At 38.1% G+C, this 56,440-nt stretch overlaps 2 protein-coding genes across 2 annotated transcripts; both read left to right on the forward strand.

Annotated features, from left to right (window-relative positions):
* The first annotated feature begins 20,595 nt into the window (after positions 1-20,595).
* LOC101551139 (amine sulfotransferase-like) lies at positions 20,596-34,785 on the forward strand. The gene is made up of 6 exons (XM_004614006.2): positions 20,596-20,734; positions 21,486-21,694; positions 25,837-25,963; positions 27,157-27,251; positions 33,290-33,473; positions 34,667-34,785. Exons 1-6 carry the CDS (start codon positions 20,596-20,598, stop codon positions 34,783-34,785), a joined length of 873 nt encoding a protein of 290 aa, XP_004614063.2.
* An 809-nt stretch (positions 34,786-35,594) lies between these two features.
* On the forward strand, positions 35,595-47,334 carry LOC101537310 (amine sulfotransferase-like). The gene is made up of 6 exons (XM_055137260.1): positions 35,595-35,613; positions 35,679-35,839; positions 39,925-40,051; positions 40,852-40,946; positions 46,178-46,361; positions 47,213-47,334. The coding sequence occupies exons 1-6, from the start codon at positions 35,595-35,597 to the stop codon at positions 47,332-47,334; spliced, it is 708 nt and encodes a 235-aa protein (XP_054993235.1).
* Positions 47,335-56,440: the final 9,106 nt, after the last annotated feature.

The following is a 56,440-nucleotide window of genomic DNA, read 5'->3' on the forward strand; positions in this document are numbered from 1 at the left end:
CCCCCGTGCGGAAATCTCTCTCTCTCTCCTTCAACTTTTTCCCTGGACTTTAGACAGAAACCCAGAACCGCGCGGCCGCTACCGCGGCTGCACGACCTAATGTCATCTTAGTATCAGCAGTATGTAATGGTTCCTTCTTAATGGGTCGGACTTTTGTGGGTGATCCTAGCAAGAATAGTAAGTATTTTGTTGAAATATTGAAGGCAATCAAAATGGTAGCCATCTCTCTAGACTGAACTAAGCTATATCCCCACGCCGGCTGAGAAGAAATATCCTTCTTTCTCGGGAAGAAACGTGGCGTGGTGTCAAACATAGTGTGATGTCCATTAAGCAAACAGACCTGGTGGCGTGGGAATGGGAAATAAGGGGAAAAATTAGGTACATGGACCAGCGGGACGCTGGGGGTATCTCGAGCCGGAGCCGATATCAGCGCAAGAGCTTTGGTTCCAGAAACTGCTTCCAGACACTCTACTAGACTATCAACTAAGCCAGAGCCCCACGCCGGCTGATGACGGGAAATAACCATCCTCTTCGGTTTTTTTCCCTTTGTCAGGCAGCGTGGCGATTACTAAACAGGCGTGAACTCGGTGGCGCGGGGCAAGGGGGAAAAAGAAAAGTTATGTAACAAACAGCAGGACTTAATATCTCTATATGCTTAGTAATGGAGAATTATCAAATGCCTCATTGGCAATGGGACTGTCTTTTTCTTTTTGGGGGGAAACCCCAGCAACGGTAGTGAGTTGTGTGTTGAAACATGGAATGTAATCGAGATAAGCGCAAATGAAGTGAAACTTATCACGTACAAGGGTGGGGACTAGGGAGGTGGGAGGGGGCGGCAGATATACTGGGGGGGTTGGGGATGGAAGATGGGCACTGGTGAAGGGAGGGGTGTTTGAATATTGTATAACTGACATAATCCTGAGAACTTTGTAACCCTCCACTTGTTGATTCAATAAAAAAAAAAGAAAAAAAATAAGTTGTGATATATATACATGATAGAATATTGTGCAACAACAAAAAAAGTTATACGGTTCATGGTAAGGACCAAACAGAATTGAAGTCAAACCAAATTGAATTGAATTGAAGGATATCAATCTTAATGAAACAATCAAAAAAAGCAGAACTACAAGATGATCTCACTAATGAGTGGTATAGAGATATTAATCAAGAATATGGATAATATCAATAGAAAATAAACTTTGGACACTGGATTTCAGAACAGAGAGTGTCATGTTGGAGGGGAGAGGATAATGGAACACTGTTAGGTTGATTGAAGTTACAAGAGAACATATGTTGAAGGTCTGGAACATGGGTAGTGGCCAAGGCATTTAAAAGGATACAACAGGATATATTCCCGAAAGTGATATTGCTGAGTCCAATGGAGCTCAATTTAACTCCATGTTAGAAGGGTATTGGCGAATGACCTTTCCTATTCAGTATCTTGTTCACTGTTTCTTTTGAGGTGCAGAGGCTTCTTAGCTTAAAGTCGTCCCATTTGTTGATCATTGTTTCCATTGTTTGGTCTGTGGCGATTCATCTCTGAAGATATGTTTAGCTTCAATATTACTGGGAATTTGTCTACTTTCTTTCCATGTATCTTGTATATCTGATGTTGAGATGTTTAATCCATTTTGATCTAACTTTTGTGCATGGCAGTAGATTCTGGTCGCAGCCCTTTTTTTTTTTTTTTTTTTTTTTGCATGTAGCTGTCCAGTTTTGCCAGCACCTCTTGATAAAGAGAATTTCCTTGCTCCACTTTATGTTTCTTGCTCCATTATCAAAGATTAAATGATCACCTATTTGAGGGTGTGTGTAAAGATATTCAACCCTATTCTATTGGTCTGTGGATCTGTAATTATTTCAATACCATGCTGTTTTACTTACTACCACGTTGTAATAGAGTTTGGAGTTGGTAAAGGTGATGCCCCCCATCACTATCTGCACTCCTATATTCATTGCAGTACCATTCACCATAGCCAGAATCTGGAAGCAAACAGAGTGCCCAAGAACAGACGAATAGATAAAGAAACTATGGCACATCTATACAATGGAACACAATGAAGCTGTTAGGAAAAATAAATTTAGAAAGAAACATAACAAGAAAACTTTATAAACTTGGCTAACAAGTATTTTAAAGCACCTTCTTAAAAATATAAATATAAAAACTGGCAATGTTCAAGTGACTCAGCACATGCTTTGCGTGTGCAAGGTATTACACAGGGCTGTATGGCCCCTTGAGCACTAACTTCTGTTAACTTCACTTAGCATGAATTATCATCTGGTTCCATCAATGTAACAGAAAGTTGTATGATTTCATCTTTTCTTCTAGCCAAATAGTATTCTAATGTGTGTATATATACCAGTTTCTTTACCTAGTCATCTGTTCTTAGACACTTGGGTGTTTTCCAGATTAAAGCTATTGTCAATAGTGCTGCCATGAATATAGGAGCACAAATGTCTTTTTAAGAGAGTGTTTTGGGGCCCTTACAATATATGCTTAGAAGTGGAATTGCTGGGTCATATAAAATTTTAATTTTTACTTTTTTTATCAGTTCTCAGTGTTTTCCAAAAGGTTGGACAAGTCAACAGTCCCATCATCAGTGGATGAGGGTTCCTATTTTCCCTGACATCCAGCAAGCTCTGATTACTTTGTGTTTTGATATGTCCTGACCTCACTGGTGTGAGATACTATTTTATTGTTTTATTAGCATCTTCTTGATCATAAATGGAGGAATTTTTTTCATATACCTACTGCCCATTTGTATGTCTTTTTTTGAAATTTATCTATTCATCTCTCCTTTTCCCCATATTTTCATCTAACTGCTTATGTGTGTGTGTGTTTTGCTAAGTTGTACATGTGCTTTATTATATATTGGATATTAACTCTTTGTCATATGAGTGCTAGGCATAAACATTTCTCCCATTCTCTCGGCTTGTTTTATTCTATTCATCAATATTTTGATTTGTCTGTTGTGGAGCAGAAGCTTAAATTGATGGAATCTTTTTAAAAAATATTTGCTTCTATTTTATTGGTCAATGGTATTGAATTATGAAGAAGTTAGATTTGTTTCAATTTCCACCTATGTTTGTTTCCCTGAATATAATTTATGGGTTGGTATCTGATATTACAGTCATTCTTACATTTTGAAATGACATTTGTGTAAATGTAAAATAGTCATTTTCTTATAAGCAGTTTTCAAATACCATTTGCTGAAGAGACAGACATTCCTCCATTTCACATTCTAGCTCCTTTCTTGAAGATTTAACTGACCATATTAATGAGAGTCTGTTTCTGTGCTCTCAGTCCTAGTTTGTTGAGCAGAAATTCCTTTTATATTCAATTTCTATATTTTATTTATTATTTATTTATTTTTTTGTCACACCTGGGGATACACAGGGGTCACTCCTTGCTCTACACTCAGGAATTACCCCTGGCAGTGCTCAGGGGACCATATGGGATGCTGGGAAACAAACGCGAGTCAACCACGTGCAAGGCAAAGGCCCTACCCGCTATGCTATCACTCCAGCCCCTCAATTTCTTTATTTCTCTGTTACTACCCTGTATTAAAGTCATCAAATGACTTGTCTTTTTACCTATTTATGATACTCGGCCCTCCAAATGACTAGTCTGATCTAAAATCTAAGACTAATATCAATTGCTTATATAATAAACCATGCACAAAACCTGCCCTTACATTTTATATATATATGTGTGTGTGTGTATATATACATACATATGTATATATATAATCAGAACCAGTAATTCATTTATCATTATTGATATTTTCTTCCATTTACTTATTTCACTGTGGAAGTATATTGTGCCATTCCCATTTGATGTTTTTTGTTTGTTTGTTATTTAAATTATTGTGAGAGCTGCTTCCTTAGTATTTGGAAGGAAACAACTCCCAAATACTAAGTTGGAAGCATCTGATCCTCAAGGTCCCATGAACAGTATTTCAAATCCAGATGCCTCAGATAAAAACAAGATAATTGTTCAGTTGGCCTCCGGGATCATGCTCGTGCAGCAGCGGAAAGGCCACACACATGTGGCCTCTGTGCTTAAATCTCGGCGAAAGGTGGTGCCGGTACCCCCTGCCCCTGGGATCTCCCGCGAGTCCCGCAGCCGCCAACTGGTACCTCCGTTTTGTGCCCAAAAGCAGTGATTGCTGCTACTCGAGCATGATTCCGGAAGCCAACTGAACTACTTTGGACACCAGCGGCTCACAGAAATGCCTCTAAACTGTGAACTGAGCCACTGCCCCATGCGGCACCAGACGGGTAGGGTTTCTCTCTCCAGGCTTTTCCATCTTATGAGCACCACAAAAGGGAAGTAATACCTTGCAGTGACGCAATTTCTTGCAGAATTCTCTCTGGACTTTATACAGAAATCCAAAATAGCGTGGCTACTGTTGCGGCCTAATATCTCTTAATTGTCAGCAATGTGAAACGGTTCCTTTTTAGCAGGTCTGACTTTGCAGGGAAACTCCAAACAATAATAGTGAGTTTTTTTGTTGAAATATTGAAGGTAATCAAAGTAGAAGCCATGTCTCAAGACTGTGAACTAAGCCATAGCCCCATGCTGGCCGAGGAGAGGAAATATCCTTCATTCTCGTTTTTTTTCCCTTCTTGGGGAGAAGCGGCACGGCGTCCTCCATATTATTAAGCAGGTATGAACTTGGTGGTGCAGGAAGGGAAAAAAAAAGAATAGAAAATTTATGTACTTGGAACAGCGGGACGCGTGGGCAGCCTCGGGCTTGGGCCATTACCGGCGCGTGCTCCACCGAGATTCAACCCAGGTGACCACACTTTTGTGCAGCCACTTTGCTCCTGATCGACCAGGATCCAGAGGCCAACTAGACTACTTTTGGTCCTAGAAACTGTTTGCAGCCATGTCTCTAGACTGTGAACTAAACCATAGCCCCACGCCGGCCAAGGAGGGGAAATATCCTTTCTCAGTATTTTTTCCTTTTCCGGGGAGAAGTGGTGTGGCGTCCGCCATATTAGGAGGACTATTAAGTAGGCACAAACTTGGGGGCGTGGGAAGGAGAGAGAAAAAAAGACTTCATATCTCTTCATTCTCAGCAATGGAAAACTAATTATCAAATGCTTCCTTGGCAGTAGGGCTGTCTTTTTTGGGGGGGAAACTCCAACAACAATAGTGAGTTTTGTGTTGAAATATGGAATATAATCAAGGTAAAGAGAAAATGAAGTGAAATTTATCAGTTATGCATGAGGGGTGGGGGGCAGGGGGCAGGAGGTATATTGGGGGTTTTTGTGGTGGAATATGGGCACTGGTAATAGTATGGGTGTTTGTGTATTGTATAACTGAGACATAAGCCTGAGAACTTTGTAACTTTCCACCTAGTGATTCAATAAAATAAATAACTTAAAATAAATAAATAAATAAATAAACAAGATAATAACACAAGTCAATTATTAGAGTTGCCATTTTCAACTAATATGAATGAATAGATCCAGTAAGCAGAGCATTGATATGAGGAAAGGTGACTCAAACCACCATGAATCAATTGACTTAAATTTCAAGAATAAACAATATTTTAAAATAATAGTTAGATATACTTTTCATAAAAGTTCCTATGGAACATACACCAAGATCAAACACATTTTGGACTATTAAACACACCTTGTTAAAGTTAAGTAACTAGAAATCATGCAACACTTGCAAATCACAATGAAAATTCAATTAGAAATCAATACAGAAACAAGATGAAAAATCTCAAAATACTTTGAACAAAACTAAAATCAAAATAAAAGCCTCATTTTTTTGTAATATAACTAATTGTAGGAAATTCGTAGTACTAAGCAAATTAGAAGAGAAGCAATTCTAATAGCTTTCTTCCAAAATTATGACTTAGAAAACTAGAAAAAGAACAGAATAAATTAAACACAAAGCAAGAGAATGTGAATACTGATACCTTAAGCATGAATCAGTAAAATTCAAGAGAACCAAACCAACAGAGAAATTCGTAATAGAAAAAGCTGTTTATAATTTGGGGAGCCATAGCTAGTTATACTCATTTACTAGTTTGGCACTGTGCTCATGGCTCACTCCCACAGTGCTTCGGGTGCAAGTGGTGTTGAGTATCCAAACCTGAACCTCTGATACAGAACATCGATTTGCTTGTGCGGGCACCAGTAACATCTCCATTTTGAGACTTGTTGTTACTGTTTTTGGCATATTGTATATGCCATGGGTAGCTTGCCAGGCTCTGCCGTGTGGGCGAGATACTCTCGGAAGTTTGCCAGGCTCTCCGATTGGGGCGGACAAATCAAACCCAGGTTTGCCCTTCCTCCCTGGCCTCAAGGAGCTTGAGTTTGTTGATTGTTCCCCCATCCCGTCAATTACCTTGTCTCCTGATCAGACTCTGTTAACTTGTAAATACTTTTTTTCTCTTCTCCTTAAGGTCCTTTTCAGGGCTGGAGCTATAGCAGAGCAGGTAGAGCATTTGCCTTGCATGCAGCTGACCAGGTTTGATTCCCAGCATCCCTATGACTATCCTGGCGATACTCCCTGAGCATCGCCAGGAGTGATTTCTGAGTGCAAAGCCAGGAGTAACCCCTGAGCATCGCTGGATGTGACCCAAAAAGTAAGAAAAGGTCCTGCATAGATAGTTACTTCAGAGCAATTACTTTTTGTGTGGACATAGGAAGACAGTTGAAAAGACATGCTTTGTAACTTGGGAGATAATTGACTCCAAATAATATTACCTCCTAGACATCTGTTCTCTCGACTTAAGCATCTGTTGCCCTTACTTCCTAGATCCCCAGAAGCAGGGTCACGACCAGAGACTGGAAAGACCCAGGGCAAACTACGAGCTACCCTGGCATCGAATGGGCTAGGCCAATGTGCCATAATGCATAATGCTTAACTATAAGTTAAGAGCATGGTCATCGACAAATTCTGTCATGATCGAGTGCAATAACTAAATTCGGACCCTGTTAGGATTAGGAATCATTAATCCGGCCTGAGGTCTATAGTCTGAGTCTATTCAGAGATTTTCCCAGGAGAGTTGCCCTACAAGCCTATATGTGTCTTATATATTCTGTGTCCATACAGAATGGCAAATATTAGGAAATAGAATTAAGATGTTAATTAAGTTATTGGTCTAAGGAGAGGAGAAACACCCCCTAAGTCCTGTTTGAACTCCTGCGCTACAGATGGTCAGAAATTATTGATAAACATGTTGATTGCGCTTCCTGGGGAGAGTTCTGGTTTGGGAGGCGTGGTTAGAGAAGAGTTGGTGAAAGAATGAGAGTTGTGCAGAGTTGTAGAGAGGTGGTTGCTGTGGGCTGAGGGGGGAGAGAGAGAGTTGAGAGAGAGAGAGTTGTGGAGCGAGTTGGGGAGAGAGTTGTGACCAGAGGGGGAGAGAGTTGTGGAGAAAGTTTGGGAGAGATGAGAGATGAAATAAGTGGCAACTGATTAACAACCAGCTTGGCCCTTGTTCCTCCTTCATCCGACCAAATCAACAGCCATCCGGGCTGGGCAAGCATTGCGAAAGCCCCAAACGCAGGTGGCGAGAAAGATCTGCCTGGAAAGCTCGCGAACATGGGTTAATGTGTGATCATTCCTAGAGCCACCCAAGTAAAAGTTTACACAGTCCCGCATTAAGGAGGTTACACACTCAGCATCTAGTCTTCAGCATCTAGTCCTGACTTTCTTGGCCCCAACATCTAGTTTTCAACTTCTTCATCACCTCCTTCCCAGACTCTAGTCCCCACTTTCTCCTTCTCAGTATCTCCCTCCCAGATTCTAGTCCCCTCCTACCCCTTACAGCATAGTTATATAGAAATCAAGAAGTGTGGGGATACAATGGTGTGGTTGAATATTATCATAACAACAGAGAGGTAGCGCCTCTCTTTCAGGAGATTAACTTAAGAAAAACATCTTTCTGAGGATTCAGCACTCAAGATTACTAGGAGATCCGCTCAAGAACAAGATTCCATTCAGCGTATATTGCTTTCTTCTTTCCTCAGCTAGTAATCCATTTAAACAGTCATAGTCAATTTCTTTCTTTTTTTTTTAATTGTTTGTGGTGGTATGAAAGAGGGCCCTTGAAGATGAGTATCCCTGTCTCCTTTTGTTGTGAAAAAGGATTGTGGATAGGCTCAGTTAATAGTGGTTACCTTTTAACTTGCCGTTTGTAGAACCTGATCTACTGAGATGTTTCCTTCAATTCTTATGTGAAGTCTTGTGCATTATTGTCCTACTGCTTGCAAATAGCTAGGATGTTAGTCTTGGATAGGATGTTGAGGAAACTACCTGCCGCTGCGTGAGCTTTGGCCGGGCGGCAATGAGGCCACGCCCACTTTTCTTAGGCCATGCCTCCTGGCAGTTAGGCCATGCCCCTTTCCCACAACCCGACAGAGGTCAACGGGATGGGGGTGGCGTGCCGGCCACTTGGCCGGCAGTCCGGAGGGGAGGGAAGCCCGGGGTGCTCAGGGCCGAGTAGCAGGCTGGGTCCGGAAGGGCAGGTCGAGGGAGCGTCACAGACCTTTGCAGAAAGACAGGACGGCGGCAGCGCTTGGGGTCGGCGTGCCGGCCACTGGGCCGGCAGTCCGGAGGGGAGGGAAAGTCAATTTATTTCTTATAATATTTTTTAGCACGTTATTTTGTGTGAACACAGTAAGAGATATACTAAGTTTAAAAGTTGGTTCTTCCTGGGGATGTCTAGCTGTATATTCCAGAACACAGTCCTCAGGCCTGGTTAGTCTTTCCTCACCCTAGCAGGAACCCTTATTCAGTATTTCTTTTGGAGTCATGACAGAGTTTTTTCATGACCATGCTCTTAACTTATAGTTAAGTATTATGGCAACTGGTCTGGCCCATTTCGATGCCAGGGTAGCTCACAGCTTGCCCTGGTTCATCCAGTCCCTCTTCAGGATCCTGCTCTTTGAATGCTAGGAACTAAGGAAACTGAGGCTTAGGTCAAGTAAACATGGATGCCCAGGAGTAAATATTTTGGAATCAATTAACTCCCATGTAACATAGCATCAATATAGCATCCTTCTGTGTCTATACAAAAAAGCACATGGCTAAATAAACCATGCAAATGACACAAAGGAAAGAGAAAAGCAATATGGGAATATTAGTGCCTGATGGAATTGGGTGTGCCTCAGTAGTATTGTTTTGTATTCAATAAACTTTAAACTCCCTGTGGGAGAAGCAAGGACAATCCAATGTTATCCAAAACCACTTTATTGATTCACTAAACATTTGTAACTATTGTAAACAAGCAGTGTGACACTTGAATAAAGACATACTATCAGACCAAGAGAACAGAGAGTACAGAGATAAACATTCATATTTATAGATGGCTAATCTATGGCAAAGGAGTTGTGTGCACAAATTGGAATGAGAAAAAGCCTCAATGGAAAGAAATGGTGTTGGGAAAACTATAGTTACACAGGGCAATGAAAAGAAAAAGGAAAACTGGATCTATATCTCACACCATACACAAAAGTGAATAGAAAGTGAATTAAAGACCTGGAGATTAGACTAGAATAAAAAAAAAGTACATCAAGGAAAACAGATCTCTCCGGGACATGTATCTCAGTAGGTGTTTTCAGTGATTTGACTCTATAATCATCATCATCATCGTCATCATCATCCTGTTGATTGTTGAATTTCTCAAGCGGTCTTAGCAACCTCTCCATTTGTCCTATCCCTGAGATTTAGAAGCCTCTCTCTACTCAGAATTCCCAATGATGCCACATTGGAGGCTCTTTCAGGGTCAGGGGAATGAGACCCAGCTTGTTACTGGCTTTCGCATATGAATACACCATGGGAAGCTTGCAAGGCTCTCCCATGTGGGTAGGCAACTCTCAGCTTGCTAGTTTCTCCCAGAGAGAGAAGTAGGTTATAAGATATCGCTTCTGGGAACTTGCTTTTAAGTCTCTGGACTTTTAAGTCTCTGGTCGTTGATGAGATTACACACACCTGGGTTCCTCTGCCGGTACCTTCATGCATGAGGCTTGTCCGAACATGTGGAGAGGGGCCTTGTGTATGGCTGTGGCTAGGTTCCAGAGGTCTTCAGCTGCCAGAAGCTCTGCTCAGGGTGGGAAGGGAAGCTGGAGCCCATCCACTCCGAGGGGCCCCAGGGAAGACAGCCAGGTGCACGGGTAAGAGACTCTCTGCGTCACTCTCTTCCAGGATCTTGACTCCATAGGCAAAGAAAAGAACAAGTTCAAAAATACATACTGCATCAAATTAAAATTTTTCCCATAGTAAAAGAAGTTTGGGCTAAAATTAAAAGATCTGCCTGTACCTTCTGGCTCCACGACCCCCACCCCCCAAGTCTCCAGCTGACTCAGCAGTCATGCCCATAAGCCACTTCTGGCTAGTGCCAGATAATCTTGTCATCAGCCACCACCCAGATCACATGTCCTTCTCACGAGAAAGGGAGCATAATACAACACATGTCATAAAACTATGCTGCTGGGCCCTGCACTAAGCTGTTCCACTTGGGGGATCCCCAGATGGTGTGTATGAGACACCTCCTGTCCCAAAAGACCCAGACCCAGCAGCCAAAAACCTAAACAATTCAACAGCTTCCCTCCTCGTGGCCACTCTCCACATGCTCGGGCCGATCCTCACCCACAAGTGAACCTTTTCCTGGATCGAACAGACGCAAATGCAACCCTTCATAGGACACACCCTACCCTTACTCCAAGAGTACTGGACCACTTTTTATGAGATTCAAAGTAGCAGGCAACCAGCCTTAGAAAAAAAATATTATTTTGGTACTGCTTTGGGTCAGGGATTAGGGTATGGATGGAAACACCCAAAAATTTAAAATAAATAAATCAAATTAAGTTAAAACACCTTCTTCTCAATGGGAGAAAATATTTGTGCACAATACATCAGCTAAGCGGTTAATATTAATATTAATTTTATAGAAAGTTCCCATAAAGTATAGTGAAAAAACTGAAACACCCCATAAAAATGGAGAGAGAGATGAACAGATGATTACTCAAGGAGAAGAAACAAGTGGCCAGCATGTTGTGAAAAAGTGCTCATAGTCACTATCGCAGGTAATTATGAATCAACATGAGAAATCTTCTCACACCAGTGAGATGACATGTTCCAAAAAGGGCTAAAAGGGATGTGGAGATTTTGGCAGAATGTTTCCTGGTTCAGCCTTTATAAAAAACTGTATCAATTTCTCAAAAAAATGGAAGAAATAGGTTTTCCATATGACCCAGACACTCCATTTCTTGGCAACCAACTCCTCAAACACTAAAACATAAGTTTAAAAAGATAGATGCAGACTGTGTTCATTGCAGTCCTTAGTAACATAGCCATTATATGAAAGAAACCCAAATATTCAATGACAGGTGACTGCATAATGAAGTTGTGGTATATATTCACAATAGAATATGATACAACCTTAAGAAAAGAAGAATTCATGCAGTTTACTGCAACTGGAGTATCATATTAAGAAAATAAGTTAAAGGACAAATACTAGATGATCTTACCCACCTGCAATAAACAAAGAAATAGAGAGAGAAATAGCATCAAATGATAACAAATCATGATAGAAAAATGTTAAAGAGTGAAAATGAGTCATTAAGTTACCACAAAAAAAGTGACTTAAAGTCATTCAAAAACTGAATGTAAGACATCAAGCTGTGAAACTCCTTGGAGAAAGTACAGGCATCGTGCTCCTTGATATAGATGATTTTTTTTTTATCAGCAACACATGCCAAACAAACTGACAGGGTAACATTGACATCAAATGAAAAAAAAAACTTTGCATAGCAAAGAAAGTTATGATTATTTGTCAATATTCAAGTTCTTCCAGACTTGTCTAGATATGGCAAACTCAAGCTGTCACTGATAGCATCTTGACAAATCTCCAGTGTACTTTGAGTATTTTTTCACTTTAGAATATAATAAGACTTTATAAAATCAGTTTTTCTTTTCTCTCTCTTTCCCTACTCTCTAGTCAGCAATTTATCCTGACTCCACTTCTTCAAGAATGATGTTTAGACAACAAGCTCTTGACTTTACTTATGCTCCTTTCTCTGACTTACTCCTACTAGGTTTTTCCAGCAGAAGGAAAGGGGAGAAAATATAATATGGCATGATTTTATGTGGTAAGTGTTCTCAACTACCTTATGTCTTGAGGCTCTTAAGAAAAATAAAAATATATAGTGAATTGATACGAAGTGAGAGGAACAGGTAGCTGTTGTAGCATAATTACTAAGGGCTTTCCAAATTCTTTTTTCAATCTCATCTTTAGATATTTTAAACAGATCAGTACAGAGCTGGAGACAGGTCAGGGATTAAGGTGCTTATCTTCCTCATGGCTGACATTGGGTTGATCCTAGGTACTTTATATGGTCCCCAGAGCACTGCTTGTTGTGGCTCCAACTCTGATTGGTTGTGGCTCCCAGTAGACAAGCAAACTACTACATAAACACAGGGCAGCATTTCAAAATTTTTAAAACTGAAATTTTCTAAGCATTGGAAAATTACATGGAAAAAAAAAGTTAGTAACATCCACAATAACTAAATGAACTTACCTTTGTTTGCTATAGAAATGAGGAAAGTAATCTACTGTAGAAAACAGATGTATACTGTCTTTTTCACTCTAGTGTTATTACAGAGCTGTCTCATCAGAGAGAATGAGGAAATTGTCTGATATGCAAATGGTTTTCTTAAGTATTCATTTCCATGAAGATGTATATTAAGATCAGAAAGTATGAACTTAACTATTTATTTTAATAATCTAGTCTTATGGATTTATTCATTTCAGGGTATGTCACTTATCCCCAAAAAAGATTTATAATCTTAATATATATATATACTCTCTGAAATAACATATGGATTGAAAATTTATAAGATTTAAATAACCATATGACTAATTCCTCTTAATACTATTGAAGAACTGTGAATTGAGAGGATTAAATATATACTCTGGATAAAATTATGTGCTAAGGAGAAACCTGAGAACTATTATCAAAGAGCAGACCATGAGGGCAGCAGATGACGAAAAATGAATGTAAAGTCCAATAGGCATTTTAGTATAGGTCTGATAAAAATGCCAATTATGCAGAACTCTTTCAATTGGTTGAAGACCAGAGAGATAGTAAAGTGGGAAAGGAGCTTGCCTTTTATGCTCTTAGCATAGTACAATCCCTGTTATCAGATATGGTATTCTGAGTGACCCATGAATATAGAAACAACCAGCAATCTGAGAAAATTGTAAAATATTTTAGTAACCATTATGCCCAAGGAAATTATTGTTTTATTTTTTGCCCTTTTTTGGGGTGAGGGGAGTCATACCTGGTGATTCACAGGAGGTACTCCTGGCGCTGGTCTCAGGAATTACTCATAGCAGGACTCAGGGGACCATATGGGAGGCTGGGATTCAAACCCTGTCAGCCTCGAGGATGGCAAATGCCCCACCCACTGTGCTGACTCCAAACACTTAAGCTGTTGTTTTAATTTTCAAGTGCATTTGTTATTTATTTAGAGTGGTCAAAGATAATATATATGACTACTATTGACCCACAGTTTTTTTTCATTATAACCTTTGATTTTATTTTTGTTCTGAAATGCCGGAGGCCTGCTCCGGCATGGCTGCCGGAGGCCAGCTCCGGCATGAAGACCACCGACTCAGAGATGATGTGTTGACCAGCAGCCATCGAGGCTGAAGGCCCCGTTTATTCTCAAGCAAGCAGTTTTATATTATTTGCATACCTTGGCCCAGGCACGTAGCCAAGTCCAAAGATGTTCTCATGGGTTAGACATATTTTGTGTTTGTCTCAAGATGTTCTCATTAAAAATACCAAGTCAGATTATTCCCAAGGTTACTTAGAGCACGAGAAGTATGTACGTGCAGGATGTGTCCTGCTTATCTTGCTGGTAGGTTTTACCTTCAAGGCCCCTCTTTCAAGAGGCCCTCTGCACAGGACTCTCCCAAGCCCCCAGTGCAGGTCATACAAAGTTCATTGTCCCACGCTGGTCTCTAGTCTCTAGTCTATGTGCTCCAAGCAATCCCACTACACTGAAATAGTAAATCAGTAACCTTTATGAGTTTGATAAAGTATTACTCAATATATTAATCCAAACTGAGCTACCTGTTGACTACCTCAAACACTTCTTATTGGTTAAAAAAGTTCTGCATTGAGTATTTATATCTCTGCAATAGTCAATTCCAAATATACTGAAAATTGTAACAGAAGTGGATTTTGCTACAACAGATCTGCAAACAGTGAGTAATAAAAGGGTAGACTTACATACTGCCATTAATGTCTTTCTCATCAGAATACAATAAAATGTGTTTTCTTTCAGCTCAATATTCTGTTTTCTGCTCACCTTTGAATTTCAGCATAAGAATAAGAAGAGGGCTGGCAGGTAGTAGTGCGGTTTAGGGCAGATGTCTTAGCATGTCATTGACCTAGTTTGGTTCCTGCACCACATGGTCCCCCTTGCATCATATGGTGCAGCCCTGAGTTCTGGTTGGCTGAGAATCACCAGCGGTAACCTCAGGCTTCCTGAGCATCACTTGGAGCTTGCTTCTCCCACCTCCCCACCCCACCCCCCACCTGTCCAACTAACAGGGATAAGGAGACACATGATATTCATTCTCTCTGTACAACTCTTTCTCCTATGGTCATGAGAAATGCATGAATATGTGACATATCACTACCAAGAACAACATGGATCTACTTGGATCCATGGATCCACATGAATCTACCCTATCTTTTTTTGGACTTGATTTAAAACCACTACATCTTTCTCTTGTGAGACAAAATACGACAGAGAAAACATAGTATTAAAAGACTCTCTTCAGTGATGTTCAGAATGTGTGGTCTGCCTGGACCACTTTACTCTTTGCTTCCAGTATCTAGAACTGATGACTTGGGGGAGTATGTCTAGCACTGTGGAGTATGAGGTGACTGGCGATTATGACTGACTTAATTCTAAACAGTTACTTAGACTTCAAATGTTAGTGATACAATGTTTTATAGTGAGGTGGCTCTTAAATAGATCTTTCACTAGAAGTAAAATAAAATATTAAATGTTATATCTAAATAAAATATCTATTTAAATCAATTTAACCCACTATAACCAACAGATATTGTTTTGTGTGAGTAGTAGAATTATTAAATGGTGTCACTAGGTCATTTTACTCAGCACTTTCATAGTGTTCTTCCGTTTATAATTTAGAAAAATAGATGTTTACTTAAAATACATGTCATTTCAACACAAGTGATTACTTATGCTGGTATTGGCAAAACTCCAAACTGATTTTACTCTTTCATCAAGTGAGTTATGATTTTTAAAGGTATTTGGATTTTAAATTTTTTTTAATTCTTTTATTGATTCACCATGTGGAAAGTTACAAAGCTTTCAGGTTAAAGTCTCAGTTATACAATGCTCAAACACCCATCCCTTCACCAGTGCACATATTCCACCACCAAGAATCACGATATACCTCCCCCCTTCCCCCCACCTTCCCAGCCCCCCACCCCGCATGTGTAACTGGTAAATTTCACTTTACTTTCACTTTACTTTGATTACATTCAATATTTAAACAAAAAATTCACTATTATTGATTTGGAGTTTCTCCCCCCTAAAGTCGATCTGCTGAAAATAAAGCATTTGGTAATTTGTTTTCCATTGCTGAGAATGAAGAGATATGAGGTCAGGAGGCCGCACTAGCAGCAGCATAGTTTTGGATTTCTGTATTTTAGTGTTTTAGTAACTAAGTCCAGAGAAATGTCTGCCAGGAATCGCAACATTGTAAGCTTGTACCTCTCAGATACTTTATATTCCACATATGAGTGCGATCTTTCTGTATCTGTCTCTTTCTTTCTGACTCATTTCACTCAGCATGATACTTTCCATGTTGATCCACTTATATGCAAATTTCATGACTTCATGTTTTCTGACAGCTATGCAGTATTCCATTGTGTAAATATACCAGAGTTTCTTTAGCCAATCATCTGTTTTTGGGCACTCTGGTTTTTTCCATATTGTGGCTATAGTAAACAGAGCGGCAATGAACATGGAAATGCAGATGTCATCTCTACTATACCTTTTTGCCTCTCTGGGATATATTCCCAGGAGTGGTATTGCTGGGCTTCTTTTAGGTTTGGTTTTGAGTCTATGAAGTTCCTGAGCTGTTGTTTATCCCCAAATTAGTGTATGATTCCTTCTAGTTTGAATGACAGTTTAGCCGGATAAAGTATTCTTGGTGAAGCATTGATTTCATTGAGTTTTTTCACTATATCACACCATTGCCCTCGAGCTTGGAGGGTTTCCTCTGATAGGTCTGCTGTGAGTCTAAGGGGTGCTCCTTTGTATGCAATTTCCTTCTTGGAACTTGCTGCTTGCAGTATTGTGTCTCTCTGAACGATGTCCATCATTGTAACTATGATATGTCTTGGGGGTTTTCTGTTAGGATCTCTTTTAGCTGGCACTCTTCGGGCGCCTTGAATCTGGATGCCCGCATTGTCCAGCTGTGGGAAGTTTTCCGCAATGATTTGTTTGACTCTGTCTTTTTCGTTGGGGTTGGTTCCCTGTGGTTCTGGTAGTCCAATGATTCTAATGTTGTTCCTCTTGAAATCATCCCCTAGGACTCTGATTCTGGCTAGAGCTATTTTCAGGTCTCTTGCCATGGTTTGTTGTTGCCTGTAGGCCTCTTGCAGCTCATCTTCAAGCATACTGATTGTGTCTTCGGCTGCAGTCATCCTATTGTTGAGGGAAGCCAGAGAGTTTTTGATTTCATGTATGGAATCCTTCATTTCTTTTTGAAGGTTTTTTATTTCTGCTCTCATTTCTTCCCGTATTTTGTTGGCTGTCTGTTGTATTGTTTCTGTCAGGTCTTCCTTGAAGTTGTCCGTCTTTGCATTGAGTTCATTGAACATGCTGAGGATTTCAACTCTGAATTCTTTCTCAGAGAGGTCAAGTTTGTAGGAAGTTCCCATTGAGGTTTCCGGACTCCTTTGATCGTCCTCTGCTTGCACTGGGGATTTTCGCTGTTTCTTCATGTTGTTGTTGTGGTATGAAAGAGGGCCCCTGGAGATGAGTATCCCTGTTTCCTTTTGTTGCGAAAAAGGATTGTGCAAGGCTCAGTTAATAGTGGTTACCTTTTTACTTGCCGGTTGTAGAACCTGGTCTCCTACTGAGATGCTTCCTTCAATTCTTATGTGAAGTCTTGTGTTTTATTGTCCTACTGCTTGCGAATAGCTAGGATGTTAGTCTTGGATAGGACGTCCAGGGAACTATCTGCTGCTGGTGATGAGGCCACGCCCACTTTTCTTAGGCCACGCCCCTGACATTAGGCCACGCCCCTTTCCCACAACCCGGCGGTCAACTCGGCCGGCAGTATGGAGGGGAGGGAAGCGCAGGGTGCTCAGGGCCGCGGAGCAGGCTGGGTCTGGAAGGGCGGGTCGAGGGAGCGTCACAGACCTTTGCCGGAAGACAGAATGGTGGCAGTGCTTGGGGTCGGCGTGCCCGCCACTCGCCGGCAGTCCGCAGGGGAGGGAAGCGCCTGGATGTTTAAATTTTTAAGGACTTAACTGAAATATCTAATGTCCTAACATAACATTATTCAAATTTCTGAGATTCTCTTACCTATTTAACATTAAAAAGCAGATTTTTCAGGCATAGTTAATGATTTTCTTTGGTTAAAATAAGGTACCCTTCAAATCAATGTGTCATATTTACAGAGGAATTATAACAACCTCAGTGGCATTCCAATTTGAGTATCTGTGCTACAGAAGCAAACCTTTATGCTAATTTGTACAGATTTATTTTGTTTTCTTTGCTTCCAGTTTTTATTTGATTTTCTCCTTAAACGTAACTACAGGTATGACCAAATAAAGTGTCAATAAAAATATAATAGTTACCATACAATTCCATGGAACCATATGAAGATAACATTTCCAAGGTAAAACAATTTTGCTTCTGAAGACTTTTCCCCATAATTCATTTGGAACAGTGAATCAGATCCCAAAGCCAAAGATGTGTCTTCCAGAGAAAGATTATTTATGAAGTAAAGAGGAATGAAGGAAGGAAGGAAGGAAGGAAGGAAGGAAGGAAGGAAGGAAGGAAGGAAGGAAGGAAGGAAGGAAGGAAGGAAGGAAGGGAGGGAGGGAGGGAGGGAGGAAGGGAGAAAGGGAGGGAGGAAAGAAGGAAGGGAGAGAGGGATGGAGGAAGGAAGGAAGGGAGGGAGGGAGGGATGAAAGGAGAAAGGGAGGAAGGGAAGAAGGAATGAAAGAAGGAAGGGAGGGAGGAAGGAAGGAAGGAAGGAAGGAAGGAAGGAAGGAAGGAAGGAAGGAAGGAAGGAAGGAAGGAAGGGAGGGAGGGAGGGAGGGAGGGAGGAAGGAAGGAAGGAAGGAAGGAAGGAAGGAAGGAAGGAAGGAAGGAAGGAAGGAAGGAAGGAAGGAAGGAAGGAAGGGAGTGAGGGAGGAAGGAAGGAAGTGAGGGAGGAGAGGAGGGAGGAAGGAAGGAAGGAAGGAAGGAAGGAAGGAAGGAAGGAAGGAAGGAAGGAAGGAAGGAAGGAAGGAAGGAATGGGGGAAGAAAGGAAGGATGGAAGGAAGGAAGGAAGGAAGGAAGGAAGGAAGGAAGGAAGGAAGGAAGGAAGGAAGGAAGGAAGGAAGGAAGGGAGGAAAGAGAAAGGAAGGAAGGGAGGGAGGTAGGAAGGAAGGAAGTGAGGGAGGAGGGGAGGGAGGGAGGAAGGAAGGAAGGAAGGAAGGAAGGAAGGAAGGAAGGAAGGAAGGAAGGAAGGAAGGAAGGAAGGAAGGATGGAAGGGAGGGAGGAAGGAAGGAAGGAAGGAAGGAAGGAAGGAAGGAAGGAAGGAAGGAAGGAAGGAAGGAAGGAAGGAAGGAAGGAAAGAAGGAAGGGAGGGAGGGAGGAAGGAGAAAGGAAGGAAGGGAGGGAGGTAGGAAGGAAGGAAGGAAGTGAGGGAGGAAGGAAGGAAGTGAGGGAGGAGGGGAGGGAGGGAGGAAAGAAGGAAGGAAGGAAGGAAGGAAGGAAGGAAGGAAGGAAGGAAGGAAGGAAGGAAGGAAGGAAGGAAGGAAGGAAGGAAGGAAGGAAGGAAGGAAGGAAGGAAGGAAGGAAGGAAGGAAGGAAGGAAGGAAGGGAATTGGAGTGGCAGTACAGCATCTAGGGCACTTGCCTTATACATGGCCAACCCAGGTTCTAACCCAGAATCCCATATGACAACCCTCACCCCATTATCACCGACCGTGCACCAACCAGGATAGAATAATTTCTCAGGGCAAATCCAGGAGAAACTCCTGAGCATTGCCATTGTGACCCCAAACAAAACAAAAAGACAAAGTAGGAATGAAGGAATGAAAGAAAGAATGGAAGAAGAAAGAAAGGTGAGGAAAAGAAAGAAAAGAAAGGAAGAAAACCCAGTTAACAATTTCCTATATTTTATCAGTAAGTGGCAAAAAAGTAAAGTAGTAAGAAAGGATATGGTCAAGTTATTATAATCGGGGACACTGACCAAATTGTAAGCAAAATTTGCCATCTATTACCAAGACTACTGGGATCAATTTTCTGAGACTCTCTCACCTTCATTTCCTCATCAGACTGACAGAAACTAAAACCCCTCCTGTGAAGTTTCAAAAAAAACTCTCTTAGTTTTCCATTAGTTTCCTTCTCTTTAACATACTAATGATAGTAATACGTTATCAAACAGAGTTTCTTTGTATATTAAATGACAATGTATGGCAGCCTTTTATTTTTTGTTAATTTATTCACTGTATGATACACAGTTACAAAGCTGTTCCTGGTCTGGTTTCACGCATACCAGCTCCCATCCCTCCACCAGTGTATATTTTCTACCACCAAGGTCCCCAGAATCCCTCACACCATGCCCCATGCCCCCAGCCTGCCTCTAGGGCAGTTTTTTTTTTTTCGTTCTCTCTCTCCCTCCTTTTTCCTATTTTAGTTCGCTATACAGGTACTGAGAGGTTATCACACCTCCTCCTTTACCAACTTTAAGCATGCAGGCTTATCCAGCGTGATCATTTCAACTATCATTGTCATAGTGGTCCCTTTCTGTCCCAATTGCCTTCTCCAGCAGCATTTGATGCAGGCTTCTACTCTTGGACCACTCCTCCTGGCCCTTGTTTCTACTGTCCTTGGGTAATAGTTTCATACTGAGTTTAGGTATTAGTCTCATACTATATTGTTTTTATACATATACATAAGTATATATATACATATGTACCCCACAAATGAGTGCAATCATTCTATGTCTGACTCTTCTTTTGATTCATTTCATTCAGTATGATATTCTCCACCTCCATCGATTTATAAGCCAATATCAGGACTTATTTTTCCTAACAACTGCATAGTATTCCACTGTGTAGATGTACCATAGTTTTTTCAACTGTCGTCTGTTGTTGGGATCTCGTGTTGCTTTCAGATTCTGGCTATTGCGAATAATGGATGCATTTTAGAGTGAACAAGTTAAAACATCTGGCATTTAAATGGAGATTGCCACCATTTTAGCACTCAGTAAGTGCTAATAGATTATTATACAATTCTAAGAACATGAAATAATTTTCTCTCTTTTTTACTTGTAGGTGAATAATTATGGACAGCGATGAACATTTACTGCACTTTAAAGGCTTTAATTTTGTACGATCCATGGTTGATACAGACTTCCTAGAGAATCTAGAGGATTTTGAAATTAGAGATGATGATGTCTTCATAGTCACATACCCCAAATCTGGTAAGTTTGAAGTATGGGGCCACATATTATCAGTCTTACTTCTGATTTGGAAATAAATATGAACAAATGTGCCTTTTCCAGGATATTTTATGTATGTGTTCATGTTTTAAGTTTGTAGGGAGACAGTATGCTATGGAAACAGAAAAATTAATTTATGAAAGGGCTTGAGCTCTCAATTTGCCTATACACTCGAAAGATTAAACTTTAATAAAGGGAAATAAGAAAAAGAAACAGAAACAGGAAGCCTCATTTAAGTATAATAGGAAGTGTGCAAGAAGACAGGAAATTGAAATGTTTTACTATGAATCACTGCAATGGAAATATTACAAAGATGATTCTCCAGGGGGAAAGAGGAACTAACAACTCTTGATTTATACTTTTCAAATTCAATGTAAGATAGTAAGAAACGGGGAAATTCACAAGGCTACAAAGAGCATAAAAGAAATTAAAAGCTCCAAATAGTATAGAGATATATGGCCTTAAAAATGACATTTGTTATTAAAAATTGACTTCAAAGCTTTTTCTTCAAGCTCGTATCTTCTCTCAAACACATATTTCATTTGCCTGTTTCTGTTTTCTTGCTTGCTTATTTCCATTCTGGAGATGCCTGTGTTCTCAAACTTCTCCTTCTTTCTCACCTCACATTGTTCTTAATAAGTTTCAGTAAAACTTCCTTGCTACACCAAAAAGTAATTAAACAAGCAAAAATGAAAATGAACCCAGAGCTGAAAATGATTCCTTGTTTTTATAGGTACCATCTGGACTCAGCAGATACTATGTTTGATTTATTTTGAGAAACATCGCAAACAAATTGAAAATGTGGAAACAGCTGACTTAGCTCCCTTCCTGGAATACAACATACGCAAGGTGGACTTCACCAAGAGACCCTCCCCTCGCATTTTCGGTTCTCATCTGCCGTATTATTTAGTACCAAATGGTCTCAAGAACAAAAGAGCTAAAGTATGTCATAGAAATAGCTTTTAGCACAAACAAAAATACCTGCAAGTCTCTTTCTCCGTCTCCACTCATCCAAATCCTTTAAAAATTCTTAATACATGTTGATATTATTGTTTTTTACAGTAGGGGCTAGCAAATGGTACAGGGGTTAGGTGCTTGCCTTAATCCCAGTGCCACGTGATTCCCCAAGGAACACTGTGCAGTGATCACTCCAGGACCCCGATTCTGGAGTAATGCTGTATGCTCAGGCCCATACATTAAACTGGTGGTGGCCTGGTGGACTAATAATCTCTGGAATGGACACTCTGGCCTCTGTAGACTCACATGGGAGACCCCAAATATAAATAAAAGAGATGTGAAATTTTAAGCAATTAAATTATGTCACCACACAGATATTTTTGCTTTGTAATCATAAAACACATAGCAAGTTTTCTTTTATGTAAGCCCATAAAATCGTATTTTACATGTTTATTACTATTTTTATGGTGATAAAATATTTAAGGAATATTGTTGGACAACAATTGTGCAAAAGTAGTAACAGCAATATTTCCACATTTGTTTCCAATGAAATATTTTGCTAAAAGAGGACTTTTCAGTTTAAAGTTTCCAAAGATTTTTAATATGATCTTAGGTATTGTCTACTGTTTGAGTAATCTAATAATTTATGTTTATCAAACAACATTTAAGAATATTTGTTTCTTCACATGTTCTCCAATGATTGGCATTAGCAATAATTTGTGTATCTTCAAGTTTTAATAAATTACAATGCAATTTTTATATATTTCTAAACTTTTAAGTATTGTTTCTGCTTTTGTACCATTTTTCTTCAGTTTTTCTTTCACTTTATGGTTCTCAGAAACATTTTAGTGATGCATATATTTTGCCAATATGTCTTTTGGCAAAATATATGCATCACTTTATAGAGATTTTGTAGACTTCTTGTTTGTAAACTGTCTTTACTGTATTGTTTGGAAGCACAGTCTATTAATCTTATTTTCATATCTTTTATATTTTATGTCTTGCTGGAAAATACTTCCCCCACTACTATAGTTACACAATTTCTCCATATCTCTCTATACATGCTCATTATATACCGTTTTTTTAAAATAACATTATTATTTGTATAATTCTGCATTTTGTCTAAAATATGATTGTTGCCTTCTATTTTGCAAGAGCATCAGCATATAATTTAGGTAATTTTTGCCAATGTTTTTGAAATCTACCTTATTACATAATAAGTTTCCATAGTCTCTCCCTTTGACTTTCCAATATTTAAACAATGTTTTTTACTTCTGAAGTTGAAATCTATAGAAAAATATAATATCAGTGATAAAAAAACCTTCTCCATTTAGCCTTTACTCTAGCATTTAGACCATTTTTTCTTAATTTTTCTTTGTTTGCAATTGACTTTAGGAACAAATATGCTGATAATTTCTCTACTCTTCTTTTATATGAATTTTACTTTTGTTTTTGATTTTGTTGTTTCCAGAAAAACACTAATGTAAAATGACTTTTTTTTTGCAACTATGATAAAAACCAACATTTCACCCACAATAATCTTGAATGCAATAAGACTTACTAATAATTTAATTACTTTCTACTTATGGATTAACTCCTAACTGCATGTAATACTTATTTTAACACATTTCTAAAAAATTTTGTAATTTTGATCATTAATTTTTATAACAATAATTAAACTTTTAATTGGGTAAATATATTATAAGACAATATTTTAGAATTATAATTTGCTACCAATTTAATGATAGGCACTGGTATGCAATTATAATTTTAAACATTGTCTTATAAATAAATGTACCCAATTAAAATTGTAACATATATATAATGGGCTGGGCGATAGCCCAGTGGGTAAGGCATTTGCATTGCACCCTGGTTCAATTCCTGCGTCCCTCTCGTAGATCCCTGAAAGCTACCAAGAATATCCCACCCACACGGCAGAGCTTGGCAAGATACCCGTGGCGTATTCTATATGCCAAAAACAGTAACAAGTGTCACAACAGAGACATTACTGTACTGGTGTCCGCTTGAGCAAATTGATAAATAATGGGACAACAGTACTACAGTGCTACCAAATAAATATATGATCCAAGAATAAAATTGCAAAGCCACAAAGTATTCATATTTTTAAAACAAAGAATTTGTACCAGTTTTTCATGAAACAAGGGTTGTAGAAATTTTTTCCTAGTTATTTTTCCTAGGACATTTAAATTTTTCCTTCTTATATTTTAATTTTCAACTAACTATAATTATATGATTGAATTTGTATTTCCCTAATGATTAATGATATTAAGAGTATTTTTGTATGTTTGTTGAACATAATTCTTTTTTTTAGATTTTTTATTAGAGAATCACTGTGATATACAGTTACAAATTTATGAACTTTTGTGTTTGCATTTCACTCATACAGTGATCGCTTACCCATCCCTCCAACAGTGCCCATTCACCTCCACCAATGATCCCAGTAGCCCTCTCGCCACCCCAAACCCATCCCCCACCACCCCACCCTGCCTCTGCAGCAGGGCATTCCCTTTTGTTCTCTCTCCTTTTGGGTGTTGTAGTTTGCAATAGAGGTATTGAGTGGCCTTCATGTTCGGTCTATAGTCTACTTTTAGTTCATATCTTCCAACCTGAATGGGTCCTCCCGACATCCTCTACTTGGTGTTCCCTTCTCTATCTGAGCTACCTTTTCCCCCAGCATGTGAGGTCAGTTTCCGGGCTTTAGGGCAGACATCCTGATTCCTTATCTCTACAACTCTTTGGTGTTAGTCTCCCACTCTGTTATTTGATATTCCACAGATGAATGCAATCTTTCTCTGTCTGTCTCTCTCTTTCTGACTCATTTCACTTAACATGATACTTTCCATGTTGATCCACTTATATGCAAATTCCATGACTTCATCTTTTCTAACAGCTGCATAGTATTCCATGTGTAGATGTACCAAAGTTTCTTTAACCAGTCATCTGTTTTGGGTCACTGTTTTTTTCCAGATTTTGGCTATGGTAAACAGTGCTGCAATGAACATACAAATGCAGATGTCATTTCTACTATACCTTTTTGCCTCTCCGGGATATATTCCCAGGAGTGGTATTGCTGGGTCAAATGAGAGCTCAATTTCTAATTTTTTGAGAATCGTCCAAATTCTTTTCCAAAAGGGCTGAACCAGTCGGCATTCCAACCAGCAGTGAAGGAGAGTCCCTTTCTCCCCACATCCATGCCAACACTGGTTGCTTTAATTATTTCTTATTAAGTAATATTTTGTGTATTTTTATACAATTTATTATATGTTTGTATTAATGATGTGCTTTATGTGCATATTCTGGAGATGAATCTGTTATAAATCATATGTGTTGTTTATCTCACATTTAGTTTCTTTTTATTAGCACCATCTATTTTAAGTTAATGTAGTCAAATACAAAAATTTGTTATTTAGTACAAATTTTTCTTGAATGGGAAATACTTCTCCAAAAAAAAAGAAAAGTAACTTTAATATCAGTTCTACTTACATACTTAAATCCTTAATCCATTTGTAAATTTTAATAGTATGGTTATTTTTATGTGTTTTATTTTAGTAAATAATGATTTTTAAACCATACTTTTTTTGTTTCTTTGCTTTATGGGCCACATCCGGTGGTGCTCAGGGCTTCCTCCTGGCTCTGAGCTCAGGGATCACTATTGAAGGGGGTCAGGAGACATACTGGGAAAAAAAGATTGAACCCAGGTTGGACATATGAAAGGCACTCATGCTAATCGCTATACTATCTATATTACCTCTTCATCCCCTTTTGTATCTTTTAATTAGTTTTTGATTTAGTCACTATTTTTCACTGAAACTTTACATATTAAATTTCACTTTTTTTCCATTGTGGGAAAACTTACCAGGTGACAGTTTGCTATGTTAATAAAATTCATATAAATAGCTTCACTTTTTTATATTTGTCCTATGTTCTTGAACATATGAAGTGATATGTGAATATCTATTTGATTTTGTCTTTAAAATAGTGCAAACTAATGACAATATGCATTATCATGATAAAAAATAATGATTATGCATTCATATTATTTAGGGGTTTAAGAAACTGCACATAAGTTAAGAACTGCTAAAATTATTTCGTTCTTCCTCCTACAGATTGTTTACATATACAGAAACCCCAAGGATATTGTTACCTCATATTTTCATTTTTCAAATTTTCTGTTTACATTACACGGATATGAAAATATGGACGCTCTCTTGCAAAATTTTCTAGATGGAAAAGGTAACTGAATTTATTTAGTTTTAGTCAAATTTGTAAATTCAAGGAAAATATTTTGGAAGGTGGATAAACGTAAATGATAGGTGGAATGCATATGTTACTACATCTGGGTAATTTAACCTGCCACGTCATGACTTTTTATCATCATCTGATAATGGAGAATTTCGATGTTGCAAAGTCATGTGCTGCTGAAGTAGTATTTTGACTGGATCATAAGAGAACTTTTCATGATCTTGTTATCCTAACTATTTAGAGCCCAAGCTAGAAGCATATGTTTGTGCATAGCTATGTAAAGAATTATTGTACCTTTTGTAGCCTGTCATCATCCTATGAGAAATCATGCAACAGTGTGTTATGTTCACTCAACTACAGGGCGCAGAATGATGCACAAGTCTTGTGGAATGTAGAACTGGGATGTCACTCATTTAGATTATATTCAGGTTCTGTTTCATTATTGATAGCTGAAGTTGCTTATCACAGATTTAAAAATAAACAAAGGGAAAAATAATGAGGCATTTGAATGAAGAAGAAGTAATACAAGGATCCTGCTTAGCCTAAAGAAAATCTCAAAGCCTTCAATGACCGAACAACCATCCCTCCACCAGTGCACATTCCCCACCACCAATATCCTGGGTATACCCCCCTTTCCCACCCTGCCCCTGCCTCTAAGGCAGACAATATTTCCCATACTCTCTCTCTGCTTTGGGGCATTATAGCTTGAAACACAGACACTGAGAGGTCATCATGTTTGGTCCATTATCTACTTTCAGCATGCATCTCCCATCCCAACTGGTTCCTCCACCGATCATTTTCTTAGTTATCCCTTCTCTATTCCATCTGCCTTCTCCCATCCACACATGAGGCAGTCTTCCAGCTATGGGACAATCCCCAAGCCCTTGTATCTACTGTCCTTGGGTGTCAGATTTTGTAACCCAAACATGAAAGCTTGTAATTATCAATAAAATTGATTCAATAAAAAAATCTCAAAGCCTTTTCCTTGGGCTTACTGTTTTTCATTGTTTTTTCACAGAAAGAGTAGCGAGCAAATATAGGTTTTAGTTAAGTCATATTATTCTTTCCCCAAACGTCATTTTAAAAGGGAGCACAGTTGTCAAGAGGTGGAGCTTTCTTTAGAAAGGCTTCTGCTTAAAAAAAAAAAAAGCAACACACTTACCTTGCTACTTATTTCCTCACAGTTATAGGAAGCATTTGGTTTGATCACATCAAAGACTGGTATGAACACAGACATAAATTTAATATTCTGTTTGTGTCATATGAGGAAATGAAGAAGGTAAGAGAAGTATTTTTAATACGTTTCTTTAAAACCTTTCTTACCTTTGTATCAATGACCTACTTTTTCTCTGTTATAGTCCCCTATAACAGCCTTTCATATGTATCAATTTCCTGCTCAGCCCTAAATTATTGGTCTTTGTAAGGATTTTCTTCTCACTACATAGCTACATTTTGTGATTCATCTTTATGTAGGCAGAGCAAAACTGCAGGCTCACATTTCTAGGGCAGCAGTTTAATAAACTTACATAAGAGCGAGGGCATTCTGGAGCACAAGAGCAAAAAGTCACTAGTATATGATTGATTGGCCAGAGGAGATTATGTGTACTGTGAATAAAATCTTGTGGGTTTTTTTTATGCACTATAGCACTGTCATCCTGTTGTTCATCGATTTGCATGAGCAGGCACCAGTAATGTCTCCATTGTGAGACTTCTTGTTACGGTTTCTGGCAAATCGAATACGCCACAGGGAGCTTGCCAGGTTCTGCCTTGTGGGCGGGACACTCTCGGTAGCTTGCCAGGCTCTGACAGGGATGGAAGAATCAAACTCGGGTCGGCAAAGTGCACCGCAGCGCCCTATCTGCTGTGCTATCGCTCAACTCCTGATTATTTGTATTTTTCTTTAATTTAGACTGCTTTTTACATAGTTATTAACATGGCTTTCAGGCACACAATGTTCTCACCTCCACTCCACCACCTGTTTCCCCAACCCATTAGCATTTACTCCAGATTACATCTCACTCGCAGTCTCACTCCTTGAAAGTAACAAATCTAAGTTTCATTGCTGTAGTTTGGGTCCCATGCTTACAGTAATGTCCAATAAGGTAGATTAAACTACTTGATATATAAATATTGTGTATGTATATTTATGTATACACACACACACACACACACACACACACGTTTGTCCCTCCAGACCTCCTCTTCTTGTTTCCTTCTTTACTTGTTTCTTTCCTTGGAAATTTTGGTTTAGGTAACAAATGGTCTAGAACTAGTGTTTCTCTGACTTGTGTACAATATTATTCCCTAGGTATATTATTCTATAGAGTACAGATAAGTGAGAACATCCAGGGATTGACCTTTTTCTTTCTGACTTATTTCACTTAATATAAGAACCTGCAGTTTCATCTATGTTGCAGAAAATTGCATGATTTCATCACTTCTTGTGGCTAATGTACTCCATTTATATGTATGCCACAACATTATTATCCTTCTTAAACTACCAGGCAACTGGAGAGCTGTTATGCTAAGTACCACAATGAGTACTGGCGTCTCTATGTCTTGAAATGAAATGTTTTAGCATCTTGTTGGTAATACCATGCAGTGGGATCTGTGGGTCTTATGAGAGCTCTAGTCTTAATTTTTGAGGAATCCTCAGAATGTTTTCCATAAGAACTGAACTTTTATAATCTTTTATATTGCTGGGAAATCTATTATACTTTCTCCCCTTTCATCTGTGATCCAATTTATTTATTTTCCTATTTATTCCCCCCACCCAACCTTGTGACTCTAGCTAATGGTTGGTTTTGTGTGTCTTCTTTATTCTTTCAAAGAAACAGATCTTTGTTTTGTTGTACCTTTATATTATCTCTCATTTTTATTATTTCCTTTATTCAGTTAATTTTGGGACTCATCTATTGTTCCTTTTCTAGGTCTTTAAGATGAGTATTTAGGACACTGACATCCATTTTTTTTTATTTTTCCCTCCTAATACAGGCCTGTATTTCTATAAATTTCCTTTTTAATACTACCTTTGCTGTGTTTCATAGATTCTGGTAGTTTGTTTCTTAATTTTAAATAGTTGCAAGCAAATTTTTAATTTCTTCTTGATTTCCTCTATACTCAGTTATTTAGCAGCATTCTTTTCAGTTTTAAAGTATTGGTGCTTTCCCCTATCTTCTCCTTTGCTGTTTAATTTCCACCTTCATAGTATTATCTGAGAAGATGCTTGATAAAATTTCTATTTTTGTGACTTTGTATATAGTTTTTTATGTCCCAACATGTGATTTATCCTGAAGAATGCTTTATGGACACTAGAAAAGACTGTGTATTCAGCTTTTTGAGGGAATACAACCCTGTTGCTGTCAAAAATCACAGGTCTTCCAGATCCTCATTTAGGGCACTTTATCCTTAGTGATATGCCATCTGGTTGATTTATCCAATGGTGAAAGTGGAGTGTTGATGTCTTTCACTATGGCTGTGTCTCTAATGATGTTTTCATTGCATTCTGTTAATAGTATCTCTATAAATTCTGCTACATCATTCAAAGTATATATGTTGATATATGCACTTTGGGCTTTAGGGCTTAGAGTTCTCTACTGGTTGCTTACTAGAATACAGTGATTATTCCTATCTCTTCTCCTTCTGCAAAAAAGCTATTTGATCTGATTAGAGCTGTCCCAGTCTTTTTTCCCAACACACCCAATATGCACCCTTAACTTCTATATTGCTTCTACCTTTTTACCCTGAGTTTATTTTGGGAATTCAGGTGAATATCTTGTAAGCAGCAGACTTTGGGCCTTATTTCCTGATCCATCCTGCCACTCTATGCCTTTTAATTGAGGGGAATTCAGTCCATTGACTTCAGAGAAATTATTGGTATGAAGAGCTGTGTTGCCTTTTTACAATGTGGTTATGTTGATTTTGCAGTTGGCCATTTTCTTTTTCTTGGCACTTTTTCAGTAACACCCCTTCCCCCTTTATTTAAACACCATGGTTTACAAAATTATTCCTGATGATTTGTTACAGGCGTTCAGTATTCCAACACTAATCCCACCACTACAGTCACCTTCCTTCTACCATTATCTCCATTTTCCCAATCACCCGTCAAGCCTGCCCCTGAGGCACATCCTCAGTAGTTTATTTTATATCATTTTTTACCACTAAAAGACTTATGGAATGATTTTTAAAAAATAGTCAGTAAAAGAAAATTTGTGAAAATTTTTGTGTCTCACCATGGGGACATCATGTGCCTATCTGAGGGTTTACTAAACTTCTGTTGCAAGTTAAGTCTTCTTGCATTAATGTTTTTGTTAGTTGAGATTAGTTGGCTTCTCTGTTACAATCCCATACAATCTGGTGTTTGTTTCTATTCTGGGATGTTAGATTTGTAGAGTTAGGAGATGTCTCCAGACAATCCAAAATATTTAACTGGGTCTTCTGGCCAGAGGTATGGTGGAGGTTGTTGGGGTATGAGTGAGGCTCTGGGGGCTTTGGTAGAGCAGAAACTTTCTGCCTACTAGAGATTGTCTCAGAGGTCTCAGTTGGGAATCTGATATCCAAGATATTATTCCAGCTAGTTAATCTCTTTCAAGAGTTATTTATGAGTCTCTGGAATAAGGAGCTGGTAGATGAGCTTACATGGTAGTGTCGATGAGAGAGATGTCTCAGTAATTTTTGAAGGGTTGGTTTAGTTATAGCAAATATCATGAACTCTTCTTTGTCTGAGACTGTTTTTATTCCTCCCCAAATATAAATTACAGCTTTGCAGGGCAGTGAACTATAGGTGATAATTTGTTTATTTCAGCATTTTTAATCTATTTCTTCTTTCCTTGTTTGCAAGGGTTCCTTTGAAAATCTGTTGCGACTCTTGGAATTTCTTTTGTATTTGAGGATTTTCTTTTCTTTTGATACTAAGAGTAGTCAGTCTTTCTCTTAAGAAATTAAAAATTTTATTACAATGGAGAAGTTCTGAGATATTTATGTCTTTGTCCAGGCATTCTTTCCCTCTGTCTTTTACTCTCCTTTGATATTACTATAATTTGGAGATTATTCCTCTTATCCTCTCTTCTAGTCCTTTACTTCCCTTTTCTTTTGAGACTTTATTATTTTTGATGTCTTGCATTTTATCTTCAAGTTCACTGACATTCTAAGCATTCAGAATCTGGCTGTTGTGACTCACTATTATATTTTAAATTCCTTCAATATAATTTGTATAGATTCTTTCTGAATCAATGCTTTGAGTTGATTATATTTCCTTTCTAGTCATGGCCAACACATAGAGTGTTGATTTGAGGCCCTCATTAACCAAACTCAACAATTTTGGTAAACTCAAGACTTTCCTGGACTTCTGTCTCTGTCTGCTGAAACCGTTGAATTATTATTATTATTGTTATTATTTTTGCTCCAGTGTTCTTAGTGTTTTCTGGGTGTAAACATGGAGATTTAGATACCTTAAGACTTAAGTATTGATTCACATTTTTACAGTAACACATTGCTGTTAATTCCTCTGTTGTTCTATCTCCATTACTGTTAGAGTTATTTCAACAGAAATTCAGGAGAGAATCTTGCTCCTGTTTTTGTTGCAAGGACTTGTATGAGGTATTCTGACACTAAAGGAAGAACCTATAGTTTCCTACCAGCCCTTAGCATGCAGTGTCTCTAAATTGGGTATTAAGCTAAAACTAGCTAATAGAAGGATTTTGGAATTAATTGTTCTCCAATTTTTTTTTTTTGCTTTTTGGGTCACACCTGGCAATGCACAGTGGTCACTCCTGGCTCTGCACTCAGGAATTACCCCTTGCAGTGCTCAGGGGACCATATGGGATGCTGGGAATCAAACCCGGGTTGGTCTCGTGCAAGGCAAACGCCCTACCCGCTGTGCTATCGCTCCAGCCCTGTTCTTCAATTTTTTGAAAGAGTTGCTGCAAGGCTAATGACAAATCATTCTTAAATCTCTTGAGATTTTCTTTCTTAGATACATAATATTATTAAAGATGGTTCCTAGCATAACTCCATTTTTCTTTCAATTTTTGTGCCACTACTGGCTGAGCTCAGTGCTTATTCCTGACTATGCTCAGGGATAATTTTGGACAATGCTATAAGGACCATATGTATTGCTGGGAGCTGTATCCTGGTTGGCACCTGCAAGGCAAATATCTTATTACTGTCCCTTCTCTCTGGACAGCATGAGGACTTTTAAACTTTACAATGGTTTCAATACTTTATCATAGAAGACACTGCAGTTGATCATTTTTCTTAATTGTAAACTAAAATAAATAATTTGAGATGTTTGTGTTCAAGTAAATTACATTAAAATATACTCTAGTGTATAAAATCATCTTTGAAATGAGATATTTTCAATTTGTATGGATTTGTTGGAATATTATCCTTTTGAAATCAAGAAAGACCTATAACTATTTTAGTTTTTACCTTGTTAAATTTTAAGCTCAACAAATAGATGTAGCATATACTTAAATTTCTCATCAGGCTACTGCATATGTTCTCCCAGGCCATGCAAGCATTCCTTTGTTACAGCCTATATAAAACTGCATCTTTCGAGATATAATGTTATTAAATTATAATTTGCATAGTATAATCTCTTCCCTTCTAAATTGTAGTTTGATAAACTAAGCATCCATGCCTGTGGGGGTGTTACCACAACCAAGATACAGAATGCTTTCATTGCCCTCAAATGTTCGCTCATGCTTCTTCAGGAGCCTTTGCAAAATTTTCCTCAACTAGTTGAGGCCCATGGTGTATTCATATCCCAAATACAGTAAAAGAATACATAGCTCTCGGAGAGCCGACAAGCTACCGAGAGTATTTCACCTGCAAGGCAGAGTCTGGCAAGCTACCCGTGATGTAATCGATATGCCAAAAACAGTAACGATAGGTCTCATTCACTTGACCCTGAAAGAGCCTCCAATTGTTGGGAAAGATGAGGAAGAAGATGCTGCTGAGTGTAATAGATATGTTACAGGTGCCTGCTCGAGAAAATCGATGAACGGGATGAGAGTGATACAGTGATCAGGTTACAATTCATCTCAAACATAACACATTCTAAAATTATTGGTTAAATGAATGGATCAATAAATTAAGATAAGCTGTTTTCATACAATTAAAGAACTGGAAGTTCTAACAAAGCTGACAATGAAAACACTTGCCTTTCTAGATAAAACTGGTAGCAATAGAGCGTTTTTACACTTCAGGTTTTGAATAAGAACAGTTTTTGTTTTCTAAAATGTGACAGAGATTCTAATCTGTAAATAATGCATTTCCTATAAACTGAATAGGTTTTCAAACTCAAAACTCTTTCAGGATCTCAAAACTTCTGTGCAAAAAATCTGCAACTTTCTTGGGAAAGAACTCAGTGAAGATGACTTGGATGCTGTTGTGAGACAAGCTACATTTGACAATATGAAATCTGATCCACGAGCAAATTGTGAAAATATAATCAAAAATGAAGTTGGGACAAAAAGTGAGGGCCATTTTCTACGCAAAGGTAATATTCAGTGGTTTAGAGAAGCATAGGTTTTGGCGTTTCCTTAAATCCTAGTTATTAGGTTAAATAATTTATAATTCCTAGATAACCCTCAAAATATAACAAATTAGGCTTTTAAAGAAAATCAAAGATTTCACCTTAAAATGTCTAATGAATATCCTATTAATCTGAACAGTTTTTTGTAAAAAAAGAAATCGGTAATTTAACTTTATACTAAAGCTTAGTTTTTAGTTATTTTTTCTTCTACAGGAGCATAAATTTTAAAATATGATAGTAAGTCTTTCTAAATATATTTGGATATATGTGACCAAGAGAAATTCTATTATTTTTTCTTTATTTCTCTTTACTAGTTTAACAGTACTTTTAAAGTTATATTTCAGTTTTATTTTAAAATTTAATTTAAAATTTTTATTTTAAATATATATCATTTAAAACATATTTAAGATGACATAAGGAGAATGGAAAAGAGTCTTTTACATTTTGATAGTGTTTTTACATTGCATACCATAAACGTTAATCCTATAACAGTTGTGTTACCTCAAACAAAATAAAAATATTAAAAATACACATAGATATCAGATTTTGTACAGGAGAGGAAATTTGTAAGTTTTTATGTTGATTAAAGTGATGTTCATTAATCCAATTTAATGAGCTTTGGAAGCAGAAAATGTTAACCGAAACTGCTATGAATTTCATTAACCCAATCTGCTATAAATTCCATTTTCCAGCAATAGAAGCTCTGGGAATCATTTTTTAATATGACGTTGTTGCATAAATATCTTTGTTCTGATTGCACAGTTTTAAAAATACTGATTTATTTATAAAAATTTAAGACATACTTAATTGTATGTGTGTGTTGCAATTATGTTATGTATCAACTAGAGCTTGATGAGAAGTATATTGCCTGGATTTTATTAAAATATATTTTAAAATGTTACTCACTTCACATATATTTTTCTCAAAAAATAAGGTTATAATTGGATGATGGTAGTTGATGAAATTTAGGAGATAAATAATTTGGCATACCTATATAAGGAAAAGTGAATAATTAAGCCTAATTGACAACGAATAATTATTATATTTTCTTAAAATATAATACTTTCTTAAAAAGGATTGTAAAGGGTGTTGGGTAAAGTTTTGCCTCAAAAAATATACTTTCTCAACTAGGAAATAACATGTACTTATCACATTAGGTACCATTGGTGATTGGAAAAACCATTTCACTGTGGCGCAAAGTGAAAGATTTGACATGATATTCCAAAGGAAGATGAAAGACATACCATTGAAGTTCATGTGGGACATAAATGAGTAGAGCAGTGCGAAAGAATCATGTCACAATCTACCGAAGAACATATTTTAGATACTTTTAAAATTGTGCTTCCCATAAAAAAAAATCATAAAAGTTGATTAATGAAAATAAACTTTCACTTCATGAATATGCTGCCTGTCTGATGCATAGTGAAACTTTAAAAATGTAAAGTACTTGGAAGATACTGTGTATTATCATCTTCTACAATAAAGACAAGCACAATTTGTTAAACATGCTTTCCTTGCTCCATTTCACATTTCTCGCTCCCTTATCAAAGATTAGATGATCATATATTTGGGGGTGTATGTCAGAGTATTCAACCCTATTCCATTGGTCTGCAGCTCTGCCTTTGTTCCAATACCATGCTGTTTTAATGACAACCACTTTGTAGTAGAGTTGGAAGTTGGGGAGGTTGATTCCTCCCATTTTCTTTTTCCCAAGAATTGCTTTAGCCATTCGTGGGGGCTTATTGTTCCATATGAATTTCAGGAGCGCTTGCTCCATTTCTTTGAAGAATGTCAAGGGTATTCCTATAGGGATCGCATTGAATTTGTACAATGCTTTGGGGAGAATTGCCATTTTGACAATATTAATTCCCATAAAAAAATGTATGTATGTATTCATGTGTTAAGTTTGTAGGGAGACAGTATGCTATGGAAACAGAAAAATTAATTTATGAAAGGGCTTGAGCTCTCAATTTGCCTATACACTCGAAAGATTAAACTTTAATAAAGGGAAATAAGAAAAAGAAACAGAAACAGGAAGCCTCATTCAAGTATAATAGGAAGTGTGCAAGAAGACAGGAAATTGAAATGCTTTACTATGAATCACTGCAATGGAAATATTACAACTATGATTCTCCAGGGGGAAAGAGGAACTAACAACTCTTGATTTATATCGTAAACAAACTGAAAATATGGATACAACTGACTTAGCTCCCCCCCTAGAATACAACACACGCAAGGTGGACTTCACCAAGAGACCCTCCCCTCGCATTTTCGGTTCTCATCTGCCGTATTATTTAGCACCAAATGGTCTCAAGAACAAAAGAGCTAAAGTATATCATAGAAATAGCTTTTAGCACAAACAAAAACACCTGCTAGTCTCTTTCTCCAGCTCCACTCATACAAATCCTTTAACAATTATTATTACATGTCGATATTATTGTTTTATACAGTAGGGACTAGCAGATGGTACAGGGGTTAGGTGCTTGCCTTAATCTCAGTGCCACATGAGTTCAGAAGGAACACTGTGCAGTGATCACTACAGATCCCGGATTCTGGACTAATACTGTGTGCTCAGGCCCCTTCATTATACTGGTGGCCGCATAGACTAAAAATCTCTGTAATGGACCTCTGGCCCTGTAGAATCACTTGGAGGATCCCAAATATAAATAAAAGAAAGTAAAGTTTTAAGTAATTAAAATATGTCACCACTCAGATTTTTTTTGCTTTGTAATCATAAAATACATAGCAAATTTTCTTTTATGTAAGCCCATAAAATCCTATTTTAAATAGAAGGATTTTATATGGTGGTAAAATATTTAAGAAATATTGTTGACAATACTTTTGCAAAAGTAGTAACAGGAATACTTCTACATTTGTTTCCAGTAAAATATTTTCCTAACAGAGGACTTTTCATTTTACACTTTCCAATACACTTAGATATTATCCACTGTTTTCATAATCTAACAATTTATGCTTTATCAAAGAGCATTTAAGAATATTTGTTTCTTCATATGTTCTCCAATGATTGGCATTAGCAATAATTTGTGTATCTTTTAGTATTACAATTTTTACATATTTCAAAACTTTTAAGTATTGTTTTTGCTTTTGTGCCATTTTTCTTTAAGCTTGTCTTTCACTTTATGGTTTTTAAAAGCATTTCAATGATGTGTCTATTTTTCCAGCATGTCTTTTGTTTAGAGATTATGTAGAATTCTTATTTCTAAACTGTCTTTACTGTGTTTTTTGGAATCCCAGTTTATTAACCCTATTTTCATACCTTTTAGGTTCTGTGTCTAGCTGGAAAATACTTGCCCCATCATAATAGTTACACAATTTTTCCAGCTCTCTCTATACATGTTCATTATATACATAGTTTTTTTACATAAAATTATAATTTGTATAATGCTGCATTTTATGTAAAATATGGTTTTTGCATGCTATTTTGCAAGAGTATCAGCATATAATTTAGGTAATTTTTGCTACTGTTTTTGAAATCTACCCTTTTTACATAATTTCCACAGTTTTACATAGTTTCCACAGTCTCTCCTTTTGATTTTTCGATATTTACACTGATTTTTCTATTTCTGTTGTTGAATCTATTTCTGTTGTTGAATTATAGAAAAATATAATAGTGGTGATAAAAATATTCTCCATTTATCCTTTACTTTGGCATTTTTATCATTTTTTTCTTAGCTTTTCTTTGTTTGCAATTGACTTTAGGAACACGCATGCTGATAATTTCTCTACTTTTTTATTACTTGAAGTTTACTTTTGTTTTCGATTTGCTTTGTTTCCAGAAAAGCCCTTATGTGAAATGATTTTTTTTTTTGCAATTGTGAAGAAAACCAACATTTCACCCACTGTAAACTTGAATGCAATGAGACTAATAATTTAATCACTTTATTTATGGATTAACTCCTAACTGCATGTAATGCTTATTTAAACACACTGCTAACAATTTTTGCAATTTTTCTCATTAATTTGTTATAATAAAGTATTAAAATTTTTAATTGGGTAAATTTACTTATAACACAATGTTTTAGAATTATAATTTCTAACCATTTAATGTATGATCCAAGAATAAAATTGCAAAGTAACGAAGTATGCATGTTTTTTTTTTATTATTTAAATTTATTTATTTTTAATTAGAGAATCACCGTGAGGGTACAGTTACAGATTTATACACTTTTGTGCTTATACTTCCCTCATACAAAGTTCGGGAACCCATCCCTTCACCAGTGCCCATTCTCCACCACCCGTAAACCCAGTGTCCCTCCCACCCTCCCCAATCCCATCTCCCCCCCACCCCACCCTGCCACTGTGGCAAGGAATTCCCTTCTGTTTTCTCTCTCTAATTAGCTGTTGTGGTTTGCAATAAAGGTGTTGAGTGGCCGCTGTGCTCAGTCTCTAGCCCTCATTCAGCCCGCAACTCCCTTCCCCCACATGGCCTTTGACTACAATGTAGTTGGTGATCGCTTCTCTGAGTTGACCTTTCCCCGGAACGTGAGGCCAGCCTCGAAGTATGCATATTTTTAAAACAAAGAATTTGTAAGTCTTTCATGAAACAAGGCTTATAAATTTTTTTCTAGTTATTTTTCCTATGATATTTAAATTTTTCCTTTTGCTATTTTAATTTTCTACTAACTATAATTATATGATTGAATTTGTATTCCCCTAATGATTAAAGAGATTAGGAGTATTTTTCTATGTTTGTTGATCACAATAGTTCTTATTAAATACTATTTTTATGTATTTTTATCTAATTTATTATATATTTGTATTACTGATGTGTTTTATGTGCATATTCTGGAGACTGATCTGTTGCTACTTATCTGTGTTGTTTATCTCACATTTAACCTTTTTTCATTAGCACCATCTATTTAAACTTAATGTAGTATCATAGAATAATTTATTATTTAGTAAAAGTTTTTGGTGATTGGAAAATACTTCACTGAAAAAAATGGAAAATAGGGGCTGGAGCGATAGCACAGCGGGTAGGGCGTTTGCCTTGCACGTGGCCAAACCGGGTTCGGATCCCAGCATCCCATATGGTCCCCTGAGCACCACCAGGGGAGATTCCTGAGTGCATGAGCCAGGAGTGACCCCAGTGCATTGCCGGGTGTGACCCAAAAAGCAAAAAAAAAAAAAAAAGAAAAAGAAAAAGGGAAAATAACTTTAATATCAGTTTTACTTACATACTTAAATCCTTAATACATTTGTAATTTTTAATAGTATGGTTATTTTTATGAATTTTATTTTAGTAAGTAATTATTTTAAACCATCCATTTTTTTGTTTTTTTTTTTGCTTTTTGGGCCACATCTGGTGGTGCTCAGGGCTTACTCCTGTCTCCAGGCTCAGGGATCACTACAGAGGGGGGTCAGGAGACATGTTACATAACAGAGATTGTGCCCAGGTTGGACATATGAAAGGCACTCATGCTAACCACTATACCATTAATACTATCTCTTCAGCCCTTTTTGTATCTTTTAATTAGTTTTTGCTTTAGTCACTATTTTTTTTAATTTTTTTTTTAATTTTATCACCATGTGGAAAGTTACAGAGTTCTCAGGTTTATGTCTCAGTTATACCGTATTCAAACACCATCCCTTCACCAGTGCCCATATTCCACCACCAAAATCCCCGGTATACCCCCCGCCCCCCACCCCAACTGTATAACTGATGAATTTCACTTTATTTTCTCTTCACCTTGATTACGTTCCATATTTCAACACAAAACTCACTATTGTTGTGGGAGTTATATCCCCAAACAAGATAACCCTAATAAGGAGGCATTTGATAATTAGTTTTCCATTCAAAGATTGTATGCTTTCAGGTTTTAGAAAAGGTCGCGTGGCCGTGTTAGCGGCCGCGCGGCTCGGATGTGTCCCAGTCCCGAATCCTGGAGCCGTGTTAGTTGCTGCTCAGTGTTGCCAGGGTTCCATCTGGAGAAGGTGTGCTGGCGGCACCTCCTCCTTCCAGCCCCCCGGTGTTGCTGGCCCCGATTCGGGTCTGGAGCATTGTCCGGGCCGCGTTGCTCACCAGAATGCCTGCCGCTTCTCTGTGGATTGTGTCAGCAAGATCTTTAGTCACTATTTTTCAATGAAACTTTTCATATTAAATCTCACTTAATTTTCATGGTGAAAATTTATCACGTGATTAATTTGCTATATTAATTAAATTCATATAAATATTTTCATGTTTTGAAATTTGTCCTATGCTCTTATACATATGAACTGATATGTGAATATCTATTTGATTTTGTCTTTAAAATAGTACAAACTATTGACAACATAACATACCATGATTAAATGAAATAAATAATTATGCATTTATATCATGATGTGTTACTTAGGTGTTTAAGAAACTGCGCATAAATCAGGAATTGCTAAAATTATTTCATTCTTCCTCCTACAGATTGTTTACATCTACAGAAGCCCCAAGGATGTTATTAACTCATATTTTCATTTTTCAAATATGGTGGGTGTATTAAAAAGATATGAAAATCTGGAGACTTTCATTCATGATTTTCTAGATGGAAAAGGTAACTGAATGTATTTTGTTTTAGTCAAATTTGTAAATTTTAGGAAAATATTTTGGAAGATGGAGAAAGATAAATGATAGGAGAAATGCATATGCTACTACATCAGAGTAATTTAACCAGCCACCTCATGACTTTTTATCATCATCTCCTGATGATGGAGACTTTTGATATTGCAACGTCATTTGTTGCTGAAGTAGTATTTTGACTGAGTTATAAGAGAACTTCCCGTGAACTTGCCATCCTAACTAGTTAGAGCCCAAGCTAGAAGCATGTATTGGTGCACAGCTATGTATAGAATTATTGTACCTTCTGTAGCCTGTCATCATGCTGTGCAGAATCACACTACAGTGTGGTATCTTCACTCTACTACAGAGAGCAGAATGATGCATGAGGCTTATGGAATGTAGAACTGGGATGTCACTCACTTGAAGATTATGTTCAGGTTCTATTTCATTCTTGATAGCTGAAGTTGTTTATCACAGATTTAAAAATAAACAAAGGCAAAAATAATGAGGTGTTTGAATTTGGATAAGTAATTAAAGTATCCTGCTTAACCGAAAGAAAATGTCAAAGCCTGTTCTTTGGGCTTAATAGTTTTCACTTACCAGTTTTATTTTTTTCACAGAAAAAAATAGGTTGCTAAAAATAGGTTTTCATTAAGTCATGTATGTTATTCTGTCCCCAAACTTCATTTTAAAAGGAAGCACAGTTGTCAAGAGGTGAGGCTTTTGTTAGAAAGGCTTCTGCTAACAACAACAAAAAAAAGGAACACACTTACCTTGCTACTTATTTCCTCACAGTTCCAGGAAGCCTTTGGTTTGATCACATCAGAGGCTGGTATGAACACAGACAAAAATTTAACATTTTGTTTTTGTCATATGAGGAGATGAAGAAGGTAAGAGAAGTATTTTTAATGTTTCTTTGAAACCTTTCTTACCTTTGTATCAATGACCTACTTTTTCTCTGCTATTGTCATATCTAATAGCCTTTTTTGTGTACTAATTTCCTGCTCAGACCTAAAATATTGGTCTTCGTAAGAGTTTTCTTCTCATTACAAAGTTATATTTTGTGATTCAGTTTTATAGGTAGTTAGAGCAAAACTGCAGGCTCACATTTCTAGGACAGTAGTTTAATAAACTTAAATTATAGCAAGGGCACTCTGAAGCACAAGGGCAAAAAGTCACTAAGATATGATTGATTAGCAAGAGGAGATTATGGGTACTGTGAATGTAATTTTGTTTTTTTTGAAAAAAATATTATTTCTATTTTTATTTTATTTGAATTCTGTGATTTACATAGTTATTTGCATGGGTTTTTGGCACACATGTTCCCACCTCCACTCCACCACCGCATTTCCCCATCCCATTAGCATTTACTCCAGATTATATCTAACCCCCAATCTCACTTCTTAACAGTAACAAACCTAAGTTTTATTGCTGTAGTTTGGGTCTCATGCTACAGTAATGTACAGTAAACTACACTAAACTACTTTATATATGTATATAATGTACTTTATATATATATATATATATCACAATATCACAATCACAATATCCCATTAATCACCGATTTCTCGGGCGGGCTCAGTAACATCTCATTTCGTCCTTTCCTTGAGATCTTAGAAGTCTATTTCGACTTGGCCCTCCTAAGGATGTTGCACTGGGGGCTCTTCAGGGTCAGGGGAATGAGATCCAGCTAGTTACTGGATTTTGCATATGAATACACCATGGGGAGCTTGCAAGGCTGTCCCATGGGGGCAGGAAACTCTCAGAAGATTGCCAGTTTCTCCTAGAGGGAGAAGTAGGCTAAAGATATCGCTTCTGAGAGCTTGCTTTTAAGTCTCTCTCTGTATGTTGGCAGTAGATGGGATTACACACATCTGGGTTCCTCTACCGGTACCTTCATGCATGAGGCCTGTCCGAACGTGTAGAGAGGAGCCTCCAGCATGGCTGCAGCTAGGTTCTGGTGGTCTTCAGCCTCCGGGAGCTCTGCTCGGGGTGGGGAGGGAAGCTGGAGCCCATCCCCTCCAAGGGGCCCCGGGGAAGACAGCCAGGCGTGCAGGCAAGAAACTCTCTGCCTTATATATATAATGTATATTATATATGTAATAATATATTATATAATGTATATATAATATACATTATAATATATAATGTATATTATATATGTAATAATATATTATATATAATATATAATATATAATTATATATAGTTATATATAATGCACTTTGTATATATAATGTACAGTAAACTACAATAAACTACTTTATATATAATATATATGTATACATTATATATATATTTTGACTTTGCTTTGGTACCATACAAGAACTCAAGTTCCCTGACCTTTGTCCCTCCGAACCTCCTCTTCTGTTTCCCCCTCTACTTATTACTTATTTCTTTCCTTGGCAATTTTGGTTTTGGTAACAAATGGTCTAGAACTCGTGTTTCTCTGGCCTTTTTTCTATATCACTTCGTAGGCATATTATTCTATCGAGTACAGGTAAGTGAGAACATCCAGAGCTTGACCTTTTTCTTTCTGACTTATTTCACTTAATATAAGAGCCTGCAGTTTCATCTATGTTGCAGAAAATTGCATGATTTTATCATTTCTTGTGGCTAAGTAGTACTTCATGAATATCTATACCACAACTTTATTATCCTTCTTAAATTGCCAGGTGCCTAGAGAGCTGTTATCTAAGTACCACAATGAGTACTGGTGTCTCTATGTCTTGAAATGAATGTTTTAGCGTCTCGTGGCTAATACCATGCAGTGGGATCTCTGGGTCTTATGAGAGCTCTAGCCTTAAATTTTTGAGGAATCCTCAGAATGTTTTTCATCAGGACTGAACGCTTATGATTTTTTATATTACTGAGAAATATATTGTAATTTCTCCCCTTTCATCTGTGATCCAATTTATTCATTTTCCTGTTTATTCCCCCCCACCCTTGTGACTCTAGCTAAGGGTTGGGTTTGTGTGTCTTCTTTATTCTTCCAAAGAACCAGATCTTTGTTTCGTTGACCTTTTATATTATTTTCTTGATTTCTATGTTTCTTATTTTATCTCTTATTTTTATTATCTCCTTTTTTCGGCTAATTTTGGGACTCATCTATTGTTCCTTTTCTAGGTCCTTAATATGAGTGGTTAGGACAATGATTATCCGCTTTTTTTTTCTTTCATAATATAAGCCTGTATTTCTATAAATTTCCTCTTTAGTTCTACCTTTGCTGTGTTTCATAGATCCTGGTAGTTTTTTTCTCAATTCTAAATTGTTTCAAGCAAACTTTTAATTCTTCTTGATTTCATCTATGACTCAGTTGCTATTTAGCCGCTTTCTGTTCGGTTTTAAAGCATTGGAGCATTCCCCTATGTTCTCCTCTGCTGTTTAATTTCAACCTTCAGAGTGTTATCTGAGAAGATACTTGATAAAATTTCTATTTTCGTGACTTTATGTATTTTATTTTATGTCCTAGTATGAGAGCTATCCTAAAGAATTCTCCATGGACAATAGAAAAGACTGTATTCAGTTCTTTGAGGAAATACAACCCTGTTGCTGTCAATAAAACTCAGTTCTTCCAGATCCTTATTTACGGCTCTTTATCCTTACTGATATGCCAACTGGTTGATTTATCCAATGGTGAAAGTGAAGTGTTGAAGTCTTCCACTATGGCTGTGTGTCTGTTGATGTTTTTATTACATTCTGTGAATAATGCCTTTATAAACTTTGCTACCCCATAGTTCAATGCATGAATGTTGATATATGCACTTTGGGCATCAGGGCCTAGAGTTCTCTACTGTTTGCTTACCAGAATACAGTGAATATTCCTTCCTCTTTTTATTTAGCAAAATAAGCTATTTGATCTGATTAGAGCTATCCGAGCCTTTCATCCCACCACCCCCAACATGCACCCTTAGCTTGTATATTGCTTCCATCTTTTCACTCTGAGCCTGTGTTTATCTTGGGAATTCAAGTAAGTTTCCTGTAAGCAGCAGAGTTTGGGTCTTATTTCCTAGGCAATTTTTCAGTAATTCCCCTCCCCACTTTATTTAAATGCCGTGGCTTACAAAGTTATTCATGATGATTTTTACAGGCATTCAGTATTTCAACATTAATATCACCATCACTGCAACCTTTCTTCAGAATTTGGTTGTTATGACTCACTATTATTTAAGTTCCTTCAATGTCACTTATATAGATTCTTTCAGAATCAAAGTTTTGAGTTGAGTAAACTTCTTTTGTAGTCATGGCTATCACATATAGTGTTGATTTGTGGCCCTCATCAACCAAACTCAACAATTTTGGTAAACTCAAGGTCAAGGGCATGCCTGGACTTCTGTCCCTGTCTTCTGAAACTGCTGAATTATTATTGTTACTGTTATTATTTTCCCCCAGTGTTTTTAGGGTTTTCTGTGTGTAAACATGGAGATTTAGATTCCTGTAGATCTAAGTACTGATTCACATCTTTACAGTAACACATTGCTATTTATGCCTCTGTTGTTCTATCTCCATGACTGTTAGAGTTATTTCAATAGGAATTCAGGAGTGGATCTAGTTCCAGTTTTTGTTGCAAGTACTTGTATGAGGTACTCTGACACAAAAGTAAGAACCTGTAGTTTCCTACCAGCCCTTAGCGTGCAGTGTCTCTAAATTGGGTATTAAGCTAAAGCTAGCTAATAGAAGGATTTTGGAATTATTTCTTCTTCTTCGATATTTTGAAAGAGTTGCTGCAAGGCAATGTTAAATCATTAAATCTTTCTTAAAATGTTTTGAGCTTTTCTTTCCTTGATACATACTATTATTAAAGATAGTCCCTAGCACAACACCATTTTTCTTTTCCATTCTTGTGCCTCTACTGGCTGAGCTCAGAGCTTATTCCTGACTCTGTGTTCAGGGATAATTTTGGGCAATGCTTTTTCTTTTCTTTTTTTTTTTTTTTGCTTTTTGGGTCATACCCAGCGATGCTCAGGGGTTACTCCTGGCTTTGCACTCAGGAATTACTCCTGGCAGTGCTTGGGGGACCATATGTGATGCCAGGGATCGAACCTGGGTCGGCTGCGTGCAAGGCAAACACCCTACCTGCTGTCCTATAGCTCCTGCCCCCAATTTTGGGCAATGCTATAGCAATACAACAATACAACTGTGTGTATTGCTGGGAACTGAATCCTAGCTAGCACATGCAAGGCAAATGTCTTATCACTGTACCTTCTTTCTGGGGAGCATGATGACTTTTAAACTTTACAATGGTACCAAAACAACATCAATTTAGTAGAAATAATCCTTGGAGTTAGGGAATTATGTTTTTTAAAAATGCATTTCTGTGTAATTGTTAATAAATTATAATATATTCAATATTTTATTATAGAAAAAACTGCATTTGATTATTTTTCTTAATTGTAAACTAAAATAAATAATTTGAGTATGTTTGTGTTCAAGTAGATTATATTAAAATATACTCAAAAAATAAAATAAAATATACTCTACTGGGGCTGGGCGATAGCACAGCACATAGGCCTTGCACCCGGCCGACCCAGGTTCGATTCCCAGAATCCATATGGTCCCCTGAGCACCGACAGGAGTAATTCCTGAGTGCAGAGACAGGAGTAACCCCTGTGCATTTCCGGGTGTGACCCAAAAAGCAATACATATGTATATATACATATATATTCTAGTGTATAAAATCATCTTGACTTGAGATATTTTCAATTTCTATGAATTTGTTGGAACATTATCCTTCTGTAATTCAAGAAAGACCTATAACTATTTTAGTGTTTTTCTTATTAAATTTTAAGCTCAGTAAATAGAGGTAGCATATATTTACATTTCTCATCAGGTTGCGCACCATCTCAAGCATAAGACATTTTAAAAGTATTGGTTAAATGAATGGATCAATGAATAAAAATAAGCTGGTTTCATAAAATTAAAGAATTGGAAGTTCTAACAAAACTGACAACTAAAACGCTTGCCTTTGTTGATAAAACTAAGATCCAATAGATCTTGTTTACACTTCAGCCTCAGAATAAGAACAAACAGTTTTTGTTTTTTAAAATGTGACAGACATGCTAATCTATAAATCATGCATTTCTTATCAACTGAATAGGTTTTCAAACTCAAAACTCTTTTCAGGATCTCAAAAGTGCTGTGCAGAAACTCTGCCACTTTCTTGGGAAAGAACTCAGTGAAGATGACTTGGATGCCTTTGTGAGACAAGCTACATTTAAGAACATGAAATCTGATTCACGAGCAAATATTAATAATATACTCAAAGATGTTGCTGGGGCAAAAAGTGATGGGCATCATCTACGCAAAGGTAATAGTGGTTTAGAGAAGCATAGGTTTTGGCTTTTCCTTGAATCCTAGTTATTAGCCTAAACAATTTATGATTCCTCAAAGCATAACAAATTAGGCTTTTAAAGAAAATCAAAGATCTCACCTGATAATGTCCAAAAATATTCTATTAATATGAATACTTTTTTGCCAAGAAAAGTCAATAACTAAACTTAATAGTCAAGTTTAGTTTTAAGATTTTTTTAATTTGACTTTGTTGCTTAAATATCTTTGTTCTGTTTACACAGTTTAAAAAATACTGATTTATTTATTAAAAATTTGAGACATGGGGCTGGAGAGATAGCACAGAGGGTAGGGTGTTTGCCTTGCACACAGCTGACCTGGGTCGAATCCCAGCAACCCATATGGTCCCCTGAGCACTGCCAGTAGTAATTCCTGAGTGAAGAGCAGGGAGTAACCCCTGTGCATCTCTGGGTGTGACCCAAAAAGAAAAAGAAAAAAATTTTGAGACAATACTTAATGTAGGTGTGTGTTGAAATTGTTATGTATCAACTCTAGCTAGATGAGAAGTATATTGCCTGGAATCAATTAAAATATATTTTAAAATGTTATTCACTTCAAAGCAAAAAAATGTTATTCACTTCATATATATTTTTCTCTAAAGTAAGATTATAATTGGATGATGATAGTTGATGAAATTTGAGAGATAAGTAATTTGACATACTTATATAAGGAAAACTGAATTCTTAAGCCTAATTGACAATGAATAATTATTATCTTTTCTTGAAAAGGAGAGTAAAGGGTGTCAGGGAAATTTTTCCCTCAAAAAACCTACTTTCTCAACTAGGAAATAACATGTACTTATCATTTTAGGTACCATTGGTGATTGGAAAAACCACTTCACTGTAGCGCAAAGTGAAAGATTTGACATGATATTCCAAAGGAAGATGAAAGACATACCATTGAAGTTCATCTGGGATATAAATGAGGAGTAGAATCAGTGCCAAAGAATCATGTAACAATCTATCAAAGAACAGATTTTAGATACATTTATATAGTGCTTCCCATAAAAAGTAAGTCATAAAAGTCGATAATAAAAAAAAAACAGTCACTTCATGAATGTGCTGCCTGTCTGATGCATAGTGAAACTTTAAAAATTAGAAGTACTTGGAAGATGCTGTTTTTTGTTATCTTGTATAATAAAGAGGTATTTGGCCCTTGTGCTGCCATGCGAGATCGACCCCGGAGGCAACTGGACCACTTTGGACACGAGCGGCGCCCCCAAAATGCCTCCAAACTGTGTGCTCGGAGCTACTGGCCCAGGCGCTGCCAGCGGGGTATGGTCTTTTCTCTCTCAACTCTTTCTTTTTTAACGCAGCGAGGCAATAGCCAGTTTTTAGACTATGCAGGAAGCCCGGGAAAGCCGATGGGGCGGGACTTCCGGATCCGCCCTGTGCCGATGATATTTAAGCACAGAGCCATGTGGGTACGCTCCTTTGTGCCGCCACGAGAGATCGACCCCGGAGGCAACTGAACCACTTTGGACACGAGCGGCGTCCCCAAAATGCCTCCAAACTGTGTGCTCGGAGCTACTGGCCCAGGCGCCACCAGCGAGTGATGCAATTACCAAAAGAATTTTCCCTGGACTTCATATAGATATCCAAAACCGCACGGCTGTGATAGCTAATATCTCTTGATTGTCAGTAACGTGTAAGTGTTCCTTTTTAGCAGGGCTAACCGTGGGGGGGGGGGGGGAACTCCAAACAATAGTACTGAGTTTTTTGTTGAAGGGTAAAAGGTTGTAGTGATAGAATTTTAGGCAGAATTTTCCCTAGACTTTATATAGAAACTCAAAACCACGTGGCCGCGGCAGCCTAATGTCATCTAATCATCAGCAATATGAAATGGTTCCTTTGCAACGGGATGGACTTTGGGGGGACCATAATAGGGTTAAAGTTTGTAAAGATGTGTAATTTCTGGCTGTACTTTCCCTGGACTTTATACAGAAATTCAAAGCCGCGAGGCCGCTGCCATGGCCGCGCGACCTAATGTCATTTAATCATAACCAATATGAAATGGCTCCTTTTTAACTGGTCGAACTTTGGTGGGAAATCCTAATAAGAATAGTAAGTCTTTTGCTGAAATATTGAATCAAAATGGTAGCCATCTCTATAGACTGAACTAAGCCATATCCCCACGCCGGCTGAGAAGAAATATCCTTTTTTCTCGGGAAGAAATGCGGCGTGGCGTTAACCATAGTGTGATGTCCATTAAGCTGACACAGACCTGGTGGCGTGGGAATGGGATAATGGGATACAAGGGAATAAATTATTATGTACTTGGAACAGCGGGACGCTGGTGGAATCTCGAGCCGAGGCTGATACCAGCGTATTACTTTTGGTTCCAGAAACTGCTGGCAGACATTCTATCAGACTATCAACTAAGCCAGAGCCCCACGCCGGCTGATGACGGGAAATAACCATCTTTTTCGTTTTTTTTTCCCTTTGTCAGGCAGCGTGGTGATTACTAAACAGGCGTGAATTCGGTGGCACGGGGCAAGGGGTGGGGGAAGTAGAAAAGTTATGTAACAAACAGTGGGACTTAATATCTCTACATTCTCAGCAATGGAGAGCTATCAAATGCTTCCTTGACAGTAGGACTGTCTTTTCTTTTTTGGGGGGAAACCCTAGCAACAATAGTGAGTTATGTGTTGAAACATGGAATGTAACCAAGATAAAGCGTAAACGAAGTGAAATTTATCACTTTCAAGGGCGGGGACTGGGGAGGCGGGAGGGGGCGGGAGGTATAATGGGGTGGTTGGTGATGGAATATGGGCACTGGTGAAGGGAAGGGTGTTTGAATATTGTATAACTGACATAATCCTGAGAACTATGTAACCCTCCACATGGTGATTCAATAAAATTTATTTAAAAAAATTAAAAAAAATAAAAATAAAAAAAAAGAAAGAGGTATTTGAAAAATTTCAACAGGATTTGAAAGTGCCTAAGTTTTCAGTTGTATGCATTTTCCCTTGTTTATTATCATGTTTAGTATCAATAAAGATGAAAATCATTGTGTCCTTATAAGTAAGTTTTGATTAGCACTGTAGCTCTGTAGTCCCGTTGTTCATCGATTTGCTCAAGCAGGCACCAGTAACGTCTCCATTGTGAGACTTGTTACTGTTTTTGGCATATCGAATACACCACGGGAAGCTTGCCAGGCTTTGACTTGTGGGCGGGATACTCTCGGTAGCTTGCCAGGCGATCTGAGAGGGATGGAGAAATTGAACTCGGTAGGCTGAATGCCTTACCCGCTGTGCTATTGTTCCAGTTCAAGGTCTCCAAGGTGAACAGTCTCTGGCATGTTGGAACAATGTAGGTAAGGGAAGTCAGCAAGCCGGATCTGGAACTTCAGGATAAGGATTGGCACTAAGGGCTAGGTCGGTCGGGCTGGGGTGCAAAGCAGGACTGGGCGGACACCCGGCTAGACAAGGCGCCACCACCCCCATACGCAGGACAACTCACCACCCCCTCTCCACCCGCCCCTGCCCCGCCCCACAGATCTCTCTCCTACTATCCCCTCCCCAAGGGGCCCACAGTGCATGTCTTTTTGGGTGTGGGGGAGAGGGGCGGTGGCTTCTGTGACTCTGGAGCAAGCCCTTTGGCAACTCAAATTTCTCCTATGAGAAAGTTTCTGTTCATTTCATCACCCCATTTTCTTTTTTTTTTATTTTATTTTTTTATTTTATTAAATCACTGTGTGGAAGATTACAATGCTTTCGGGCTTAGGTCTCAGTTATACAATGCTGAAACAACCATCCCTTCACCAGTGCCCATATACCACCACCAAAAAAAAAAAAAAAAAAACCCACACAGTACACCTCCCATCCCGCCCCCCTACCCCCTACCTTGTAACTGATAAGTTTCATTTTACATTCTGTTTACTTTCGTTACATTCAATATTTCAACACAAACCTCACTATTGTTGTTAGGAGTACCCCACTAGATTCAGACCTACTGTGAAGACAAATAAAAACGGCCGCGTGGTTTTGAATTTCTGTACTTTAACAAGAAGTCAGGGAGATTTCTTCCAGATATCAGATAATTGCAGGCTTGAAAACCCAATCTGTGGTCGTCTTAATATGGCGGCCACTGCGCCCTTCATCCCCTGAGAGAAAGAGGCGAGAGAGAGAGAGAGAGAAATACCTTTCCCCTCCTGGGCGGGCACGGGGCCGAGGCTTAGTTCTCAGGCTGGAGACATTCTGCGAGGAGTTTCCCACGCCGAAAAAGGTTTTGCTGGGTCTGGATTCACGCTTGTGCAGCTGCGGAGAGCCATCACCCCATTTTCTGATGGGGTTAGATCTTTCTTACAGAGTTCAACCACTGCACTGTATATCTTTGATATTAACCCCTTATCAGAAGGGTATTGGGCAAATAACCTTTCTTCTACAAAGACAGTAGGCTGTCTTTGTATCTTGGTCGCTGTTTCTTTTGAGGTGCAAAAGCTTCTTAGTTTAAAGTGGTCCTATTTGTCTATCTTTGTTTCCACTTGCTTGATCAGTGGCGTTTTATCTTTGAAGATACCTTTAGCTTCAATAAACCTGGGGAGGAAACCTAGGGACACTGGTGCTAGGGAAATGTACACTGGTGGAAGGATGGCTGTTGGCACACAGTACGACTGAAATCTAATCATGAACAGATTTATAAGGGTCTATCCCCCAGTGATTCTTTTGGGGAAAAAAAAGGTATACACCAAAACCATGACTGTCAATCAACAAATAATGGAGAATTGGTTGGAGCAAAGGAAGGTCAAATCAGAGATGACATAGCAACAGGGGTGAAAATCATGGGCACATTGATGGCAATGGTGTGCAGTAACATTCTATATCAATTTCATAAAATTAAATACAGCTGTAATTCTATTACCTGAACTACAATAAAAAAAAATTTAAAGGGGAAAATGCAATTAGAAAGAAATATAATAGGAAACATTTATAAAATTGGCTAACATAAGAGTTTAAAGGACCTTGCTCAAAAAAATATCATCACTGTCATCCCGTTGCTCATTGATTTGCTTGAGCGGGCACCAGTAACGTCTCCATTGTGAAACTTGTTGTGATATGTTTTTTGAATATTGAATACACCACGAGTAGCATTTTTTTAAAGAAATATTTTATTGAACCACCGTGAAAACAAGAAAAAAATACAAAGCTTTCAGGTTCAAGTCACAGTCAAATACTGATTAAACCACCATCCCTTCACCAGTGCACCCGTTCCACCACCAAGAACCCCAATACACCCCCCTCCCACCCCACCCCCCATTTAAGTAGCTAATGATATTCCCAATATATATTGAGTACATTTCATATTTCCACACAAAACTCACTATTATTGATCGGAAATTTTCCCCAACAATCAGGCCTGCTGAATAGGCATCATCTAATAATTTCTCTTCATTGGTAAGAGTGAAGACTTTGAGTCCGCCCGGCCGCGATTTTGGGTTTCTAATATTTTAGCTCAGTTCACAGTCAAAATGGATGGCTCAAGCATCCGCTCTGGTGCCAAAATGGGTTAGGAGACCTCAGGATCACAGTCAATAGGCGCGGAGGCTCTGCTTCTCGTGCCGCGGCTCTCGGTTCATCTCTGGGCGGAAGGCGCGCCGGGAACACCCCCCCTCCCAGGACCACCTACAGGCTACGTCACTAAAGAAAGTCCTACCTCCTGGTGGAGGGGTCTTAGAGGGTGGCTCTCACCGCGTGGCTGCTGCCGCTGCCGCCATTTTCGACGAGTAGCATTCTAGGCTCCGCCGTGTGGGCGGAATAATCTTGGTAGCTTGTTGGGTTCTCCAAGAGGGGCTGGGGAATCGAACCCGGGTCTGCTGTATGCAAGGCGAACTCCCTACCTGGGAAAATATCTTAATTTTTAAAAACATTTTTATTGTAGTATAGATAGCAGGGTACAATTGTAAAAAATTAAAAAGGCACGCACACGCGCGGGAGGGGTGATGCGATGTGTCCTGTTCTGTTGTTCTCAGGCTCTTGGGGCGGTTCTCTCTCATGCACGTGCCACTCACATTCGGTGCTCTCTAGGTGCTGTGTATGGACCGGCTTGGGATTGCTCCTCCTCGTGCTCTGCTTTTGTGTGTGCCACTGTGCTCTCTTCTGTCTCTCTCTGTCTCTGTCTCTGTAGTCTCTCCTCTGGTCTCTTCCGACCTCTCTCTGTCTCTGCTTCTGTGCCTTCTCCTTGCTTCTGTCTTGCCTCTGTCCTCTCCTTGCTGTGTCTTCCCCTGTCTGTCTTGTCTCTTCTTCTGTCTCTGCTGTCTCCTTCCTGTCTCTGCTGTCTCTTCTTCTCTTTCTACTATCTCATTCACTTCTGTGTCTTCCCTCCAAAAAAGCATAAATATAAAAGTTGGCAATGTTCAGTAACAGAGCACATGCTTTTCATGTGCAAAGTCTTGAGTTTGGTCCCTATCACTTACACAAGGCTGTATGGCCCCTTGAGCATTGCATGGGCCCTTGAGGATCTGATACTGCCAACTTAGTGTATGGAAGTTGCTTTCTTCCAAATACTAAAGAAGCAATTCTGACAATAAGTTAAAATACAAACAAAAAGAAAAACATTAAATGGGAATTGCACTATATCCATCCACAAGGAAATAAACAAATGCCACAAAATATTAGTAATGATGCATGAATTACCAGTTTTGATTATATATGTATACACATAGACATATACATATATATTATGAAAGGGTAGTTTTTTTACATGGTTTATTATATAAGCATTTTACATTATTCTTAAATTTTAGTTGGGGACTGGTAATTTTGAGGGGGTAGTGTCATAAGTAGGTTAAAAAGTAAACTCATTTGATGTCTTCACTGGGTAGTAACAGAGAAACGAAGTAATTGAATATTAAAAGAATTTCTGATCAGCAAAGTAGGACTGGAAGCTAGGACAAACAAAGATCCTCACAGCGTGGTCAATTAAGTCTTCAACAATAGAGCTAGAATGTGAAATGGAGCAATGTCAGTCTCTTCAAGAAATGGTGTTAGAAAACTGCTTAGCCACATATAAGGAATCAACTATTTTATATTTACACGAATGTCATTTTAAAATATAACAATTATCTTAATATCAGATCCCAAACCATAAATTATATGAGAAAAACATACGTGGAAATTGAATTAAATCTAGAATCATCATAACTCAATACCATTTGGCCAATAAAATAGAAGCAAGTCTTTTTTTTTTTTACAGGCTACATCAATTTAAGCATCTGCACCAAAAGAGACAAATCAAAATGTTGATGGCTAGAATAAAACAATGCCCACAGAATGGGAGAAATATTTATGCCTAGCACTCATGTGACAAAGTGTTAATATCCAAGATATTAAAAAGCACATGTAAAACTTAGCAATATACACACACAAACACACACTCACACACACATAACCACATTGCATCAAAATATGAGAAAAAGAACAGATGAATAGATACATTTCAAAAGAAGACATACGGATGGGCACTAGGTATATGAAAAAAATCCCCCCATATATGATCAAGAAAATGCAAAGAAAACAATACAATAGTATCTCACAACAGTGAGGTTGGGATATATCAAAAAAGAAAGTATTCAAAGCTTTCTGGATGTCACGGAAAACAGAAACCCTCACAACTGTTGATGGGAGTGTTGCAATGTCCATCCTCTTTGTAAAGAATGCATCAAAAAAAGTAAGAATTAAAATTTCATTACCCAGCAATCCTAGTATAATGGTGGAGGGAAAAGAAACTATGGAGAAAAGTGTGCTATTTATATGTTGTATGCATGAAACCCTATCACTTGTATCACTTGTCACCCTGTTGCTCATCAATTTGTTTGAGTGGGTGCCAGTAATGTATCCATTCGTCCCTGTCTCATGCTAGTATAGCCCAATGGCATCTGCTCACTCATGGAACACAAAGAGCCTCAAAGCATTTGTTCAGGGTCTTGATGAAGAAGTACGAGCATCTCATAGGTGGCAGGCAGGCATTCTTTTGTCATCCTGTGGAATCCAGTCGGTAATAGCCCTAGTCTAGCGGGCTTCTCCAAAAAGCATTACATGTCCGGCCCATCTGATTTTCGGCGCTTTGGCAAAGGAGACAGTGTACCTGATTCTTGATCATCAACGGAGGTCGGAACTCCAGATTTCTTCTCTCACTTGAGTGAAATGTGATACTCCAAGCATAGCTCTTTCAATTCCTCTTTGGGAAACCGGAATAACTTTCTTATCCTGTTTTTGTAGGGCCAAGATCTCTGAGGTGTATGTTAGTCCAGGAAGAATGGTGGAGTCGAAAAGATGTGCCCAGAATGGGAGTTTCTTCATCCTCTTAACCACTTTTTCAACGCTCTTGAAGGTGATCCACGCTACTCTCTTCCTCCTGCGTAGCTCAGGTCCAGGTCATTTGTCATGTTGAGTTCTTGACCTAGGTACACAATAACTGCTGCATTCGGAGATATTCGTTCCATTGAGAGCAAATGGAATGTCAGGAACTAGTCTGTTTCTCATGAATATTGTCTTTATAAGATTCAGCTGTTGTCCGACCTTTCCACACTCATGGTCTAAGTCGGCCAGCATTCGTGTCACTTGGCTAATGTTTGGTGTTATTTGAATGATGTCATCAGTGAAGTGGAGGTGTTGTAGTTGTCGACCATCTATCTTAACTCCCATTCCTTCCCATTCCAGTCATGGCATGATGTTCTCGAGGGTGGCACTGAAGAGTTTCAATGAAATTGAATCGCCCTGCTGAACCTCTCTCTTTACATCAATGATCACTTCCTTGTAGAATGGTGAGATCCTGGTGCTAAATCCATCATACGGCTCATGTAGAATCCTGATGTACTAATTTTGAACACCCTGTTTGGCTGGAGCTTTGATGACCATGTCATTCTTAACAGAATCAAAAGCGTACTTTAAATCAATGAACGTTAGACAGAGCAGCTTCTTGAACTCTCGTGTAACTCAATATGCTTGGTCACCATGTGAATATTCTCAATCATGCTGAATCCTTTTTGAACTCAGCTTGCTCACATGTTGTCCTTCGTCTAGTGTTCTGTCTATTCTATTCAGGATGACTCGAGTGAATAACTTGTGGATGATGGACAACAGGCAGATTGGGCGATAGTTGCCGATGTTGTGGATGTCTCCCTTCCTGTACAACAGAACGGTCCCGCTGCTTTTCCATTGGGACGAAACTTGCATTCAGACAGGTAGCATGTGTAGAACCAAGCCAGTGTATTGATGAGTACTGGCTGCGGATTCTTCAGGTCTTCCGGTCAAACCTTGTCTGGATCAGGTGCTATACACTTCTTTACCGATGAAATGGCGTGTCGGATTTCGGAAGGGAGAATGCTGGGAACGACATATCCATCCTGAAGAATTTAGTATGTGGGCAGGTGGACGTGAATATTGATGAGATCCGAGTAGAAGTCCTGAATAACTTTTCTAGACATGGCCATCACATAGGGTGTTGATTTGTGGCCCTCATCAAAAAAAACTCAACAACTTTGGTAAACTCAAGGACTTGACTGGACTTCTGTCCTGTCAACTGAAACTGTTGGACTCTGATTTGGGGGTGCTAGGAAGTAAGGGCAGCTGAGGCTTATGTCCAGAGAACAGATGCCCAGGAGGAAAGTATCATGTAGAGTCAAATGACTCCCAATTTACAAAAGCATAGCATTTGCTACAGTCTTCCTGTGCCAATACAAAAACACATGGCTCTGAAAAAACTATGCAAAGTTCTCAAGGAGAAGAGAAAAACAATATTTACAAGTCAACAAAACACAAAGAAAGAAGTTAAAAATAAATACAGAGGAATGGAGCACTTTGATGGGGATAACCCAAAAACCTAAACTACCTAAGGCTATGTTATCCTACACACACACATACACATAACCATGTTACATCAAAATATGGGAAAAGAAGATATTAATAGATACATTTCAAAAGAAGACATACAGATGGGCACTAGGTATATGAAAAAAAATGAATTATCCAACTTCTTTGGAAAACACTCATCAAAAAAAGTAATTAAAATTCAATATGACCCAGCAATTCCACTTCTA

This window comes from Sorex araneus, chromosome 4 (genome assembly GCF_027595985.1).
Source record: "Sorex araneus isolate mSorAra2 chromosome 4, mSorAra2.pri, whole genome shotgun sequence".
NCBI lineage: Eukaryota > Metazoa > Chordata > Mammalia > Eulipotyphla > Soricidae > Sorex > Sorex araneus.

What these genes read in the sequence shown, in the direction of transcription:
- LOC101551139 (XM_004614006.2), top strand. Translation starts at nt 20,596, where the DNA reads ATGGACAGCGATGAACATTTACTGCACTTTAAAGGCTTTAATTTTGTA. An exon ending in TCAAGAACAAAAGAGCTAAA is followed by an intron (nt 21,695 to 25,836) that starts GTATGTCATAGA and finishes TTCCTCCTACAG; the next exon opens with ATTGTTTACATATACAGAAA. An exon ending in CATATGAGGAAATGAAGAAG is followed by an intron (nt 27,252 to 33,289) that starts GTAAGAGAAGTA and finishes AAACTCTTTCAG; the next exon opens with GATCTCAAAACTTCTGTGCA.
- LOC101537310 (XM_055137260.1), top strand. An exon ending in TGATTTTCTAGATGGAAAAG is followed by an intron (nt 40,052 to 40,851) that starts GTAACTGAATGT and finishes ATTTCCTCACAG; the next exon opens with TTCCAGGAAGCCTTTGGTTT. An exon ending in TGGGCATCATCTACGCAAAG is followed by an intron (nt 46,362 to 47,212) that starts GTAATAGTGGTT and finishes TTATCATTTTAG; the next exon opens with GTACCATTGGTGATTGGAAA.